The 68,459-nt window shown below is 54.3% G+C and overlaps 5 protein-coding genes across 5 annotated transcripts in view; 4 read left to right on the top strand and 1 right to left on the bottom strand.

Annotated features, from left to right (window-relative positions):
- The window catches only part of NEMP1 (nuclear envelope integral membrane protein 1), a gene marked incomplete at its 3' end in the record, with an annotated part of 13,833 nt that extends 6,178 nt beyond the window's left edge, over window positions 1–7,655 (top strand). The window contains exons 3-9 of the mRNA XM_084255745.1: window positions 1–119; window positions 1,290–1,362; window positions 3,589–3,682; window positions 4,162–4,276; window positions 5,039–5,264; window positions 6,041–6,214; window positions 7,475–7,655. The exon at window positions 1–119 is cut by the window's left edge and continues 101 nt beyond it. Of these exons, the coding sequence (XP_084111871.1) occupies window positions 1–119; window positions 1,290–1,362; window positions 3,589–3,682; window positions 4,162–4,276; window positions 5,039–5,264; window positions 6,041–6,214; window positions 7,475–7,655 (982 nt within the window). The remainder of the gene's footprint in view (window positions 120–1,289; window positions 1,363–3,588; window positions 3,683–4,161; window positions 4,277–5,038; window positions 5,265–6,040; window positions 6,215–7,474) is intronic.
- A 10,184-nt stretch (window positions 7,656–17,839) lies between these two features.
- Window positions 17,840–35,868, top strand: MYO1A (myosin IA). The gene is made up of 27 exons (XM_084255744.1): window positions 17,840–17,968; window positions 18,075–18,190; window positions 18,432–18,526; window positions 18,695–18,799; window positions 18,993–19,039; window positions 19,153–19,216; window positions 19,468–19,566; window positions 20,215–20,318; window positions 20,438–20,585; window positions 21,337–21,455; window positions 21,534–21,620; window positions 22,705–22,770; window positions 22,935–23,039; window positions 25,805–25,867; window positions 26,061–26,261; window positions 26,418–26,644; window positions 26,963–27,163; window positions 27,428–27,521; window positions 27,924–28,073; window positions 28,182–28,250; window positions 29,432–29,506; window positions 32,643–32,777; window positions 33,858–33,964; window positions 34,357–34,489; window positions 34,670–34,822; window positions 34,985–35,112; window positions 35,408–35,868. The coding sequence occupies exons 1-27, from the start codon at window positions 17,855–17,857 to the stop codon at window positions 35,532–35,534; spliced, it is 3,132 nt and encodes a 1,043-aa protein (XP_084111870.1). The 5' UTR covers window positions 17,840–17,854; the 3' UTR covers window positions 35,535–35,868.
- A 5,614-nt stretch (window positions 35,869–41,482) lies between these two features.
- On the top strand, window positions 41,483–45,153 carry TAC3 (tachykinin precursor 3; the record flags this gene model as incomplete). Its single annotated transcript, XM_084255746.1, has 5 exons — window positions 41,483–41,596; window positions 43,895–44,003; window positions 44,210–44,239; window positions 44,641–44,694; window positions 45,080–45,153. 5 exons carry the CDS (start codon window positions 41,483–41,485, stop codon window positions 45,151–45,153), a joined length of 381 nt encoding a protein of 126 aa, XP_084111872.1.
- Window positions 45,154–51,939: 6,786 nt separating this feature from the next.
- On the top strand, window positions 51,940–54,072 carry ZBTB39 (zinc finger and BTB domain containing 39; the record flags this gene model as incomplete). The annotated part of the gene is made up of 1 exon (XM_084254725.1): window positions 51,940–54,072. One exon carries the CDS (start codon window positions 51,940–51,942, stop codon window positions 54,070–54,072), a length of 2,133 nt encoding a protein of 710 aa, XP_084110851.1.
- A 6,392-nt stretch (window positions 54,073–60,464) lies between these two features.
- ACKR5 (atypical chemokine receptor 5) lies at window positions 60,465–61,655 on the bottom strand (the record flags this gene model as incomplete). The annotated part of the gene is made up of 1 exon (XM_084256187.1): window positions 60,465–61,655. The coding sequence occupies one exon, from the start codon at window positions 61,653–61,655 to the stop codon at window positions 60,465–60,467; it is 1,191 nt and encodes a 396-aa protein (XP_084112313.1).
- Window positions 61,656–68,459: the final 6,804 nt, after the last annotated feature.

Below are 68,459 nucleotides of genomic sequence, written 5' to 3'. Positions count from 1 at the left end.
CTTTTTGAAAGAGAAATTGAATGACACCTATGTTAACGTGGGCTTATACAGCACAGAAACCTGCCTCAAGGTCGAGGTTATAGAGAACAACACCAAGTACAGTGTTATTGTGACCCGGAGTAAGTCTTACCTCTGATTTTATGATGGATTCTGTAGTGAGAAGGGACTGAGCTTTGGAGGGTATAATTTAGTGAAACAGAAGTCAGCCCAAGGCAGTCCCATTTTGGTTCTGATTATAACCTGCTCCAGACAGTTCAGGGAGACTCCACCCCACTTAAATCCATGAGGCCTAGAACCAAAGCTGCACTTCAGGTCATGCTGAGTAGCGCCTCACCTAGAATGGTGAAGACTTGCCTTCCTGATACTGCCCGTGGCCCTGAGTGGACGTCCCTTGTATTCTTCAGAGTGAATAAGACAGATGTGTTCTGCCTTTTGGGTACCCCCAGGCAAAGACATGGTCTAAAATGTACAAGCCACGCTTTGTAGACATGAATGTTAAACAGTAAAAACTGAAGAAATTTAGACTTGAAAAGTAATGCTTCACAGAGAGTATTGTGGAACCATACATAAATAAAGACCTCTGCAGCTTAAGTCTTCTCAGTGGCAGTAGGAACACTCTCTGAATGTCTCTGAGAAGGTTTTGCAGAAAAGGCAGGTCATTATCCTGTTAAGTTTTCTCTGACCCGTTGTCTCTTTCTGGCCCTGCCCAGCATCCGGGCCTGCTGTGAGCAGTGCAGTGCTTCTGGACTTTGCTGTGAGATAGGCTGTGCCCTCGCATTCATCTTCGGGCCCCACACTGCTCTGGCTGCATAGAATTGACCTGTTTTTTGTGTTCCTTTTGCACTTACGGGTCCTCTTGCTCCCATTCTGTGTGTGGGCCTCCTCAGAGCTCTTCAGGGCTGGTAGTGCTGGGCAAGTCAAGTAGCCAGTTGGAGAACAGGCCCTGAGCCCAAGGTTCTAGTGAATCTGAATCTGAGCCTGACTGAAGGTTTGGGACCCAGAGTGGCAGAGACCTCTTGTGGGCATTGCGAGAAGTGTGCCTGGCTGTCCAAGCAAGCTTAGTTTCTTTTGGCCTGAGCCACAGATGGCTGGAAGAAAAATAAGATCTTCAGGAAAGCACAGGTTAGACCTGTCTGTCTTTGGTAGGGTGCCTAGACTCTGTGGGATTTTCAGTGTGGCTTAGGTGGGCGCTTTATTTTATTGTAACTAACCAGTTTTGCCAGTATTGTCTTTATAATGCCTTAAACTGTTTGGTTCCCCTATTAAGTGGAAATCTTTTTTTATTTCAGGATTTGACTCCAAACTCTTAATTGTTTTTCTCCTTGGACTTATACTATTCTTTTGTGGAGACTTGCTAAGCAGGTAGGTTGAAGGGTGCAGCATGACCCACCCTGCTAGACTTTTCCTATAAAGACTTTGAGCCCTGCTGTCGGGGCATGGACCTTATGGAAGGCCATTGTCCACTTGGATAATTTTTTTAAAGATTTATTTATTTATGCAGGGCCTCCCCGGTGGCGCAGCGGTTGAGTGCTGGGTTGCGAAGCTGCCCGCGGCCTCTGCGGCGCCGGTTCAATCCCCGGCTGCTCCCCGGCCACCAGAGGAGGGTCCCACATGGCGCGCAGACCTCTCCTGCCGCCCGCTGCTCCCCTCAGCAGTGTACTTCGGTCCTTCTGCCTGCTCTGCTCCCCACTCTGGCTCTGGTGAATTCTCTCACCCTCCCGTGCTTCTGACTGTACCCAGTGCATGTATAAACAAAAAAAAAAACAAACAAACAAATAAATGAATAAATAAATAAAACATGCCTCTATTAAAAAAAAAGATTTATTTATTTATGCATACAAAGCTGGGGTACAGGCCAGAGGTGTGGGGGTGAGAGGATTCACCAGAGACAGAGTGGGGAGCAGAACAGGCAGATCTACTGAAATCCACTGCTGAGGGGAGCAGCGGGGAGACAGGAGAGGTCTGCTGCACCCTGCGGGTCAGCTCCCTGGCCGGGGATCGAACTCGTGCTGCAGTGGCTGTGGATAGCTTTATAGTGCTGTGACTAACCCCTTGCACCACCAGGGAGGCATCACTTGGATAATTTTTAAAAATACTTCAATATGTATTAAAGTTTTTTTTCTTGTGTTTAGTAAGATTGGAAATAATAAAATTCCCCCATTAGGTTGGCCCATCTTGTGATAAGAGTTAGTCTTTCACAGTCTTTAATTGCAGTACTTTACCACCCTTTCCACCACTTGAAATTATCAGGCCCTCATTTTCACAGAGTCATGTGTTGTTCATGCCTTTTGAAGGTATAGAAACAAACATCAACCACTTACTCATTTCCTGCCTTTAGGAACCTGCTAGCTAAGCAGGTAAAGCCAACATGTACAAATACAAAAAAAACATAGATTACTACAGAGACATTGAACGAAGAACCAACATGTGAAATTTTCTTTTTACACAAGTAAAAGAGTATTTGTGGAGTAATGAATGAAAGATTAACAATTGGGGTTTGAAGTCGGGCTGGGGTAAGGTTTGTGGAGGTTGTTCCTTATTTTGGAGATCCTGAGAGAAGTGGTGAGGGGAGATTATCAGTGAAAAGAACCCGGGGTAGGAATAGGAGCTTGTTTCCATCCCTTGTTTGCTTTATCCTTTTGGGTCATCAGTTCAATTCCAGTTTCTACTGGAGAAATATTCTCATCCTTTCCTTCTCCCCAGGTGGCCGTGCAGTTCCTCAGAGGGAGATGCTGAGGGAGCGGGACACCAGCAGGGGGTCATTACATTAGGTCCCCCTACCACAGGGGATCCAGCCCAGGACCCCCAGGGGAGGCCGGAAACTGAGAATAACACTGAACCCTGTCTATACTCTGTTTTTTCCTATCATGTGTAACTGTGATGATTATAAATTAGGCATAGTAAGAGATTACTAACAACTAGTAAGAAAATAGAAGTACAACAGTGTGCTATAATAAAAGTTACACGAATGTGGTCTCTTGCAAAATACCCTATTGTACATAATATTTTCTTTTTTTATATATAAAATATCTTTTTAAAAAATTTTTAATTTATTTATTTATACAAGCACTGGGTACAGTCAGAAGCGCAGGAGGGTGAGAGAATTTACCAGAGCAAGAGCGGGGAGCAGAGCAGGCAGAAGGACCGAAGGACACTGCTGAGGGGAGCAGCGGGTGGCAGGAGAGGTCTGCGCGCCATGTGGGACCCTCCTCCGGTGGCCGGGGAGCAGCCGGGGATCGAACCGGCGCTGCAGAGGCTGCGGGCAGCTTCACAACCCCGCGCTCTACCGGGGAGGCCCTGTACATAATATTTTCATACTGAGGTTCATTGTGGGTAACTGAAACCTCAAAGTGAAATGGAGGACTACTGTATTGTGATATAATTTGAGGGAGACTTCATTGATACTAATATTAACAATCTGGCAGCAACTAACTACATTGTAAAGGCCTCTTCAGTTTTCTAACTGGAAGTTTTAGGCAGATATCCGCTCTGACCTTTTTTCTCTTCTCTTAGCTGGGCTTAGTTGTCTGGTTGAACAATGCCATGTGTGAAGATTGCACAGACGTCAAGTGCATTTTCTCTCTGCAGGAACCAAATCTTCTACTACTCCACTGGGATGAGTGTGGGAATTATGACCTCTTTACTAATCGTCATTTTTCTGCTGTCCAAGTTTATGCCCAAGGTACGTAATGGAATCCTCATGTGCGGTTAGGATGAGTTCATTTAGTAAGAACTATTTTATTTGGGAAGCTTCCAGCACTGAAAATCTGCATGGATGACTGATAAACCAATGTCCTAATCTTTCCTTGAAAGATTGTCTTAATCTTCCCATTTTGAAAGTTGGAGCCTGATTACTTATAAACTCCCTTTTTATGTAAATTCTTTGCTCAGTGGGGGGATTAAAGTTGCCTTCCTATTTGCTGATTCCGTAGCCAGGCTTTTAAGTTTTTTAGCATCCCATTTTCCCAGGGTTCTTTGTAGGCTGTACCTTCTTAAAAGGTACATCATGTCCTTCAAAGAACAGTTTATTTAAAAAGAGATGTGCGTTTTGGGGGCATTTTCAGTAGATTGAATTCAAACAGAAATCAGGTTTCCTCTGGTTTGCTGCTTTTATGTACAGAAAGCCTGTTGTAACTTTTTGCTTTCACTTCTCTGTTTTAGAGAAGTCCCCTTTATGTCATCATTGTGGGAGGCTGGTCTTTTTCTCTGTACCTCATTCAACTAGTTTTTAAAAATTTACAAGAGATCTGGAGGTGTTACTGGCAGTATCTTTTAAGTAAGTATTGGTTTTGCTTTCCCTTTTTTATATGGTTATTGACTGTGTTACTTAATTTGGTCATGAAAAGAGGTGGTCTTCTCTAAGAGCAGTTTAATAGTTTATACCATTTTATTAGCTTTTAAGATTCATAATACTTCATTTATTTCTAACACCTCTTAAAATGATGCTGGGAAGAAAACCTTAGTTTATTGATATTTATACGTGCACTTATCTTTGCACAATAAACATTTATCTGAAAAGCCATAAATTGACTTTATTAATATAATAATATTTTAAATATACTTGGGACCTTAAGAAGTGAGACTGCTGGGCAGCTCTCCTGCCCACCTGTGACTAGCAGGTGCCTCTCTTTATTCCTTCATTTCCTCATAAACCTGTCCTTAAAAAAAAACAAGACAAAAAGGCACTGCAGTGAATAATATTTATATAGCAAGAATCTTGATCATCTAGATAGTAATCTCTACCCTTTGAGAGGTGATTGATCTAGATTTTCATATATTGAGTTTTTTAAAAAGACTGTTCTAGAATTGTTCAACATATAGCTGTAGGGTGCCATTTGAACCATAGGACAGCTGAAAGGATAGAAACTTAAAGAGGTAGATATTTCTAATAGTGAAGAAAGTGAGTAATTGCATAAAGACCTTGTCCATTTTCCTGGTTCAAAAGGTGCCATATGATGTGCTTACTGCTGTTCCTCATGCACATGATTTTTATCAGTTATAGATAAAAAAAAGAATATTCTGGTAACTCTCCTCCTAGGCTACATCGTCACGGTTGGGTTCGTGAGCTTTGCGGTCTGTTACAAGTACGGGCCCTTGCAGAATGAACGGAGCATCAACCTGCTGACATGGACCTTGCAGCTGCTGGGCCTGTGTTTCATGTATGCCGGGATCCAGATCCCACACGTTGCCCTTGCCGTTATCGCCATAGCCTTGTGCACTAAGAACCTGGAGTACCCCGTGCACTGGCTGTACATCACCTACAGGTGACTGGAAGGCAAAGTAACTGGATTGAAATGTACGCTGTGGTATGCATTCGCAGCCAAAGGAGATAGAGGCGTTGGCCTAGGAGCCCTTTTGTTAGTGAAAATTTATTGTATTATGCTTCTGCTTTTGTTCCTTCCCAAGTCTCTGTTTTAGACTCTTTGTAGGCATTTTTATAACTAATTCTATGGATTTTCTGTAAAAGGACTAGTAAGGTGTTACGTGTTCCTGTTACCACTAGGTGGGGCAGAGTATCTCACTGGCACCGTAGCCCTCCTGTCTGGGGGGTTCAGATTATTTAACATCGCTCTTAGAGCGCCCTGGGGGTCCTATTCTTATTTTAAGATGTAATTCATAGCATGTTCTCACCTTGCACAGTGAATCTAGGATGGTCATAGGTTCTTGAAGTTATCAATGTTTGTTCTATTGTAGTTAAGATGATGCCTTCAGTTTGGGGAGCCAAGTGAATGGACCATCAATCTTACACTATCATTTTCTTGTCCTTTTTCCATTTATTGGAAAGAAAATATTTTGTCTATCACTTATAGAAAATAAGTGACTTTATTCATGCTGGTGGACAATATTGACTATTCTTGACATCGCAGTCATAGTCCGGGTGTCAACAACATACATTATGAATAAAAATGTGGACGAGAGGTGTGAGCTGTGACTCTAACGCTCAGGCTCTCTGCGAGGCTCGCCCGCGGAAGGCAGCTAGAGGTAAGACTGGGTATAGATTACTGATTAATGATTCATGATATTATTTTGGTGAGCACAGAAAGTTGTGTAAGGCAACAGAAAAGCCTGTCCCCCCTCGTCTCCTGACAGAAGAAGAGTATCGGATACAAGGAGAGAGAGAGACCCACAAGGCTTTAGAGGAGCTTCGAAAGTATTGTAACAGTCCAGCTTGCTCTCCTTGGAGGACTATTTCTCGAATCCAATCTCCAAAGAGGTAAACTCTTGGCCAGATACGCCGAACATTTATCAGGGTGATTTTGACCTTTGAGTCTTAACAGAGGTCAGACTTCTTAGATAGTCATTTTGTACTTGTGGCTGTTTTCCTGTTCATTTAGAAGTAGTCAAGAAAAAGGTACTTACCATATATTAAGCAGGAGCTTGTTTTCTGGTTCCTCAAGAAACTATATCTACTGGGCCTCCCTGGTGGCACAAGAGATTAAGACACACCTATGAAGCTGTCCGCAGCCTCTACAGCATGAGTTCGATCCCCGGCCGGGGAGAAACCCACATGGTGCAGCAGACCTCTCCTGACTCGCCCACCGCTTCCCTCAGCAGTGGATTTAAGTCAGTCTGCCTGTTATGTTCCCCACTCTGTCTCTGGTGAATCCTCTCACCCCCCCACATTTCTGGCCTATACCACAGTTCTTGTATGCATAGATAAATAAATCTTTAAAAAAAAAAAAAGAAAATATATCTACTTCAGCTTTGATTGTAGATGAGGATGGGGAGACCCCAGGGCCATATTAAGTTCCCCTTTTATAGCTTTGCGTTGTTCTCTGAGGTTTTGTTTGTTTTTCTGTGGGGAGGAGTGTTTGTTTCCTTTTTATTTGGGAGCAGTTTATACCAACGAGTATGTGAAACATCAATTTGGAATCCTGGTGGCATAAAATTTATAGGCCTGTGTAATGTGTGATATCTGCCCCTTAATCTTCTCTTATCAGGATTATGGATGATTAAAGGAACCCTGGCTCTTCCATAATAAAATAGATAGACCCAGTGCTTATTAAGCAAGTTGGGCTTCTTGCAGGGGACGTTGGCCTATGATACTAGGCTGACTTCCTTTACCTTTATTGTTTTTTTTTTTTTAAAGATTTATGTATCTATGCCTACAAGAACTGTGGTACAGGCCAGAGGTGTGGCAAGACAGGACAGGTCTGCTGTGCCATGTGGGTAGCTCCCTGGCGAGCTGGGGAGCGAACTCATGCTGCAGAGGCTGTGGCTAGCTTCACAGTGCTGTACTTAACCCCTTGCGCCACCAGGGAGGCCCTACCATTATTTCTTGCTCTAGTCTACTTTTTTGCCCAGGTAAGAACAGGGATGTTGACTAGATTCAGTGTTATGAATTATGATAATATCATAATTGATAATAATATGAATTATGATAATATCAAGGATTTCAGTTTGTTCTAATTTTGAAAGACAACCAGAAAGGACAAAGGTAGGTTCCTAATGAGCATTATCTTCTCTTTTCCAGATTTGCTGACTTTGTGGAAGGCTCCTCCCACCTCACACCGAAAGAGGTTTCCATTTATGAGCAAGAATATGGATTAGGGAGCATTATTGCCCAAGATGAATTCTATGAAGAAACATCCTCTGAGGAGGAGAACTCAGATTTCCAGTTCCCCACTATCACACAGAACCACTTCCTGACCTAGGTGGTGCTCAGTTTTTTTTACGTGGACTCATTTGCTACTGGAATGGTCCGTGCCGCCCGTATTGTGCAGGTGTTTCTCAACGATTTGAAACAGGGTGAGATAGTGCTGAAGTTAGAGACCCGAGTATGCCTCTCTCTGGGAATGTGGGATCCCTGGGGAAAATGAAGGGGAAAGTAGTGAACACTGTGTGCGCACCTTTATGTTCCCAGAGAAACTGATGGCCACAGAGAGCACAGCGTTCTAGGCCCTCCGGGGTAGTCATGGCGTTTCTGCCCCGGTGGCGGGTGCCCAGGGTGGAGAACTGTGGCGTGTGCAGTAAAGCTCCCAGACTGCAGGCTGTCTTCCAAAAGGAAATCTACAAATCTGAACCTCCTCGTTTTCTGCTTTTATTTGGGTAATTTTTAACTGTCACAAGAGGAAAATAGATCTTCATCTGTCCCATTTTTAAAATGGATGTATTTTGAAAAACATAACAAACTCTTGTTCCAGAGCCATCGAGTGCTCTAGAGTGACAGGCCTCATAGGCCCCCTTCGTGTTTATTGATATGGATTATGCCGGAGGCCCCAGGAGCTGTTGTATCCAGCTCACAGGTTTGGCTGTCACGTGTGGTGGTCTGAGTCCTGCTTGCTTGTGGGAACACTCCTGGAGGCTTCCGCGGGGGAGGCCTGATGTTCAGCTTTAATTTCGTCTTAAAATGTCCGCGCCCTCCTCCCGTTCCTCCTGACCCTCTGCCCTTCGGGAGGGTTTTCTCACCTGTGAAGTATGTGTTTCATTTCTTAGATTCTCTTTTCCCCTTAGCTTATGGCATAATTCCTCCTAGTTCAGAGAAGTGATCTTGTTTAGAGAACGTAAATGCTTTTGAAGCTTCTCCATTTTTCCTCTCATGGGTCCTGTGTCTTTACGTTGCTGTGGAACCAAGAAACGACCGCCTTTCCTTTCCCTTCTTTCGTCTACCCCTCCTGCCCTCCCTCTTTGGTCTTTCTTTCCTCTCCACCTGTGCCCCTCCCCCCAAATCTGGCTAATTTGTACATCCCGAAGCGCTCTCTGGCATTTTTGATACAACATACAAGTTGTAGCAGGCACAGTCTGCCTTGCCACGAAATAGCCGCCGGGTAGTCTTCACACCTTTGGGTGCTCACTGAGCCATCGGGGCCAGGCGCTTTCCCATGCACTTATACTTACTCGTTGTTCCTTTTCTGGTCAGAAATTCTTGTCTTTTATTACATTGGCATTAGTTTCAGATTCCTTTGCCGTTGGTAAGTACTTTCATAAACCAGCAATTTCATTTATGAGGGAGTGTATTCCAAAGTCTCTCTTATGCTTTGTTCCGTCTTTGTGATCTTCACCCTCATACCTTGGAAACAAATACCATTCCTCTAGCCAGGAAGCCGGACACCGATGGCAGGAACACAGTGATAGACATAACTGACTTGCCACAGTCATGGTGAAGGCGGATGATTTTTAAAAAAAAAAACTAATGACTTCTTGAAACCTGCTGTTTTGCAGAGACCCTTGAAGGGCCCTGGTGCCATCACTGACTTCCATGGTGACCGAGACCCCTTCCATTCGACCAGTTGGTGGTGCCCACTGGTGTCTCCCACCGCTTTAAGTTTGTCCTAAAGTGACAACTACCTCAATTGGCAGCAGATAGACATAGCAAAAAGTGAAGTGAAAAATCTGCAGTGTTTGGGCGAATCGTGTGGGTTTAAGTTACAGAGTAAAAGGAGCTTTATATTGGGAAACCTGTATGCCTTTGGAAATGAGGTACCTGGTTAACTTTTATTCCTCTACAATGAACTGTTACAACTTCTGAAATATAATATTTTTGCCTCATTTATAGAAATTGAGATGTAGCGTCTTTGAGCCTAAGTTGATTTGAAAATGTAATTCAGCTGTATAAGTGTTCTCAGGATTCCCTGGCGACTTTGGTGCCTTCCTTCCCCATATAGCTACTTAAAGAAGGTGGTAGCTTGCCTCAAATTTGACTTTACTTGAATCATGCCTTTACTGTAGTGAGAAAGCCTTGTGCAATAAGGAAAGGTTCTTTTTCTGTTTCCTAAACTGGTTCCATCTCCAGACCAGCTTTTTCATTGTATTTGAGTTTGGGATAAGTAAAATCAAACTCAGTTTATTACTCCATGTCTGGGGTTAAAGAGCTGAGCCGTGGGCGCTGGGGGTGACTGTGGGCCCTGTGGCGTGAGAGCTGCTCTCAGCAAGGGCCGGTGCCTGCAGTGTGCGTGTGCCCCTGCCCTGCCTGTGTGTGTGCCTGGAGCTTGCTTGACTCTTGTAAATAAACCTTTAGGAGTTGCTCTTGACTCCCGCTTGGCCACTTAGTCTGCTGGCTCAGTCACTACTTGAAGCCCCGTTTAATTTTCTCTGGTCGTTACGCTCTTGCAATTTCAGCATAGTCTCCTCTCAGACTGAGCTCATCAAGGATTGAAGGGGTGCCTGTGGAGTGAGCTGGACATTGGAGCCATGTCTATAGCCTCGTCAGCGTCTTGCTTGGCAAATAAATATCAAACTATAAATTGGCCCTGGGACTCAGGGTCACCTCAGCATTGGAAATCTATGGCCTCTGATTGGTCTGACCAAGTTGTGTTGCGTGTGACTCCCACTAATGGGAATGCAAGAGGTAACTGGCCTAAAATATTTCCCCTTCGCTTTCTCAATTAGATTGCTTTCCTGAGACCAATGGAACCAATGACCAAAAAAAGAAAATACAGCATCTTTGATATTTGTTCATCTCATCAAAATTAGGCTATTTTCCCTCCAAATTCACCATCTTTATGTCTGTTGCAAAGGGGACTTTGCTGGTGATCATCTTTGGGTCCCGCTGTTACAGGTTGTGCTAATACATCCCATTCCAGGGCCAAGCCCTCTGGACGTCGTTGGCTGTGTTCCCTTCAACCCAAACCTACTTGGCGTATATGAGATTTCATTCATGAGAGGTGTCCGATAGGCCAGTGAGTCCCTCCAGGCCCTGATAGCCATGAAGCACTTGGGAATGGATTATGCAGTTGCCCTCCATCTGTTTGTTGCCCCAGAAGAAAAGCTGGACTCAGATGGATCCCTGCGTGAACATGGTTCCTAGTTTCTCTGAATAGAGTAGTGAAAACTGAAGTAGGACTCAGGCCTGACATACATATGAGATAATAGGCTATATTGAAATGCCAAGAATTTCATCTGAACCGGAGAGGGCAATTTGACAGAAACCAAGCAATACACTATAAAATACACCTTGTACAAGTGAAATACCCCTAAGCCTTCAGTTCTGCATTGATATAGCAGAAATGGATTTTTTCTGGGGAGGAGAGAGCCTATGCCGTTGTGAGCCAGTGGGGCCTGTTGGTAATTTGTGGGTTCAGCTGGAGTCCAGATGGTCACTACCTTGAAGTAAAGTGTCTGGTGCCTTATGAGATGGTAGCCAGAGCCTGCTGGGGATGAGCAAGCCAATCCACGCCAGCATCAGCTCACAGCATTCGCAGGGGTGGGGGCGGCCATACAGTTTCACGAAAGGTGAGACTTGGGGTTCCTACAACTGCCCCTGCCCATGTGTGTCATTTTCCACTCTTGACAATCACTCGAAAATGGTGACAGCACCTTCTCTAAACTTTCCCACAACACAGACAGCATTCTATGTGAGCGTGACCGCTGGCTTACACAGCGAGCGTCAGAGCTGTGGGAGCCTGCAGTTGCCGCAGTTTCCTACGTTTTCATGATGCTGAATAGCAGAGGAGAGGGATTGTGGCCTAAATTTTAGACTGCGGGTACTGCCTTAATGATATTTTAAAAAGATTCGTCATTTATATTTAAACCATGTTCATGAATGTTTGCAAGGGATGAAATGATCAGGGATGACTCTGCCATGGGTCTTTCTTTTCTGTAAGAAAAAGTAATGATGTCCTATATTTTTTCATTTGTATTGTGTAAGTTTGTAAATCTAATTTTAATAAAGTTTTAAAGACTTGAGTGTTTTCTCTCTGTTTTAAGGATTTGTTTATTTATGCATACAAGAGCTGGGGTGTAGGCCAGAGGTGCAGGGGGGTGGGGGAGATGATTCACCAAAGACAGAGTGGGGAGAACAGTGGACTGACTGAAACCCACTGCTGAGGGGAGCAGCGGGGAGACAGGAGAGGTCTGCGCCATGTGGGTCAGTTCTGTGGCCGGGGATTGAACTCATGCTGCAGAGGCTGCGGATAGCTTTAAAGCGCTGAGACTTAACCCCTTGCGCCACCAGAGAGGACCCCCTCGAGTGGTTTCTCTTAATGAACGTGTGCTTTCTTGTTCGGATCTCTTATTTTCAGGAAATCAGCAGTTAGCTCCTTGGTTTCATCTTTCTAGTGATGGGGTTTCACACTCCATTTAGTTCACTTTTCCCCTAACCACTGCTTCCCATCCTGAGTCTGTGTGGTCTACGTCCATCCTGGGATTGGCTCTTTCCAGGAGGCCAACCTCTAAGAGATGTCCTTGCAAGGATAGCAGGTGGCACCACTTGGCTCCTCCAGAGAAACAACCTACAGCTACTCTGCCCCAGGGAGTGGCTGGCCTTGTGCATTAGCTCTTTAATGGCATAAGCCATCGCTTTTGTTTCTCCAGCCAGAGTGAGAGGAGGACCTGTGCATCAACCTCTGAGATGTCTGCCCAGGGCTTTGTGTAGGGGGGCAGGAAGTGGGGCTGTAGAGGGCATTAGTAGCCAAGGAATAAAACCTTCAGTCATGGGCCTCCCTGGTGACCTAGGGGTTAAGTCTCAGCCCTGTCACCACTACAGCATGGGCCTGAGTTCAATGCCCATCCAGGGAGCTCACCTACATATGGCCCAGCAGACCTCTCCTGCCTGTTCTGCTCCCCACTCTGTCTCTGGTGAATCCTCTCCCCTCCTCAACCCCTTCACTTCTGGCCTACACCCCATTCCTATGCAAAAAAAAAAAAATAAAACACTTAAGTTATGTCTAGGTCCAGCTTCACGATGGGAGTCTGGTACCTTCCGTCTTTTATGCCTGGGCTATTTTCTTTACTTGGGGAATTACTAGAGCATTTGCATTAATTCTGTACCTGTCTCCTCTTTCAGTTATTTGGTCTACGTGGAAATCCATTGTCCATTTTTCAAAGACAGTGAGCTAGGAAGAAACAGGATGTGGCCACATATAAATTCATGTAGATTAATGCATGCTAATGACATCTTTTGTCTTCCCCCTAAAAAATAATAGGTAAATAAAGAACATAGGTGATCACTAGTGGCTGAGTCATTAAAAATTTAAAACAATTGCTTAGGTGTGCTAGATCAGGGGGTTAACATGCATAGGAATCATGCATAGGAGCTTGTTAAAATGCAGACTTCTGATTCTTAAGTGGGTGGGGGCCCAAGATTCTGCATTTCTAATAAGTTCAGGTAATTCAGATGCTGCTAGTTCATGGACCTTGCTTTGAATAGCAAGACTGAAAAGCAGTGAGCTCGTTGCATGATACATACTAAGTACTTGATTTGTATTGTTACCAATTGACACCACATAATCTGTGAAAGTCAAGAAGACCCTCTACCACCAAATACCTTCCCACCAGACCTGAGAAGTTAGGTTTTTATTGTGTAACATCTTTTTAAAAGTACATATATCTGGAAGGATTAATGAGTGTGAATTGGTTTAATCAGATTGCTGCCCTCCTGACTGTCAGAAATCACTAAAGGATTTAGAATTATTTCTTCTCTTTGCCAGCATCATTGAAGTTTAATTTATATACTATAAAATTCACCAGTTTTATTTTTATTTTTTTTTAATTTTCTAGAGGCATGTCTTATTTATTTATCTATTTGTTTGTTTGTTTGTTTGGTTTATACATGCACTGGGTACAGTCAGAAGCGTGGGAGGGTGAGAGAATTCACCAGAGCCAGAGCGGGGAGCAGAGCAGGCAGAAGGACCGAAGTACACTGCTGAGGGGAGCAGCGGGCGGCAGGAGAGGTCTGCGCGCCATGTGGGACCCTCCTCCGGTGGCCGGGGAGCAGCCGGGGATCGAACCGGCGCCGCAGAGGCCGCGGGCAGCTTCGCAACCCAGCGCTCAACCGCTGCGCCACCGGGGAGGCCCTAAAATTCACCAGTTTTAAATTTTGCTGAATTTTGACAAATGCAGATGGTTGTGTCACCACCACCTCCACAATCATTTTTTAGAGCATTTCCATCAACCTCCAAAAACTTCCTTATGCCCTTTACGTGGACTAGAAATTTTAATGGGGGGAAAGAGGGAGGAGATTCGGAGTTCAAGTGGGGAAAACCCATAAGCTCCACCTGCCTCATTTTTGCCTCGGAAGCAGATCACAGATCTGCACCCTCTATGCCCCCAGCTAAGGAGTGCTTTGACAGGTCTTAAAATCCCCGCTGACTTTGATGGGTATCGATTAATACCTTATTCCTTTAGGGTGACCCACTCACCCCAGTTTGCTCAGAACTTTTCTGCTTTTGGCACTCAAATTCCCACGACCAGAGAAATCACCTCAGGCCCCAGCAAACTAGAACAGTTGTTTGCCCTCGCTATGATGTTCATGCCATTGTTTCTAAACCTGCGGTAGCTATTTCATTTTAGAGTCACTTCTCTCAAATGAGCACATAGTAGGCACTCAATAAGCGAGGGACTGGGTAGACAGGCGGATACACTCCATGTTGAAGGCGTTGCAGATTCTTGGCTTGGAGAACAGGAACCCTGAGTTCTGAGGTCAGCTCTGCCAGGTTTGCAGCAGAGAGATCCTGGGAAAGCGGTTTCTCGAAGAATTGTTTCCTTCTGTGTAAATAGGGATCTGTAGTCGTTTCTGCCTCTGGCTCTGAGACGCTGTCCACTTACACAGGATGATGAATGTCACTTCCACTCAACTTTCGCTTTCCTTGCCTCCTCTACTCCCTTCGAGTATATATATAGAGTAGATCAATAAATTATGTACGGTTGATACTGGGACTGCCTGCTGATGGGCTAGGCTCATGCACAGGGCTTCTCCAAGAGCGATGGTTTGGACCTTGAACCCAACAGCTGTGAATGGACATAGGAGAATCAAATCTCTGTTCAGCTGAGTGTCTGTAATTACTTAATTTGCTCTTTGCGCGTGGAGGATAGTGTGCAGAGGGAGTCTGCTGTTCAGGAATTCTCCTAAGTGGATGAAGGGGTGCCCTGCGAAAGAAGGTTTTATTTTATAAGCTTCTTTTTTTTTTTTTTTTTTTTATAGAGGCATGTTTATTTATTTATTTGTTTGTTTGTTTGTTTTGTTTACACATGCACTGGGTACAGCCAGAAGCACGGGAGGGTGAGAGAATTCACCAGAGCCAGAGTGGGGAGCAGAGCAGGCAGAAGGACCGAAGCACACTGCTGAGGGGAGCAGCGGGCGGCAGGAGAGGTCTGCGCGCCACGTGGGACCCTCATCCGGTGGCCGGGGAGCAGCCGGGGATCGAACCGGCGCCGTAGAGGCCGCGGGCAGGTTCGCAACCCAGCACTCAACCGCTGCGCCACCAGGGAGGCCCTTTATAAGCTTCTTATGTCCCAGAGGCAGCTATGTCCAGCTGGGCTGGGGTCCAGGAAACAGCATGTCAGGGTCCGACTCAGCATCCTCACACTGAAGGACCGGGCTGGGGAAGCCGACCGGGGTCAGGGAGCTGCTCCTGCTCCTGCTGGCCTCGTGCTGTCTGCTCGACTGCGGCCTCTTCGCCTAACTTCTCTGAGCATCAGGGCTCACCTCCGATTTTCATTTTTCATGGCTTATGGGCATTGCCTCCCTCCCAGGGTGATGTGGCCCAGTGAAAGGGTACAGGCGGGAGGTCGAGGGAATCGTGACGTCTACACAAATGCCCGGTGTTATTGCCAACTTAGTCTCTGGGGCAGTGGATTGGGGTCTGACTCATGGGGGAGGCAAGTGGGGAGGAATTTGGGGACTTTGTTTGCTCAGTTGTGCATGTGATGTCATTAATACCCCAAACTCCCAATAAGAAAGGGAGGCTTGAGGGAGGTTCTGTCTCTGTGCTTAGGACGACACCTAAAAATGTGAAACAATTGCTTGGGTGTGCTAGATCAGGGGGTCAACATGCAGAGGAATCATGCATAGGAGCTTGTTAAAATGCAGACTTCGGATTCTTAAGTGGGTGGGGGCCCATGATTCTGCATTTCTAATAATTTCAGGTAAGGAAGACAGGCTAATCTCCCTTTTGACAAAATGCCCGAATTTTCGGAAGAGCTTCTCCTTGGCTGTACCTTCCACTGCTTCTGCTCTCATCTCCAGATTTAGGGGGCAACGGAGTAAGAACTCTCCTTGAGCACCTCAGCTCAGGCCAGCCAGGCTTTCCGAAGTGACTAGCATCTCCTCTGGGGTTCAGGCATGTGAGGGGTTAACCAGCCACACCCTCAGCAGTAATAGCCTCGGACTTTGTGCTGAGCAGCTGTCTCTGGCCTCTCTGGCACAGGGATCCTGACTGGAAGAGGCAGCTCAGAACGGTCAGAAGAGGAGGGTGGCCTCTTTCCCGGCTCCCCAACACCATGGACAGTTCCCGATAACCAGGGCACCTCTTCTTCACCCTTGGGGCCTGGGCGTCCTATGCTCCCTTTCCGGCAAACTGGGATTTCATCTACCACTCTCCAAGGCATAGTGACGTGCCCCCCCACTTCCAGTGTTGGGTGAGTCCTGCCTTGACCTATTGCTGCCCCTCTTTTCCCTTCTTCGGGTGTCCTACCTGCGGGCTGCCTCCTCCCCCTGCACCCCTCCAATCAGCCACATCCCCATGCGAACCCAAATCCAAAGACAACGCCTCCTCCCGGCCCCACTCCAGCTCCTCACCCTCCCGGCCAAATTCCTTGAGAACAACTTCCTTTTCGTTACTCCTGGGAAGCGTGGGTACTGCTACTTCTTGGGGGTGTTGTAATGATCAAACGAATTAGGGTGTACAACGCAGCTAGAGCCCTGCCTGGCCTGTGGTAACAACACAAGCTGGCTCGAGGCTGCTCTCGCCTGCAGCCTTGCTGCTTTCCTTGTGGTGTCCCCTGGAAGCGGCAAGTGCTTTCCTCTCCCGGAGCCTGCGGAAGCAGAGGCAGGGAGAAGCCTCCCCCAAGCCCTCTGCAGTCCCCTGGCCCCCAGCCTGCAGCCCTGGCATGGCCTGCTGCCTTCCCTTCCCTTCCCCCCCACCCCCCAGGCGCAGCGATTCAGGACAGGAGGAGGATGTGGGGCTTCGTTCTGAGAGGGAGTGGCAGTGACCATTGTACTACTGCTGCCCTGCACCACCGCCCCACCCTCTCACCCCGCAGGAGACTCCAGAGGGCCGGGCCTCCTCGGGTCCCACTGCCATGAGCCTGCGGCGTGGGGGCCAAGGCCACAGGCTCCCCGTCCCTTCAACACTCGCCCTCCCGCCCTTTCTCACTGGTTACTAAAGAGCTGGGTGTGTCCCTCTGGGGTCAAATCAGGCAGGAGCTTATAGGAACGGGTGCAAACTGGACAGAGAAAAATGGGGACAAGTGTATAGACACACCCAGAAACCTGGCAGCCACCTGATTGCTGGGAAAACAACTTTCACTTTGATTTCCTAAGGCACAGTCCAAATTTTTATGGAGGAACAGTCCTGCTTCTGTTCTGTAACTCATCACTCCTCTTGTCCCATTTAAAACACAAATCTCGCCGGAGCAGCGAGAGGGGAGGAGAGACCCTTAGAAGAAGTCTTGGTGGGTCAGGTGCCTGGAACTGTGGCCGTAGGAGGCAGGGAGCTGCCAAGGAGACGGGGGCAAACATGGTATCTGGCCCCTGGCCAGGAGCTCGGTGCAGGAAGGAGAGAGCTTCTGTGCTGGCGGTGGCACCAAGTTTTGCTGACCTTCTTTTCTCCAGTCTCCCTCCTGCACGGCCAACCGTGCCCCCCAGGTGCCTCCTCCTGGGTGCCTGCCTTCCCGCTGGTCAGAGGAAGGTGGCTCTGTCTACCCGTGCCCCGCCCTCACCAACCCTAACCCCAGGATGGGGGTTCCCCACCTCCTGCTGAGAGTTTCCACAGCTCCCCCACAGTTAGCTTGACCCAGTCCAGAACCTTCGGTAGACGGGGCGGGGTGGGGGGTCTCCCTAGAGCCAGGACTGTGGTAGGGAAGAGAAAGGTTCTCCTAGGACCTTCTGCTCCTCCCCTCAGTTACCAAGCCCTACACTGGAGCAGACATCAGCCAAGTTTCCTCCTTCCTCCCAGGATCAACGACCCTTTTGGATATGGCTCTTCTGGAACGTTCCATAGGGGTGGAGGACCTCATCCTCCTGGAACCCCTGGCTCAGGAGTCTCTGCTAAACAACCTCCAGTTGCGCTATGAAAACAAGGAGATCTACGTGAGTGTGGGGGGGGGCGCCCCTGCCCCGGGGTGTGGTCAGAGGTCACTGGCTTCCACGCCCCCAGGCCCCCTGCTCACTTCCTCCATCTTTTCCCTGGCTTCAGACCTACATCGGGAACGTGTTGATCTCAGTGAACCCCTACCAAGATCTGCCCATCTACGGTCCAGAGTTCATTGCAAAATACCGGGACTGCACCTTCTACGAGGAGAAGCCACATATGTGAGCGGGGGACCGAGGGAGGGCTCGGGGGGCCCAGCTTCTCAGTGATGAAATATCCTAACTTCCTCTATGCTTTCCCCTGAGGGAGGGTCTCCACGGGCCTCTGGGGGCCTCCTCCTAGGCTGTCGCTGCCTTGGTCTGGCCCCAGGGGGGAGGCGAGACGAATGTAGGGTCTGGAAATGGAGTCAAAAGGTATCTGGGACCGGCCTCACGTTCGTCGTCACCCACTTGCTCCCCCAAGCTATGCACTGGCGAACATGGCGTATGAGTCACTGAGGGACCAGGGCCGAGACCAGTGCATCCTCATCACAGGCGAGAGCGGAGCCGGGAAGACGGGTGAGGCAGCTGCGGGGAAGCCACAGGATCTCCCCAAGCCAGGCCTCGTCCTTACCCCGTCCCCCTCCCCGGAGATTTCTTCCTGGTTCCTTGGGCTCCAGCTCGAGGGCTGGGAGGGCCTACGGAGGTGAAGGGTGGCGGGGCCCCACGCAAGTTTCTCTTGCACAGAGGCCAGTAAGCTGGTGATGTCCTACGTGGCGGCCGTCTGCGAGGAAGGCGAGCAGGTGAACTCCGTGAAGGAGCAGCTGCTTCAGTCCAACCCGGTGCTGGAGGGTGAGGACTGGAGTCTCTTCCCCAGCCCAGCCCAGGGCCCCGGAGCCTCAGCCCCGCTTTTGCTCAGCGCTCCCCGAACACTGTCCTCCTTCAGCTGAGCTGCCGAGGGGGCAGGAGGCGGGAAGGTGCTCCCCTCCCTGCTGGGGGGTCCCCTCTCCCCTCAGCCCCTCGCGCCCTCTGCTCCTCTCTGCAGCTTTTGGCAACGCCAAGACCATTCGCAACAACAATTCCTCTCGATTTGTGAGTGCGCATCTCCCAGCCCGTCGGAGAGGATGTGGGGGCGCGGGGGCGCGGGCACAGACCCCTCGGGGCAGGATGCTGAGAAGGGGTGTCTCTCTCTCTGGCCTCTGAAGGGAAAGTACATGGATGTTGAGTTTGACTTCAAGGGATCCCCGCTCGGTGGAGTCATCACAAACTGTGCGTGTGTCCCTGTGTCCCCGGCGCTGAGGCCTCCTCCCCTTCCACCTGCTCCGCTGGGTGCCCCCCCCCCCCGGGGGCGTGGGGAGGAGGGAGGGAGGACGGGGAGGGAGGACGGGGAGGGAGGACGGGGAGGGAGGACGGCCAGCAGACCTCCCAGCCGCGGGCAGAGCCAGCCATGAGGGCCGAATTCCAGGGAAGCCTCTGGTGCCTCCCAGGCCCTCGGACATTGTCTTCTCCTTCTCTGTCAGATCTGCTTGAGAAATCCCGCGTGGTGAGGCAGCTGGAAGGAGAAAGGAACTTCCACATCTTCTATCAGCTGCTGGCCGGGGCAGACGCAGAGCTGCTGAGTACGCGCCCGGCCACGCGGGGCCTCCCCAGCCTCTGTTTGACCCCCATGACCCCCAGAACCTCTGGCCCCCGCTGGGCCCCCGCAGCCCGTTACATGAAACCCCGCAGGCGTCTCCAGCCTCCCCCCACCGACTCTCATCCGCCCGTTGCTGGGAGCAGACCCCTGACTTTTGCGTCCTCTTCCTTCCTCGCGAGGGATGAGCTCGCCCTGGCGCTGCCATTTCCCTGTCCTGCCGGGTTGCTCTTTCCCCAGCTGGCTGACAAGGGGGACCCTCCTCCCATCTGCCGCCCTGTGTCCTTCCAGAGCCACTGAACCCCAAGCAGGCGGAGTGTTCACTTGTTTGTTTTCAGTGTTTAAAACCCTAAGGACGGGGAGCTGGAGGGGGGAGTAAAACGAGGATTTTCTTTCAGAAAGTTGGGAAAAATAAAACCAATAATTACGAGCCCGCAAACCCTAAGCACTGCTTAATAATGGAGTCTATCATCACAGGAATTAAAGGCCCCCCCGAAAAAAAGGAGGCAAGGGAAGAATCTAAAAAAAAAACAAAAAGACTGCAAATAAATGAAACAACCCGGCTGGGGTAGGGGCTGTGAGGGGCCCCAGAGAGCTTGCGTGCCAACCGCTTCCTCTCCCCCCGGACCCCCAGAGGCCTTGAAGCTCGACCCGGACACCAGCGCCCACGCCTATCTGAACCGGGAGGCGGCCAGAGTGCACGGCATAGACGACGGCAGAAACTTCACGACTGTCACGGTGGGTCCACCAGGCATGGGCTTGGCCCGTAGCCCCCGCCCTGAGCCGCACTCTGGCTTGGAGAAGAGGCATCGGCCTGGCATCAGCGCTCAGGCTCTGGTCTCTGCTTTCTCTCACAGAAGGCCATGGGCGTGATCGGGTTCTCAGAGGCCGAGGTCAGGCAGGTGCTGGAGGTGACGGCCCTGGTGCTGAAGCTCGGCAATGTGGAGCTGGTGGACGAGTTCCAGTCCAACGGGCTCTCAGCAAGTGGCATCCGCGATGGGAAAGGTCTGCACCCCCGTGCTGGACCCCAGCCAGCACCCTGAATCTCCTGCACTTTCTGTTCTGCTGCCTCCTCTGGGGGAAGCTGACTTTACTCTGATTCACTCCTTCCTACTCAGCTTCTCCCTGAGCGCTCCCCCGACACACTCGTTGAGAACTCCCAATGAGCCACGTTGGCGCAAGATCTTAAGTATTGATTGACCAAGGTTTTGGACCTCTCTGAGGCTCAGGGGATTCTTTATAAGAGGCTACAATTGGGACCCCTTGGTGGCGCAAGGGGTTAAGTCTCAGCACTATGAAGCCATCTGCAGCCACTGCAGCACCAGTTCGATTCCCGGCCAGGGAGCTACCCACATGGCGCAGCAGACCTGTCCTGTCTCCCCGCTGCTCCCCTCAGCAGTGGATTTCGGTAGATCCGCCCATTCTGCTCCCCACTCTGTCTCTAGTGAATCCTCTCACACCCCCGTCCCACCACTGGCCTGCACCCCTACTCTTCTCTGCATAAATAAATAATTTTTTTTTAAAAGAGATGCTACAATTACACCTGCTTGGGGAGATCATACAATGCAGGCACAAGTTCCCAAACCTCCCTTCTCTCTCCCTCCTGCCCAGAGCTTCCCCTAACGCCATATTCTGGATGGGCCACAAGGGCTTCCCCACCAAGGCCCAGGGAAACCCGCTCCATTCACTTACCAGCCCTCCCTGCCCCACCCTGGGAAGAACCCTCAGGCCGCATTGTATTTCCTCATCGCTCCAGGCATCCGGGAGATCGGGGATCTGGTGGGTCTGAATTCAGTGGAACTGGAGCGAGCTTTGTGCTCAAAGACCGTGAAAACTGGCAAAGAAAAGGTGGTCACCACGCTGAGTGTCACCCAGGTATATGGGCTCTGTGGGAGGGGCTGACTTGGGTCTGTTCTGTGGCTGCCACACCAACCAACTCGGCCCGCCCTGCAGGCCCACTATGCCCGGGATGCTCTGGCTAAGAACATCTACAGCCGCCTGTTCAACTGGATCGTGAACCGAATCAACGAGAGCATCAAGGTGAGAGGCTGAAGGCGTGAACAACAAGTGGTGTTTATACGCCGCAGCACAATACACTGCACAATGAGCTGGTATTTGGCCATAAAAAGGTACCTAAAAAGACTGATACGTATTCAACATGGACGAGCCTAGAAAATATATTGGGTGAAAGGCCAGACACAAAAGGCTACCTTTTCTGGGATTCCAGTTCCACGAAATGTCAACACGTTTCATTTGACATCCAGAGATGGGAAGCAGCTCGGTGTTACAGGGTGGCGGGGAGATGGGGCGGGAGAACTACTGAGGGTATGTGTGCAAGATTTCTTTTAGGGATGATGAAAACGCTCAGGAAGTAGGTCGTGGTGGTGGTGGGACACCTGTTGAATAGACAAAAAAAGAACTGAACCCCTGTGAATGGTAAATTTTAGGGTTTGTGAGTTAGATCGAAATACAGCCATTATTTTATTTTATTTTATTTTATTTTATTTTATTTTATTTTATTTTATTTTATTTTATTTTATTTTATATTTATTTATACAAGCACTGGGTACAGTAGAAGCACGGGAGGGTGAGAGAATTCACCAGAGCCAGAGCGGGGAGCAGAGCAGGCAGAAGGACCGAAGGACACTGCTGAGGGGAGCAGCGGGCGGCAGGAGAGGGCTGCGTGCCCAGCCATTATTTTTAAATGATGTGCATGCAAATGCCATCAGTTTCGAAGTTCCTGGGAGGCACTCTGATAAAATGGGATTATCCCTTTTCATATTTTCACTTTTCATCTGTAGAGAGGGAATAATCGGACTTCATGGGATTATATGGGGATCAATGAGATAAAAACATTTAAGATAAATTGCTCTATAAATATAAGGGATGTTTTCTTTTTCTCATGGGGGGGGGCACCACCCTGGAATCGTCCTTTTCCTCCTTCCCCTCTCGGCTGGTCCCCAGCATAGAGAGGAGGAGGGAGAAGAAAATCATCATAATTCCTTCACACCTTGGTCGAATTCGTCCTAATTCTTTTTTTCCCCTTTTCCAACCACATCCACCCAGAAGGGCCTGGCCAGGTGTGCAGAGGCCTGTCCCGCATTTCTCTGTTCTTCCTCTTCAGGTGGGCACTGGGGAGAAGAAGAAGGTAATGGGGGTTCTGGATATCTACGGCTTTGAAATATTAGAGGTGAGAGAGCTTCCCCAATCTCAGCGCCCCAGGGCCACGGGGAAAACAGCCTCAAGGTGGGGGGGGGGTCGGTGAGGGAGTGTGGGAGGGGAGGTAGGGGCTGAGAGGGAGGAAGGGCCTTGGGGTGAGCTGAGCTTCCTCCCTAACCTTTGTCCTTCCCCCAGGATAACAGCTTTGAGCAGTTTGTGATCAACTACTGCAACGAGAAGCTGCAGCAGGTCTTCATAGAGATGACGCTGAAAGAGGAGCAGGAGGAATACAAGAGAGAGGTAAACGCGGCCTTCTTGCCCTCGCAAATGACTTCCAGGCCTATGCCAGATCTTTCTTCCTCCTTGGTCACGATTTGTCCCCAGATGGGAACACAGAGGACAAAAAGGTCCCTGGTGCCGCTGAACATTCCAGCACTACCAAGAAGCCCTAATTTTCTGCTCTTCATCCCCCACTTTCCCACCCCGCCACTCCAGGCCAGGCAAAGAAGGGGGCAGACTTGATGACCGGGTGCGAGTGGGGCAGAGTCCTGACAAGAAGGAAGTGACAGCTGGGTCTGGCCTGCAGCAGGCTCTGCGCCAGTTTTTGAAGGGACAGCCCTCCCGGGCTTGGCACCTCCCCTCTCGGGATCTTTCTTCTCCTCTGGGCCTGGCTGATGTCACCGCCCCCTCTTGCGCCACCCAGACCTCCTCACCAAAGTGCCCCGTGGCTCAAAATTTCCACACTGCTTCCCTTATTCAGTGAAAACTCCTGCTCGCCATGGCTGGAAGCTAGAAAGCTCCCTAACTGGGCTAACCCACCTCACAGCGTGAATGTTGGTCTAGCCCGTCATGCTCTCCCCAGAGCCCCAGGAGCGCTGAGGGATGTGTTGTGGCAGGTTTCAAGCTCTGTGGTCACAACATCTGGCAAAGTTTTTTTTTTTTTAGTATTTTTACATGTTTTTATTTAAAATTTTGTAATTATCAAGTAGCTAACACATTCTCAAAGCTTCAAAAACCTTAGAAAGAGGGCCTCCCTGGTGGCGCAGGCGGTTGAGCGCTGCTCTGTAAAGCTGTCCGTAGCCTCTGCAGCGCCAGTTCGATCCCAGCTGGCTGGTGAGAATCCCACATGGCAAGCAGACATCTCCTGTCACACCTGCTGCTCCCCTCAGCAGTGGATTTCAGTCAGTCTGCCTGTTCTGTTCCCCACTCTGTCTCTGGTGAATCCTCTCACCCCCCCACACATCTGGCCTGTACCCCAATTCTTATGTAAATAAATAAATCTTTAAAAACAGCTTAGAAATATGTATAAAAAAAGGTCTCCCTCCAGCCCAGTCCCCAGCCACCCAGTCTCCCCATCCAGAGGTGACGAAGTGGGCCTCTTCCAGAGGTTCACATGAAAATGTGTAACCAAGCAAAGCTGTAACATATTTTTCTACAAAAATGTATTCAAGTGGCAGTGAATATACTCAGTTCTATAGCTTGCTTTCACCAGTTTATGAGAGATCTTTCGGCATCAGTATATAACGTCACCTTGTTACGGCTACATAGGACTATATGGATATCACTTACTTAACCAGTTGGGGAGGGTATTTTGGGGGTGAAGTGACACAGCAACTTTACTTACTTCCACTCTGTGTTCCCTGGAGACATGAGGGAGGAGGGAAAGAAAGACTTCAGTTCTTCAGTCACATCTGGGAATGGCCTGAGCCTGGGAGGCATGGCCCTTGGGTGGAATCTGGAATAATCTTCCCTGCAGGCCCGATACCCAGCAAGTTCTTTTTTTTTTTTTTTTAATAGAGGCATGTTTTTATTTTATTTATTTATTTGTTTGTTTTTGTTTTGTTTATACATGCACTGGGTACAGTCAGAAGCGCGCGGGAGGGTGAGAGAATTCACCAGAGCCAGAGCGGGGAGCAGAGCAGGCAGAAGGACCAAAGTACACTGCAGAGGGGAGCAGCGGGTGGCAGGAGAGGTCTGCGCGCCATGCGGGACCCTCCTCCGGTGCCCGGGGAGCAGCCGGGGATCGAACCGGCGCCGCAGAGGCCGCGGGCAGCTTCGCAACCCAGCGCTCAACCGCTGCGCCACCGGGGAGGCCCCCCAGCAAGTTCTTAATGTACCATTCTTGCTTTAAAAAAAACAAAGGAGGGCCTCCCTGGTGGCACAAGGGGTTAAGTCTCAGCACTATGGAGGTATCCACAGCCACTGCCACATGAGTTCAATCCCCAGCCAGGGAGCTACCCACATGGCGCAGCAGACCTCTCCTGTCTCCCCGCTTCTCCCCTCAGCAGTGGATTTCAGTAGAGCTGCCTGTTCTGCTCCCCACTCTGTCTCTGGTGAATCCTCTCACCTTCCCCCTGCACCTCTGGCCTGTATCCCAGCTCTTATATGCATAAATAAATAAATCCTTAAAAAATAAAAAACCAAACAGAAGTAAGACAGTCCCAAAGCGTTGTATAGATCAGTGGTTTTTAGAGTAAGATCCTGGCAGAGCAGGGAACACCTTCCCACGCTGGGAAGGTGTTAGTGCCAGGAATGCCTGACTCCGTGTCAGATCTGCAGAATCAGAGACCCTAGGGGTGGGGCACGACGGTCTGTGGCTTAATGAATCCTTTAGGGGATTGTGACACACATGCAAATCTGAGAGTCGCTGAGGGAGCTCCTGGAAGGGGGACCAGCTTGGCCCTGTTGTCTGATGATAAGCCCATGCGCGCTGGTGCTGCAGTGCGTGGCCACAGCGGTGCTGCATCTGCCCTTCCACACACTCGAGGACCTTTCCCCACACCTGCCATGGGGCGACCCACCCCAACAGTCACCCAGCACGTTGCACCTCCCCCTCCACCCACAGCACCAGGGGTCTCTGCACCATCCCCTGGCACAGCCGCTGTAGGCTCCCTGTCTCATTTCCTTACCCCACAAAATCTTCGAAACCTTGGAGGGTGCAGACATAAACAGAAACCACACCAAGGCCCCCTCTGAACTACGGGGTTTTCCAGTGGCTCCTTGTGGGGTGGGGGCAGGGGGCTGGGTCGGGTGAGCTCCTGTGACTTGTCCATGTCCCTGGCCAGGGCATACAGTGGACCAAGGTGGACTACTTTGACAACAACATCATCTGCAACCTCATCGAGCATGTGAGTGCGCTGTCTCTTTCTCTGGAACCTCCCTTTCCTGCTGACCCGAATATCTTTCCCTCATCTGTCTCTTCCCCAGCCCCTGCCCCATTTTGTCAGGAGGCTAAGGAGGATGCCGGGGGGAGGCAGCCTGGGTGCACATCCTGGGGGTGGGGGGGCGCATCTAGGTCGTGCAATCTTATTCCTTGCCCAGAATCAGAAGGGCATCCTGGCCATGCTGGATGAAGAGTGCCTGCGGCCTGGACAGGTCAGCGATGCCACCTTCTTGGCAAAGCTGAACCAGCTCTTCTCCAAGCACGGTCACTATGAGAGCAAGGTCACCCAGAACGCTGAGCGCCACTACGACCACACCATGGGCCTCGGCTGCTTCCGCATCCGCCACTATGCGGGCAAGGTGATACGGCAGGGCCAGCGGGAGGGGAGAGGAGGACCTGGGCAGGCTGGAGGCGGTGGGGGTGGGGGGCTGGGGTTGGGAGTGGAAGCTGGGAATCCTTTCAATGAGCAGGGGGCAGCGTCTGGGCTCTCCAAAACAATAGCTGCCCCTCCCCAGGTGACATACAATGTGACCAGCTTCATTGACAAGAACAACGACCTTCTCTTCCGGGACTTGTCCCAGGCCATGTGGAAGGCCCGGCATCCCCTCCTGAAGTCCTTATTCCCCGAAGGCGATCCTAATAACGCCTCCCTCAAGCGCCCCCCAACAGCAGGGGCCCAGTTCAAGAGCTCTGTGGCCATACTCATGAAGAACTTGTACTCCAAGAACCCCAACTACATCAGGTGATATGCTGGAGGCAGAGGAATGTGCTACCTGCTTGATGGCCTAGGTGGTTTCTGTGCACTGCAGAATGTGTCCATGGTGGGGGGACATCTCTGGAATAAGGGTATGGAGGCCTTTTCCTCATTGAAAACAGCCAGATGGGGCGGGGAGAGCACCCGACTTTAGTGAGGATCCACGCTGCAGTGAGTGGAACTGGAAGTCAGTGTGTCCATTTCTGAAATGTGGCAAGTGAGGGAATGTGGGCAGCGCAGGGGCGTACAGAGCCAGCTGGCAGAGGCGATGCCCCTGATGCCTGGGCCCTGCCCCCTGCCCCCCAGGTGCCTAAAGCCCAACGAGCACCAGCAGCACCGTCAGTTCTCCGCAGAGCTGGTGGCCACCCAGGTGCACTACCTGGGGCTGCTGGAGAACATACGGGTGCGCCGGGCGGGCTACGCCTACCGCCAGGCGTACCCGTCCTTCCTGGAGAGGTACCGGCTGCTGAGCAGGAGCACTTGGCCTCACTGGAATGGGGGAGACCGGTAAGACTCAGCGGGGTAACCGGGGAGCAGTGCAGGAGCCCTCTGTTGGGGAGGGGAGCAGAGGCGGCTGCCGTCGGCCGGCCGAAGCTCAGGGGGGACAGTGGGAACATGGGCTGAACAGCCGCGTCTTTCAGAGGCTCCTGGCCTGTTGGAGCCCTGGAGCTTTCTCTCTCCTGCCCCCCCAGCGTGAAACAGATTAGGGGAAACGCAGGGAAGGGCCCTCCCCTGGGTGCCCCTGGCCATTTACTCCTTCTTCTTCTGTAGGGAGGGGGTGGAGAAGCTGTTGGGGGAGCTGACCATATCCACAGGGGAGCTGGCCTTCGGGAAGACAAAGATCTTCATTAAAAGCCCCAAGACGGTGAGCCTGTGTAGGGTGGGTAGAAGGTGGGAGAGCGGAGAGCTCACCCGAGGAGCGGCTGGAGGGTGGCTGAGGGAGTCTCCGCAGGGCTTGCCCCTGGGAATTCGTCCTCGGGCTCCAGCAGGGCTGGGAGAAGCTCTGGGGTTGGATTAGGCTGTTGGATGCCTGCTCTGCTGTCTCTGCCGACACCGGAGGCACCGCTCAGGATTAGGCTCTGTGGTCCCAAACCCTAGCGGTCTGCGGTCTGCCGAGAGTCAGTTCAGTCGATGCTTGTTAAATGAATGAACTAAGAAGCCAAAGGATCAAAGAAAACACTGGCCCGGAAGGTTCTAGTGCTGAGGGCACCCTGAGGAGACAGCTCCATCTCCCAGGCCGGCCCCTCCAGCCTCCTGCCCTCCACAGCTTTTCTTCCTGGAAGAGCAGCGGCGCCTGAGGCTGCACGAGCTGGCCACCCTCATCCAGAAGGCGTACCGAGGCTGGCGCTGCCGCACCCACTACCAGCAGATGCGCAAGAGTCAGATCCTCATTTCTGCCTGGTTTCGGGGCAACATGGTACCAGCCACCCCCCAAGTTCCACCCCCTCACTCTGATAGCACACTGGGGGTGGAAGCGGGGGTTCAGAAGTTGGGGTCTCACCCACAAACCCACTGTTTTCTACAGCAAAAGAAACACTACGGGAAGATGAAGGCGTCGGCAATCCTGATCCAGGCCTTTGTGAGAGGATGGAAGGTATGGGGCGAGGGCAGAGCCCCCGGGCGGCTCCTTACTCCAGGGGTCCTCCCTGGCTGGTGCCGGCTGCCAGAGGAGCAGCACAGAGCAAGTCCTGCTCGCGCCAGGACACGCGCGTGTGGTGGCCTGTGGGGTCTGGGTCTCATGTGCCTGGGGGTGTGGGCACAGGGCAAGAGGCCGAGTGTGCACCTGGGTGTGCCTGCCCTGGCTGTGGGGCTCTGCCTCCCGCCAGAGTGTCCTCCTCCCCACCCCCCATCTTGTTACAGGGCAAACCCCGATATAAAACGGGTTGCCTGACTGTGGGTCCTCACCCGCACACTTAAAGGGGACTTATTAATGCTAAACTGCAGACACACACAAAAGGTTGATAAAAGGTTTATTTACAAGGGAAGGGGAAATGAACAATTCAGGGAGAAAAAGAGGACGATAAGCTCGTAAATGCGTCCTACCCGTTCCACTGACCTGGAATCCCAATGACCCGCTGAGCTAGCGAAAAACCGAGCACACCTCGTGGCCAAGAGGGCGACCCCCTGGCCACGAGGGCGACCCCCTGGCCACATGGCCGCTTACATACTCACACAGGGAGCCTAGTTGCTTAACTCCGCCCTCAGGTCCTCTCAGTCTTCCCTTTGGGGATCATGGGACTTGTAGTTCCCAGTGTCGTGGGGGTGGAGCCTGCAAAGCCTGTATGGAGGGGCCTCCCTGGTGGCGCAAGAGGTTAAGACGCAACCTATGAAGCTATCCGCAGCCTCTGCAACACGAGTTCAATCCCCCGGCCTGCCAGGGAGCAACCTATATGGCGCAGCAGACCTCTTCTTCTGCCTCGCCCTCACCTGCTGCTCCCCTCAGCAGCGTACTTCGTCCAATCTGCCTGTTCTGTTTTCCGCTCTGTCTCTGGTGAATCCTCTCACCCCCCATGCCTCTGGCCTGTACCCCAGCTCTTGTATGCATACATAAATAAATCTTAAAAAAAAGAAAAAAAAGAAAAACCTGTATGGAGTTTGCTCAGGACATCCTTTCCTCCTAAGAGTCTGACCTTGCATCCTTCCTCCAGCTGTCATCTCAGCTCTTGACCTCACTCCGTTCTGCGTGGTTGAAAAGCAGTAGGACTTTGATCCTCCAGGTCTAACTGCCTAGTTATCTATCTTTATTTTGACCCCTTTCTTTTATGTCTCTGCCAGGCCCGAAAGGATTATCGAAAATACTTCCGGTCAGGGGCCGCCATCACCCTGACAAATTTCATCTACAGGAGCATGGTGAGTGGCGGGGGCAGGGATGGAAGCTGCATGAGGGGGGATGTGTGTGGAAGAGGGTCTGGGAAGAGGTAACTCAGTTTTCCTCCTTGAGCTGCCGCCATTTGCACGTTCCTAAGGAAATCCCAGGTTGTGGGCAACGCGCAGGAAGCAGGTCCCTGTGCCTGGCTCCGGCAGCCGCTGCACCAACTCCTGGTGGGGAGGGAAGGCCTAGCCGCCACCCAAGGGTCCTAGTGAAAGGTCCAAGAAGAAGTAGGGCTGGAGGTTAAACACCCTGGAACAGCGAGTGAGGACGCACATAGATTAACTGACCCAACCTTCTGGACCCATTTTGGGGTTGGGGTGAAGGCAGGAGACTCCTCTTTTTCCTCTGTCTCCTCTGCTACTACAGCAGAAGAGTCAAAATTAAATCTCAGGGAGGACGTATCTTAATTCTGGAGGCCTTGGGTCAGAAAAAACCATGTCCAGTCCTGGACATTCAAACTATGGGCAGTTCCTAGTAAGAAAAAGCAGGCAGAGAGAAGGGTGAGTTGCAGAGACGTCCCTCTGGTACTTCTGAGAAGTGTGGGAGGGAAGGAAACCAGGCAGGGAGAAAGTAGCTCTTCCAGTGCAGCCTTGGCAAGGAGAAAAGGAGGAAGGGGGAGATCTTGGACGGAGGGCTGGGCTCAGTCAGGCCTCATCTGGGCTGATTTGATTTTTGACAGTTGCTAGAACACTTACCAACTGTTCACTCAGACCCGAGACGCGTGCGTTTACTTGGAGGGTCTCTCTGTTGCTGAGGAGGCTGGACCCCTTAGCTGAGTTAGGAGATGGGGACTCTGGGCCTCTTCATTCACTCAGTGCAGATCTGGCCTCTGCATCGCCTCCCTGACCCTCACTGGACCTCCTCCCCCAGGAAAGTTCCGTCTTGCCGGGCCTCTCCCTGCCTGCTCTCTCGTCACGCTGGCTCCGGGCTGTCTGCCTTTCTGGACTACGTGCTCTCTGGCTGCATACCTGAGGCCTCTGATCTGATTTTGTTCCTATCTCCTGACTGGCCCCTGTCCACCTTTGCTTTCACCTGCATATTATCAGGCATCTGCTGAACGTCGGGGAGCTGTTGGGTTTAGACCGATGATGTCAATAAATCACACTGCCCTACAGAAGCATGTCTGCTGGGGCCACAGGCACCAACTTCCTGAGTTTTTTGACAAGTCTATGTTTTGTCATTGCCTTGACTATAACTTAGGCTAATATCTACTATTTTGGGGAACACTTAATCTATGCTAAACCTTTATATGCATTAAGTTTAATGCTTTCAACAGCTCTGTGAGGTAGGCCCTTTTCTTTCCTCCCTCTTCTAGGTAAAAACTAAGGCCCAGAAAGGTTAGATAACTTGCTGTGCGTCCCACAGCTGCTAAGTGGTAGAGTTGGGGTACAAACTATTTGACTCTTGAACTTTAACCACTGCCTAAGATTGGTCCCTTGCCTGCCACTACCTCTCCCCAACAGAAGCCTGCACAACCCAGGCAGCTATGACCCTGGGTAGGCCTGGGGCCGGAGAGCTGCATAGGGGGAGAAAGAACTTTCTAGCTCTAGAAAAAGCAGACACGTAAAAAGAGGCTCCACGTTAATCAGAACATGGGCTATTTATTGAATTCAATCAAACCAGACCAAGGACTGGGGACACCAGGGTGATTAGAGGCCTCGAGTCTAGATCTTATAAACCACACTGCAAAGAGCTCAGACAGCCCCTGGAGCGCCACAACGGGATGCCGCGTGCTCTGCCTTTTTCTCCTTTCATGTTCTTGCTCTAATGCCTTAATAAAAATTTTTCATAAAAATTTAGAAGTGCTCAAGATCAAGTCATTTTCTCTATCTTTAATAATTCTGTCCCATAAACAGCCAAGGTGCTCGCTGTTCCCGGGGGGATAGACTTGGGCGTCCTGGTTCTAGTTTGAGGAAGACTGAACAGTTAGATGCCACTGGTGAGGACTGAATGGATCCTGGAACAGGAAAACTAAAAACAGTGCTAAAAAGGACATTTGTAAGAATTTTAAGAACACGCGGAAAAATATGAGTGTGCAACAGCACCGCTGTTGGCTGAAGATGTCCGATTAATTTGGTTTTCTTTGGCGTGGTGATGGAATCGCGGTGGTGTCGAGTGTCCCGGCTTGCTGGAGATGCATGCTGAAGTTTTAGGGGGAAATGTCATGATATCATAACCTACTTTTGGATGACACTATAGCAAAGATTTGTACGTGTGTGTGTGTATGAGCTATTTACATGCACAGGTGCGTAGATGTGTGGCATTACAGGGAGAGGGCAGGCAGATGGGGCAGGGCGTTGACACGGTGAGTCGGTGAATTTAGGCAAAGGGTGTGCATGGGCAGATGTCTACTGTGATGTTTTTTTCAACTGCTACACAATTTTAAAAAAATTTTTAAATAAGAAAATAAATGATATTAAATTAAACAAAAAACCTTAAGTCAGACTCTGCTTCTGATGGTGTTCCTAAAAGCAGAGGTACCATGTTATGCAGCTCCACAGGAAGGAGGGGCCACTCCTGGCCTAGGGAATCGAGGTGTGGGGGGTGAGCAGAGCTGGGCTGAGAGCAGGTGAGCTGAGGCGCTGTGGGACTGGGCGGGCTGGCAGAGGGCATAACAAGGAGTCCTGGCTGGTTGGTGAGCCAGGGACTCGTGGGGCCCACTTAGAGCCTCACTAGCCAGGCCGCTAGGCAGAGGGCTTTGAATGCCAGCTAGAAGCGCTGGGCTCACTGACCAGAGAGGAGGGGAGACTTGGTACCTGTCCAACCTCTAAGGCAGTGGCGGTCAGCTCGGGTAACCGCGAGCCTGGGGAACAGGCCGTTAGCGGAGCAAAATCCTCAGGCCGGTTTTCCTGTTGGCTCCCCCCCCCCCCCGCCCACCCTGGGTGAAGGGTCCTCTTGGAACTAGCTCTCCTCTCCTGCAACCTCGTGCTCCCGTGTCCAGCCTCCAACCATCAGTTCACACTGAAAGCGACCCCAAGGGTGACTCTCTTCCATGTCCTCAACGACACGGGCGGCTCCTCACTGTGAGGCGCCTCCCTCTTGGAGGTGGCGGGGTCTGGGTGCAATTCTGCCTGTCGGGAGGGGCTTCTCTTCATCATTCCTCTTCCATCCCAGGCACGGAAGTTCCTGCTGGGGGTGAAGAATAATCTGCCCTCCCACAATGTCCTGGACGGGCAGTGGCCAGCGGCTCCTTACAAGTACTTCAACACGGCTAACCGGGAGCTGCGGCGACTCTTCCACCAATGGAGGGTGAGTGGGGTTCGGTGCCTCACCTTTGCCCTGTGCTTTGTTGCTCGCCTCCCTCCGATTTTCTTTGTCTGCCTCCCTATTGTTCCTTTTCTTTCCATTTTTTTTAAATGGTGGTAAAAACCTTTTTTTTTTAAAGATTTATTTATTTATTTATACAAGCACTGGGTACAGTCAGAAGCGCGGGAGGGTGAGAGAATTCACCAGAGCCAGAGCGGGGAGCAGAACAGGCAGAAGGACCGAAGTACACTGCAGAGGGGAGCAGCGGGCGGCAGGAGAGGTCTGCGTGCCATGTGGGACCCTCCCCTGGCGGCCGGGGATCAAACCGACGCTGCAGAGGCTGCGGGCAGCTTCGCAGCCCAGCACTCAACTGCTTCGCCACCGGGGAGGCCCGGTGGTAAGACACTTTGGCCATCTTACCTGACAGCCCATTGACTTTAAATTCGGTCATGCTATTGCACAGACACCGCCCCGGTCCATGTCCATGCCTTGTCCCGCCACCCCACGCTGGGACTGCCGCAGTGAAGAGTGGGCTTTCCATCTCCTGGTCCCCGCCCCTGGGCCTATGCAATACTTTCTGTCTGTGAGGTTAGCTATTCCAGGTACCTCATAAAAATGGAATCATACAGTATTTGCTTTAGTTGGTCTGACTTACTTCACTTGGCACAGGGTTCGCTTATTCGAAAGTGCTAACTGAGCACCTGTCTGGGCTGGGTCTCAGGCTGTGGAGAGCCCATGTCTGGCAGTTTCCACCTCGGCCAGCACCCCTGGCCCCTCCCTCCTCCACAGTGTTCCTCTAGCCCCTGCCCGCTCTCTCCAGTGCCCAGGACCAGTGCTTTTTTTTTTTTTTAAGATCTATTTATTTATGCATGCAAGAGCTGGGGTACAGGCCAGAGGTGCAGGGGGTGAGAGGACTCACCAGAGACAGTGGGGAACAGAACAGGTGGATCCACTGAAACACACAGCTGAGCGGGCCACACGGGTCATAGTCTCTCCCTCTCTCCTCCCCCCTCTGGGCTTTCTCCCCACTTCCCCCCCAGCCTGCCCTCTCCCTAGCTTAGCCTCCTCCTCTCCCCCTCACAGTGCAAGAAATTCTTGGTTCGACTGAGTGAGAAGCAGATCCAGACCCTAAAGGAGAAGCTCTGTGCCAGCGAACTGTTCAAGGACAAGAAGGCCTCATATGCCCAGAGGTGAGGCGCCCAGAGCCTGTGTGGTCAGTGTCATGGAGAGCAAGGAGGTTCCCCAGGGATGGAACAGTGGCTCTCAGACCTGAGTGTGCACCAGAATCGCCTTGCGGGCTTGCTAATAGTACCCAGATTGCTGCAGATGCCTCAGAGCCTCAGGTCTGGCGGGGAGGGGAGATGGGGGGGGGGTGGAACCAAGAAGGTACCTTTCTAACAAGTTCCCAGGGGATGCTCACGTTGGCCCGGGTGTGCTTGAGCACCCCTAGGGTAGAGGCCAGAGTGGGGCGGGAGGAGGGGCTGGGACAAGGTGGCAGTTCCACAGGGGTGGGCTTGGTTCCATGACCCCGGGGTCAGCAGTAAGGCCCTGCCTCAGCTGCACCCTTGCCGTGTGTCCTCAGTGTCCCCATTCCATTCCACGGTGACTACATTGGACTGCAAAGGAATCCCAAGCTGCAGAAGCTGAAGGGCGGGGAGGACGGGCCTGTTCTGATGGCAGAGTCTGTGAAGAAAGTCAATCGTGGCAACGGCAAGGTGAAGGCTGCATCTTGACCCCTCCACAGGCTGGTCCAGAGCCTTGGGCCTGGCCCCTGGAGCACAGACAGACTGACCACCTGCCTGCGCTGGCTTTTCCTCTGCGGAAGCCTTGGGCTGAGCCGAGTGGGGTAGGGGCTGATCGCCACCTCTCCTCACCCATTCCGCTTCACTCCCTAGACCGCCTCTCGAATCCTCCTCCTGACCAGGAGGCACGTGATTCTCGCAGACGAGAAGAAGTCCCAGGACAAAACTGTCATCGGGCTGGACAGCTTGGCCGGGGTATCCGTCACCAGCTTCAAGGATGGGCTTTTCAGCTTGCATCTGAAAGAGGTATCAGAGCTGGGAGGGGGCAGGGCCTCAGATGGGAGACTGGAGGCCTCCTGGGGCTGAGGTGGGCTGGAGGTCATGGAGAGAAGATGTCTTCCTCTGCGCCTCTGGGGAGAAAACAGTGAATCCATCCGTTATTTCCTGCCCTTTCTGCCCTTTCCGAAGATATCGTCCGTGGGCACCAAGGGGGACTTCCTGCTGGTCAGTCAGCATGTGGTCGAACTGCTGAGCAAACTCTACCAGGCGACCCTGGATGCCACACAGACCCGGCTCCCGGTCTTGGTGACTGATAAGTAAGGCCACCACAGCTAGGGAGGGGGATGTCTTGGGGCAGATGACCAAGCTGATGGTCACTGTGACCGGGAAACGCACGGAGTCGAAAGCGGAGCACACACTGTCAGGGCAGGCTTGGGAGTGTTTCTCAGTCCCAGCACCCAGGTTCTCCGGGGCCTTGTCTTCTGACAGGGGGCAGGAGGGGGGCAGAGGTATTTGCCTCACGAAGGAGAGGGAGTGACATCAAGAAAATATGGGGTGCTAAAGTGAGGGGTGAGGGCACTAGCCTGGTCTCTCCTGCCTGTTCCCTTCCAGGTTCTCAATGAGTTTCAAGGAGGGCAAAGTGGACGTGAAGGTCGTCCAGGGCCCTGGGGGCGGTGGGAGCGGCAAGCTGAGCTGCAAGAAGAAGGGGCACCAGTGCCTGGAAGTGACTGTGTCGTGAGGAGGTGGCTCCTGCTTCAGAGAGGGCTGCTGCTTCCTCCTGGACTAGAACGGACCCACCTCCCGCCCACCTCTGAGGGAGGGTCTCGCCCTCACCCTTCTGATGGTGGGCTGAGCCCTTGCAGGCGCCTCTCCTTCCCGCGCCTCCCCCAGCTTCTCTTCCGACTTTGCCTCCTTCCTATTCTCAGTCTCCTGCCCACCAATGAAATAAATGACTTCCCAAAAGTCTGGTCAGTGTGGGTGGGTCCCGTCCCCCCATCTTGTCATCCACTTGTGCCTCCGCCCTCCGGGTTCCTTGGAGGCAGATGATAAGAATGGGAGGAAAAAAGGGAAATTGTCCCTGGGCTCCTCCACCGGCTGAGCTCTGGAAGGGTTGGAGGGACTGGGGGGAGCCGGGCAGCGGGGGGAGAGGGAGGGGGCTCAGGTCGCAGATGGCCCAAGGGCAGATTCATTAGGTCTGTCCCTGGGGGAGGAAGTGAGAATCCCCGCTGGGCGGAAATTGGGATCCTTTGGAATCAGTCTGAGAAGAGGCCCGAGGCTGGAGGGTTCATGAGGGCTAAGGTGAGCTGCAGAATGCAGGGTCTCCTGCACCAGGGAACCCCAAAGCCCTCTGCATGCCTAAGCTCAGCACCCGGCTTCCTCACGCCTGCCCTTGGCACCCCTTCCCTTTCCATGCACCAGAGGTGCCGGGTTGCTGCCAACAGCTGTCTTGCTGATCAGTCCCACAGCTGGGGCCTGCAGCTGGAGGCACTTGCCAGGGGGCCTGTCCCCCTCCCTGCCCAGATGCGCTGGCCCCGGTGCTGACCGCCCCCCTTCCGGTCTTCATTTATTTTTCCTGTGTCATCGTCATTATTTTTCTCAGTTTCCATCAGCATCATCGAATCATCCTCATTGCTGTGGGCTCTGATATTCATACACGATGAATAAAGCTTCTATAAAGTTCCTATAAAGCTCCTATAATGTCCTATAATGCTCTCACTATCCCTGGCCCTGTCTCAGCGGCGCTGTCCTGCCTCACACTCTCCCACTCTGGTCTCGGTCTTTGGGGAGCAAGCAGCTCCTACATTTGTCCTCAGAGTTGGCCCCGTGCCCCGCGACAGCTCACAAATGGCTGCCTTTGTTCCTGTCCCTGGATTTGCCTCCCTCCTTTCACCATCTCCACCTTTCCTGCCTCTTCCTTGTCTCCTCCCGGAGCAGACAAGCCCCCTCAGGCTGGGGGCTCCCTCAGTATGCGATGGCGGGAGACCTGATGAGCCTGTCTTCTTGCGGGCAGAGTGATCTTGCTCTGGGCTCAGCCCCACGTGTGGTGCCCCCCCCCCCCCCCCCGTGGAGGTAGGCCCCAGGGAGCCCGCTCTTTCCGGTGGGTGGGGGCTGGGGTGTCTGGTGGAGGACTTGGTCCTGAGTGGGGATGCTCAGCCCCCCCTCTTCAGCTCCCCCCTGACTTCTCAGAAGCAGGCCGAGGAGATCCGAGGAGATCCCGTCTGGCCGAGAGGGGGGCGCTGACCACATCCTGACCGCCCCCGCCCGGCTCCCGCCTCCTCTCCTGCTCCCAGGGCCCAAATTGTCGTCACTTTCTCGGTGAAGTGTCTGGTCATTTTCAGAAGCAATTTCAGCAGAATATGCAGCTGCTGCTCCCTGTCTGCCGCGTCCTCTCCCAGGGCCGAAGGCGCTGCCAGCTCTCCGCGCTGGGGTGGCTGCGGGGGCGGCCGCAGGCTCCCTTCTCCCCACACCTGTCATGTGATGATGCGGATCTGCTCCTTCCCTTTTCCTTTATTCTCTTGTCCGCCCTCCCTCCTCCCCCTCCCCCCTCCCGGCTCTGCCTCGTGCTCTTCCGGAGCCCAGGATTGTGTCTTCATCCCCAGAGCCGCTGGGGGCTCAGTTTCCCCACCTGTGTCATGGGGCTGGCGTTGGCTCCATCGCAATGAGAGAAGCTGGGGCTCTGCTGCCCCACGGCCCGGCCCATCCAGCGTGGTCAGTCCGGGCAGGTTCAGCCTCCGAGGGAAGAGGGAGGTGGTCACGCGGATCCCTCCAGTCCCACGAGGAGGCCTTCGGGCATCCCCAGGCAGCCCAGCTCTGTTCTCCTGATGTGGCCATTTCTTTCCCCGGCTCTGGGGCTTTTTTGGTCCTGGGTCCTCCTCAGGTTGCCCCGCAGCAGAGCTGGGCAGGCACAGGAGCCGCACTCCTCGCATTCTTCACTGGACTCTCACCCATGTCACCCCATGTCACCCCCAGCCGCAAGGCACCCTCCAGGACGTGCAGGGAGTGCCATGCTGACATGGGCACTTGTGCGTACGGTGGACATGTTCAGGTCACCTGTGTGCAACCTCTCCTGGCCACACCCCCGCCAGGAGCAGGGCTGCAGAGGACTCACGGCCCGCTAGGCCTTTGACAGCGTCTGAGCTGTGGCTCAAGCACAGAGAGCTCAAGGGGAGAAGCACCTAGGTGCTTGGCAGCCGCGAGACCGATGCCCAGGCCCTTTCACGCGGGTTGTGGGCAGAGTGAGGCCCGGCTGCTTCAGCCCGCCACAGCCTGTCTCTTTCATCACCTCTTAGCTTAGCTCAGCTCTTTCAAGTCTTTGCTAATCCCAGAGATCAAGGGGTGATCAGGTCTCTCTGCCATTCCTTTGCCCCCCCCATCCTTGGCTCCCACCATCCCCTGTGAGAAGTCACATCATCAAAGCACATTATTCATGGTGGACCTTTGCGGCTTCCAGTGCAGGGCAGGACCGCAGGATGTGGGGGCAGGGATGCTTGGGAGGCGGGGAGAGAGGCTGACTAGATGAGATGGGGGGGGAGGGGGGGTGTTAGCCCTCAGCCCTGATCTAACTCTTCCTCCTTCTGCACCCCAACTCCCTCCAGCCTGCCTGGACTTCCTTCTCCAGGCCTATGGGGCAAGGAGGACGGAGTCGGGTGTCAGGAGGCCCTTACTGAGCTTCCCAAAGGCAGGAGCCAGTCACACCCTGGCTTCCCACCCAAGTCACAACCTTCTCCCACAGCTGCTCCTCATCCCACCTAAGGCGTCCAGCCTGGGTCCAGGCCCGCGCTGGCCACACACCTGTCACTGGCTGCCTGATGGGGGACTTTTCACGAGGCCTCGCCCACTGTAAAGGGACCTTGAGGCCCTGCTGAGACCCTGGGGCCAATGCTGCGGGTGACTTCTCTCCTTGACGCAAGCCCCAGGGTGGGCAGGTGTTGGGAAGCTGTGCTGGGGACACGACGCTTCGGACCCCGTGTCCCCGGAGATGGTGGAGGACCCACGTGTGAGGCTTTGCCCCGGGAGCGGGAGAGCTCGGGCTTCCCTCACACAGGTCAGATTTGTTTTTTAAAGGCATGACATCTTTTTAAAAAATTTTATTTATTTATGCATACAAGAACTGGGGTGTAAGCCAGAGGGGCAGGGAGTGAGGGCGTTCACCAGAGACAGAGTGGGGAGCAGAACAGGCAGATCCACTGAAATCCACTGCTGAGGGGAGCAGCGGGGAGGCAGGAGAGGTCTGCCGCACCATGTGGGCTGCTCCCTGGCCGGGCATGTACCCTGGGCCATATAGTGCTGACAGCGCCAAGACCCAACCCCTAGGCCACCAGGGAGGCCCTATAGAAATAAACTTCCATGAGCACCTACTGTGTGCCAGGCACTGTAGGGTGGGGCATCTAACAACAAACAAAACAGGCAAAAATCCTTGCCTTAGTGATGCTCACATCCTGGCAGGGGGGCGGGAGGTCAAGTCCAAGTAAAACATCTAGCACATTGGAAAAACGTGTTGCTGAAGAGAAGCAACAGAGATGGGTGTGGGCGGGGAGTGGTGGCAATAGGGCGGCCTTGGCGAGCAGCAGGTGGCTTGATAGCAAATACACAAATACACAAGAGCACTCCCCAATTCCAGGGAGGGGAGCAGCACAAAGCTTCTCTCGAGAGCCACTGCCACCCCTCTCCCCGCACCCCCCCACCCCCCGAGTTCACATCCCCTTAAGATCAAAATTCACATCCGTGCAGAAGAAAAAAGGCCAATTTAGAGTGAGCCAAACCCGCACTTGAGGCTCTTCCCAAGCTAGAGCACTTGTCCTGGAGCACCCCGAGCTTCTCAGGCCTCAGTTTCCTTTTGTGAAAATAGCAACATTTGCTGCTCACCCGTGGAAGTACCAGTGACAATGAAATCACTAGCCCAAGGCCCGCAGCCCAGCAGGTGTCCCGCAGCCCAGGAGGTGTCCGGCCTCCCCTGCAGTGGATGCTGGTGGAGGGGGCGGGGCTCGACTGTCACTTGGCAGCTCAACTGGTCTCTCTTAGCAGGGGCTTTCTCTGGGTCTCCCTAGCAGGTTCTGACTCGTGGTCCCCGGGGCTTCCTACCTTGGGGGAGCCAAACCAGCCCCTTCTGCAGTGTGAGCAAGGGGCTTGAGAGGCCTGGGGAGAGGGAATCTAGCAGCAGGGGGACAGATTAGAGTGGGGACAGAGGAGAAATGAGAGGGGAAGAGCAATTAAGGGCTCACTGGGCGGCCAGGAGGAGTTGGTGAGGCAGGGGTGGTGGTGAGGGTGAGGACAGAGCTCACCCAGCGCTCTCTTCCTCCTCCCGGGACTACAGCACGCAAGGCAGAAGCGAGAACTCTGGAAGGAGGCAACTAAGTCAGACTAATGCAGGAGTCAGAGCGAGGGGGTGGAGAGCAGGTGGAGGAGAGGAGGAGAGGGGCATCCGGCACCGGGGCGGGTCCTGCATCCCCCAGCAGGAGAGCAGTCTGGCCGGACTGGCCGAGGACACTGGATGGACAGGGAGAAGTGAGGACAGGATGGACGCCAGGCGCGGCCCGCTCAGGGGCCTGAGTCAGGGTCGGTGTCCCGCTGCTTGCACAGCCGGAGAAGCGCCTGCCTGAAACTGCCCCAGCCTGGCAGTCAGGGCTGAAGGGCTAAAGGGCAAGAAGCTGTTGGGGGAACTTGGCCGCCCACACCTGCTGGGCTGGACACCAACGGGATGCAGCAAACCGTGAGCAACCCCGTTCTGCGTGCCCAGCTCAGGGACTGCTGAAAAGTGGGCTGCTGGGTAACTCCTGCTCAGGGCTGTCACGGCTGGGTTGTGGGGTGTGTGAGTGTGTGAGTGTGTGTGTGTGTGAGTGTGTGTGTCTGTAGCTTATATCCTCTTTCCCCCCCACCTGCTCCCCCCTCCCCTCCAGCCACCCTGGGATTGGTGATTCTCAGCCCCTCCCCTCAGCTCCCCCAGACCCTCCCGGAGCCTTCATCAGGGGGAGCTGGGTCGCAGTTCCTGCCACACTCCCTGGCACCCTCCCTCCCTGCTCCTCTTCTCCAGGCATCTCGGCTGCAGCAGCGGGAGCGGGGAGCAGGCAGGCGTGCTCCCGGACAGCGCCCCGAGCCTCACGACCGTCTAGCCCTAGGCAAAAAGCGGCTCCACAGGTAGGCGTGAGCGGGAGAGGGGGGTGGACCAGAGCACTGGGCCAGAGGCTGGAGCTGGAGCGGAGGGAGCAGCTCTGCTGGGAGCGGGAGACTGGGGAGGGAGCTGGAAGCCAGGACAAGTGTTCTGAGCGAGCTGATTGCAGCGTGTGGGTACTGACTGCTTCTTCTGTACCAGAAAGTTTTTGCCCAAGTCTTGGGGTCACCTAGTGCTGGAAAACAATATCCAGGATCCCTCCCCAACTGACTAGGGAAATAGACCTGGGCAAACCCTATAAACCCATCACCTTCCTGGCAATATTGCACCATTGCTCGTTGTCAGGTGACATCCTGGGGAGATATCTGATGGGGGTGCCAGGAAATTGAACCCAAGGCACGTCCCTCCTGCTCGGAGATGGTCTCCTCCAACAAGGGGTCCGATGGGACCGCTGTGGTCTCGGGCTGCAGGTCAAGCCAGGCTGCTGGTTGTTGGGCGATTGCCTCCTGGGTTGCACCCTGTTGTGCTCCCATCCCGCCCCCATTTCCTGGTCTTGTCCCTCTGGCCTCCTAGGCGCCATGCGGAGCACCCTGCTGTTGGCGGTCATCCTGGCCCTCAGCCTGGCTCGGAGCCTGGGGGCTGTCTGTGAGGAGTCACAGGAGCTGGTGGGGCCTGGCGGGGGCCACCACAAGGTAAGGCACCAGCTGCAACCGGCCCACCCCGTCAGAGTTCTAGAACACACCCTGAAAGCCAGTGCCGTCTGTCCCAGCAGCGGGAGGGAGGTGCATGTGAGCGGGTGGGGTGTGAGTTGGGAGTGACCTGGGTTATTAGAGGGCTGGATTTTTCTGCCTTTCTGGCTCTCCCATGTTCTCGCTGTCTCTGGGTATGTCTGTAAGCGTCTCTGGTCTCTGTCCCTTTGCATGTCTTGACACCTTATGTAAAAGGTACCCAGCCAGGTGTTGTTGGGTTGGGTAAGGGGTGGCTTGGGGACTCGATGGTCCTGTGGGGACAGTCTAGGGTGGTGCAAGCTTCTGTCTTCTGTCCCTGTGCAGCTCCCCTCTACCCCCTGCTTGGCATGAAACACAGCCAGCGGTCCTCTCCCAAATGGCTCCGTGTGTGCTATTTGCTTGTCAGTTGTGTGCAAAAGTATCAAAAGTCAAATAAGTTCCCCTCTCCACTGTTCACCCACCCCCGGTCACCCCGGGTGCTCCCCAGATGCCAGCCCTTCTCTCTCCTCTCCCTTGCCCCTCTCCAGCTTCTGCTTATTCAGGGAAAAACACACAGAATAGGTTGGGTCCAGATGTCCTGAGTTCTTCCAAGAAAAAGAATAAGAAATATTGGAGTAGGGGCTTGGGGAGAGCGGCGAGGAAGTCTTTTCAAGGGTTTGAAATGACAGCAATTACATTGGTACAAATGCTTTTAAGATGATTATAGGTGGAACTTATTACAAATTCAGTGTGTGGATTCTAACTGCCTCTCCAGCCCAGAACTGCTTAGCATCTCATTACAGGAAGTGGGCAGAGTATTTGAACAATTTGGAGAAGTGGCTGCCTGGGAAGCTGTGCTCCAGGCACCAAGAGAGCCGGCCAGCCTCGGCCAGCTGGTGAGGGGTCCCAAGGCACAGCAGGCTGCCAGCTCACAAATGCCAGTGGTTGCACCAGAGCCAAGAGAACAGCACCAGTTTTAAAAAAAAAAAACAAAAAACCTCACAGGGGGATCCAAATATGGACTGGACACAGGAGCCCAAAGATCCAACTCGATATAAGCAGAATATCCTGGGTATATTCTTCTGCTTTCTTTAAGACCTGCGCCTCTTGGTCAATGAAAGAGAGAAATTGCAGCCCCCCTCACCATCCCTATAGGTCTGTGAGGATGAGGGGCACTGGGTGGAGGGGAGGGCACCGTATCTGTGTGCCTGGGCCACCAGTTGGTAAGCTGGGGGTGCATCCTGAGTGGATGAGCCTCTGTGTGCACAGCTGCCCGGCTGCCTCGGGTCCGCAGCGAGAGGCTCAGCGGAGATTCAAGGTGAGACTCCGAACGTGGCCATCGTCATTGACTCTCTGCAGCGGCCGTTAACTGGGTGCAGCTGCCTTTAGCTGTTGTGCCCAAGTTACTTAAAAAAAAAATCACCAAGACAATTTGGAGCCCCTGCTTGGTAGCAGGTCCAGAATATGGGGTTCCGTTTTGGCAGGGAGGAGAAGAGGGGTCACCCCGAGCAGGCTGTCTCCCTGAACGCTAAATCCAGGGAAGAAAGGGGAGAGAAGGAGACACAGCCAGAGAGGACAGAGAGCGAGAGGCAAAGTAAACCCAGGTAGAGAGCCACACCTGTCACGTACAGAGCAGGGGTTTCAGGGTGTGCCCTGGCTGCCGCCCTGCCCTGATCCCCAGGACAGAGTCCCGTCTGCTGCTTGGTCACAGAGCCCGGGCTGGAGAGCACCTGCTTTGTCTGATGGGCCTGTCTCAGGAATGAGGGAATCCAAGGCTCACTCACTTAGGGGGTAACCACAGTCTTGGGTAAACGGGTCCTTGATGTGCCAGGGAGAAAAGGAGTGAGCCCCTCTCACTGAGAAGTGATCGGAGCTGGGAGAAGGCCCCCAAGGACAGTCCCCCTTGAACTTGGGAGATGGTGTGACCACTGCCCTAGTATTATGAGGGATCATCCCAGCTCGATCAGCGCAAGTCCCACATCCCAGGGTCCCTTAGTTCTGGGCAAACCGGGACAGTTGGTCAGTCTAAGGGATGCCCAGTGTGTTCCTTGACCAGCGCTTCTCAAACCCTGTGGTGCACATGACAACCCCCCCCCCCCCCCCCCCCGCAGGTGTGCTGTGGGCCAAGTTTCCCTAACAAGCTCCCCGCAGAGCTGCTGCTGGGCCACGCGCCACACTTTGCTAACTCCCTTCTCTTCCTGCTGTGATGGGCTCAAGAAGAGGCCCTTTTTGCTGGGATGGCGGGTGAGCCCCCTGCCTCAACCCTCTCTGTTTCTTCCCTAGAAGGAATCGGAAAGCCACCAGCTGGCCCTTTCGCTGCTCCGGAGGCTCTATGACAGCCGCTCCGTCTCTCTGGAAGGATTGCTCAAAATGCTGAGCAAGGCTGGCGTGGGTAGGAAGCAGCCCTGGAGGGAAGGGGTGTGCAGGACGCTGGCGGTTCTGAGGATAAATGGCTTGGGAGACCCCTTCAGGTGGGAGGGAGCCAAGAGATCTCCCTCCAGTTTCCAAGAGTGCATAATTGAGGGTTGTGTGGGAACCCCCTCTGGCCTCACTTCCAGCCTCCACTCCCATTTTACATTTGTGTTCTTGCCTTCACAGACCCCAAGGAACCTTTGCTTCCCCAGAAGCGTGAGTAGCCCCTTCCCCTTCCCTGTTTCTTCTGACCAGGTACCTAGAGCCCCACGTGACAACTTTGACTGGTCACTGTTCAGCTGATGTCCCTGGGAACGAGGAGCAAGCGGGTGTGCGGGGTGCAGTGGAGACCCCACTGGCCGGACCTCCCCACTGGCCGGACATGACGGCTGAGGAGGCTCTCAGCCAAGCACCAGCTGCCGCAGACAAATCTTGAAATGGGAGGAGGGCGGTATGGGGGGAGAGGGAGGGCCGAGGGGGTCTGATAACAGCGGGTAGCTGCCTGTGGTGAGACAGAGAAACGGAGCCCAGAAGCCCCCTCTCCAGCCCTGACATTAGTCTGGGAAGTGCATCACCCCACCCCCCTCCACTGCTGACAGGTTGGCTCTTCTCTGCAGGTGACATGCACGACTTCTTTGTGGGACTTATGGGCAAGAGGAACGCCCAGTCAGGTAGGCGTGCGTGGAAGCACAGTGGAAAGGCTGGCAAGGCTGTGGCAGGAGTCAAGTGCCTCAGCCATCTGAGGCAGTCAAGTGTCTGCCATCTGAGAGAGAGAGAGAGAGAGAGAGGACTTTTCTTAGCTACAGTGAGGCTTCCTCAACCCCTTCTGGCCAATCAGCTTGAGTCCACAGTACAGCTGTCCCTGGGAGCAGGGTAGGGAGATCTTTAAAAGATAGTCTTGCTGCAGCTGGGAGGGGTCAGGGCGACTCTGCTTCCCCCCACCCCCGAAACAGAGCATGCCTCTTCTAAACTCCGCCTGCAGAGCCAGCCTGTGCTGCTGGGTCAGGGTGAAGGTCACGTTCAGAGCGTCCTAACTGCCCTGTTCACTCTCTCCAGACACTCCTGTTGACATGAGCCAGGAGGATACCCCCAGCTTGGGCACCCTCAAGTATCCCCCCAGTGTAGAATGAGGTAAGGATTGCTGGTTAGGGGAGGCGGGCAGACCGTGTGTGTGTGTGTGTGTGTGTGTGTGTGTGTATGCGCGCATGTGTGTGTGTGTGTGTACCAGAGGCGCACTCCTCTGATGCTTCAGGCGTCAATTTTCATACATCTGCCCTACAATGCACGGCAGCTCATGGCATACTGTCGGTCAAACACACCCACACTCCGAGGTGCATGTGTGTCCGTGAGTGTGCCCATGGGTGTGTGCTCACACACGTGCAGGTGCACACACACCCCTTCTTCACCTCTTTCTCTGTGCAGTGAGCCCCAACTGGCTGTCGAACAGGAGTGAGTGGTGGGAGGTGGGGAAGAGGTTTCCCCTGAGGCCTCTCTGACAGGCAGCTCTGCTGTCTGGGCCCTGCTCTCTCCTGTCATCTGTGGGAAGATGGGGCGGGCGCCATCTGATAGCGGCAGGCGCCACATCCAGCTCACAGAGAAGGGCTTTACCTCCCAGGCAGGCTGAGCCTTCCAGACCATTCGGAATCCTGAGTTCTGGCATCCAGTGTTCAGTTCTACGGAAGGACGATGCCGGGAGAAGGAAGGATTGGGGAAGTCTGGAGGGAGGAGCTGGCACGAGAGCACGCCTGGGTGCGGATCCTGTATCTACCACTCACTCTGGCCGAGTCACATCACCCTTCTGGGCCTCGGTTTCCTCCCGGGGCGGTGGCCACATGAACCACAGGGGTGTGGCTGTGAGGGGGGCTGTGAGGAAGAAGTGCAGGGGTGTCCTGAACGAGGCCTGCCGCGGTTGTGCCGGCTTTGTTGTGAGCGTTGCCGTCTGGGGGGGTGTTATGTTGTTCCCTTGGTGGGCTCTGGCCTAACTCTCCAGAGCTGTCTGTGCCAGACCCCACCGGAGTGGGCCAAGAGGCTGCAGGCTCGGCCTGCACGTGTGAGAGTCCTCCGGGGAGGCGCCTGGTTAAAACACGGACACTTCCGCCTCGACACCAGGCTCCCACACAGCCACGGCAGCTCTGCCCAGGGTTTTCCTTGCCCTGGCTCCCAAAGACGGTGTGGGAGAAAAGGAGAGGGGCGCGGAGGCCTCCGTGATGCCAGAGAGGCTCCTGCCCGACACGCTGTGTCACCCGCGCTGGCTGGTCCCCGCGGAGGCCCAGGGAGCAGGCGCTGGCTCTCGACGAAGTTGCCTGTGTGGCTCCCCGAGCCCAGCGTCTGGGTCTGGGCCCCATTCAGTGTTGGGCGAGAGGGCGCAAGAGCTGTAATAACCGTAACTCGCTGATTACATGGTACTCACCGTATCATTTTGCTCTCATTAGATGGTTATTTCGGTCCTGCCGACCGCCAGATAATTACACGGGCAGCTATATCTGGATGACATACTCTCCCCAAGCGTGATGCGTCGGCCATAAAGATAATTACAGTGCAATTTTGCCATAGTATTTTATACAAATGGCAGAAGCAAGTGCGTTGTGGAAATCTACTTTTAATGCTTGCTGGTGAATCTAGGCTCTTTCAGAGGGCCCAGGCCCGTAATTACAGGCTGCATAATCTCACCACTGCTAGAGCATTCTCAACCTATTAGGTGCCAAGAAGAATAGGACATAAGGTCCCTGGGGCTGGCATTTAAAGGCGGTTAGATGAGATGCACCAACATAGATCATTGTGTCGCCTTATTTCATTCATGTGAAACTGCTGGAAACGGAAGCCATGCCTTGCTTGTCCTTCTCTGAGAGAGTTCTGGAAATGGGAGAGGAGCGGGGTGAGCCTGGGGGCGTCCACAAGTGTGCCTTGGAGGGGTCCTGTGTATGCCTGGTTCGCGGGGCTGCAGGATGATACGGGCCCCAGCGACCTCGCGCCAGCCTTGTAAGGAGAGAATTTGCAGCTGGGAAGGTGCTGTTCTGCCATGCAGGGGGGCGGGGGGATTCAGTCCTTCCAGTTCAAAGGCTGTAGGGAGACTGGGGTTAAGACTCTTTCTTTCCTTCTTCCTTCCAGATGCCCTGCCCTTCTCCCCCTGCTCCCCAGTGGTGGCTGGGGGGAGTTTTACAGGACAGAAGATGTGATTTCATGTTTCTGACCCTCCACTTCTAGACCCCCAGCTGCATGGTGAAGACACCCGGTGTCCTCCCCCAACCCCCGGTGCACGCCTCCCACCTCTGTTCTCTCCCCCTCCTTGTCAGGCTCTTGGCTTTGACTCCTCCCCACCCCTCTATTCCCCTAACGCAGAAGCTGCAGAGGGCTAGCTCCTACCCTAGCAGGCTTCGACTACAGAATTCCTTGGAGTTTCTGTCATGTCCAGCATTAACCGAAGGTCTCTCTCACTCTTCAATAATAAAAATGTCTCCATGTGGTCTAGAGTGATGTATTTGTTTGATAATGGCTTTTTCTCTTCTTTGACTCTTCCAACTACACCACACACACACTCACACACACACACACACTCACACACACACTCATGTCACACACACAGATATACAAACACACATGACACATAAATCATATACGGATGGAAGTATCTTTGTTTGCATACATTACTGATTTTCCCAACAGTGCCTTACATGGTGCTTTACACATTTAGTATCAGATTTATTTAGTATTTAAAATAATAAATAAAGCAATTAGAAATATGGTTTCCAGCATTCAAAGGTTTTCACAGGCCAACTTCAGTTAATGGAAAAACAGATACTTGGGATAACTTGTCTGGATTTCTAGGGTGGGGCTGGGAGACAGCAACCCCTCCCTGGTCAGCCTCTGCCGGAGAAGAGAGAGCAAAGATCTAGCACGAAGAGGGTCTAGCCAGCACGGGGCCATTTTTCTGCCCCAAGGGTCAAACATGGGTTCTGTGACGGGTCCTGAGGGTGAGATGGGGATCCAAACACGTGAGACGACAGCCTGACAGGTCTGTGGACTAGCAAACAACTCCTGAATCTGCTTGGAGGGGGTGCATAGGGCAGGCCAGGAAAGAAGGGGGCGCAGGTATACCTGACCGCTTTAGTTAGAAAGAGGAAACATTTCAGACTCTTCTTTTAAGCAACAGTTACAAATCCCTGCCCATGGTCCCAGCTCCCACGTCTAAGACCTCCAGTGAGGTATGTGAGTGTCTTTGATTACTCTGACATGCAAACTGTCACAACCCACTGATCCCCAGGGGAGTTCTGTACCCTCAACAGAACAGCCAGGCAAGCCCCAGACGCCCTGTCTTAACTGGGTGCAGAGCGCCTCAGTTAAGCAACTGATTGCCCTGCTACGAAGTTGATACCCAAGGCAGGGTAAGGACAGGGGCACTGACCAGAGATCACTTCCCGCAACACCTTCGCCGGGGGAAAGTTCTCCCTTCCCAGAACCTGGCTGAGGTGAACGTGGACTTACAGCTGCACAGTGGGGTGGGGCAGGGAGGGCTCACCTCAGTGTCCCTGGTGTCAGGTTTGTTGCTGGAGCTCAAAGGATGTTCTCACTCCAGAACTTCACATCTTTCTCCAGCAAGTCAGCTCGCTGGCGTTTCAAAATTATCTCTCACCAGTTTTAAAGGTGGAGCATTTTTGCAGATTTTGGGGAATTTATCCATGGAACCTTCATGTGTTGATTCTGTTCAGACTTGGGAGCAGACGTGTGCTGAGGTGACCCCAGTGCTTTGCCAGGTAGGAGCATAAATGCAGAAAGGTTGCTCTCTGGTGGAACTGGCAAAAATTGCAGTACTGGGATTCCAGGAGAAAGGAAAACGTGTAAACACTTTCTGTTTGTGAAGAAAACCTGGACTCTTCTTCCTGTTGCAAGGAGGATGATGCCCAAGGATACCTGGTCAACAAGACCTTGACTGAATTCTTACTTTCTTTTCCATTTAGCCGTGTGTGTGTGTGTGTGTGTGTGTGTGTGTGTGTGTGAGAGAGAGAGAGAGAGAGAGAGAGACTATTGTGATGTGATTTATGCAGAAAGACTTCAATATAAACAGCATGAACTTTATTTTTTTTAAGATTTATTTATTTATGCACACAAGAACTGGGGTTTAGTCCAGAGGTGTGGGGGTGAGAGGATTCACCAGAGACAGAGGGGGGAGCAGAGCAGGCAGACTGACTGAAATACATGTGCTACAGAGGCTTCAGGTTGCTTCATAGTGCGGTGGTGCTTAACCCCTTGGGCCACCAGGGAGGCCCGTGTAAGGGACATTTTAAAGGAAAATCTCCATGGTAGGATGTCTTCCACTCTGTAAGAGAGAGAGAGGATAATTTCTTTTACCACTGGAGAAAGCAAGGACTTAAATCCATATCACCACCTTGCCCTTGTTTACTGAGCCTTACCTGATGACCTCCCCAAACTGACCCCCTCCACCCCCAAACATCCTCTGTCTCCGGTGGGAGAGAGTGTTCAAGGAGGTGGGGTGGGCCGTGCAGGGGTTACTTAGTTCTCCTGCGGGTCTCCCATGTGTTCAGCAAGTATACATGACATTAAATTTCAGTTTTTCTTCTGCTAAACTTTTATTACCATGGTTTAGGAGGGTAGAGGGGAAATTATGTTGCGTCCCCTACAATTAATTTGTCCAGTCACTCAAACAGGCTCTGTTGGGCACCCAGTGGGTGGGGCAGTGTGGTCAGGCCCGCAGGTCGGAGGGGGCAGAACCCACATTCCTGCCCTCAGGAAGCGCAGCCTAGCGGGGACCCAAAATTCAGCCCAGTGACCTTAGGATTTGGGGGGTAGAACTACAATAGGGTAAATTTTGAGAAGAAACTTCTGGAACTGCTGTTGCTGGTCGGGTGGGTTCTGTGTTCAAGCGACGGAGGAGCGACCACGCTTGGGTTTACGGAGGGGCCCGCGGGAGCCCGTCCTGCTCAGGGGGTGACTTTCACAGTCTCTCACGGACTTGCCGCTCCGGCGCTCCCCACCCCCCCTCCGGCCTCGTCGCCCGCTTTGCCACCGCCAGCCGCGGCGCCCCCACGAGCCCCGGGGCCTCCGGCCCCCCCCGCGGGCGCCCCCTCCCGAGCCCGCCGCCGGCCCGCCCCGCCCCGCCCCGCCGGCCCGCAGCCCCCCAGCCCGGCTCCGCCCCCGCCGCGGGGCGCAGAATGGGGCGGCTCGCGCCCCGGCGCCGGGACGGGGTTCGGCGCAGGCCCCGGGAGGGCCGCTCCTCCGCCGGCGGCTCCGCGCGTCAGGGGCGCCCGGCCGCGGGGCTGGGAGCGCGCCCCAAGAGCCGCGCGAGCGGGGCGGGGGCGCGGGGGCGCGGGGGGCCGGGGCCGCGCGGCCGGCCGGGCGGGGCGGTGGGGGCCCCGCGAGGCGCCGCTCGGAGCCGGGGGCCGGCCCGCCCCGCCGGGGGGGGCGCTGCGGCGGCGGCGGGGGGCGCTGCCTCCTCCGGGACGGCGGGGGGCGCTGCGGGCGGGCGGCGGGGGCGCCCGGGCCGGCGCGGCGGCGGCGCGGCGGATGGAGAGTCTGGCCGCGGCCGGCGGCGCCGCCTCCTCGTCGGGCCGGGCACGGCGGGCCGGGGCCTTTGTGTGCGGCGGCGGCGGCGATGGTGCTCGCGGCCCGCGCAGCCAGGTAAGCGCGGCCGGCCGGGCCGCCGCCCCGAGCCCCGGCCCGGCCCGGCCCGGCCCGCTCGCCCGCGGGGCTCCCCGCGCCCGCGCCCCTCGGCCGGACCCCGGCCCCCCGCCCGCGCCCCGGGCCGGCCCCGGGGACTCCCCGCCGCTGGGGGGGCGGCGCGGCGCCCCGGGGCCCCCGGCGGGCTGCTCCCGCCCTGCCCGTCGCCTCCCCCGGCTCGGGCCCCCCGAGGGGAGGCTGCGGCGCGTCGGGAGTCGGGGTGCCGCCTCCTGCCGGGGGGTCTCCTCGGAAGTTCCGAGCCGGCCCCTCGCGCGCTCGGCCCGGCCGCCCGCCGCCCCGGCCTGCGGGGCGCGAGGGGCGGCTCTCCGGGCCCGGGGCGCGCCCGGCCGGCGCCGGGCGGAGCGGGGGCTCCCTGGGCCCGGGGCTGAGCGCGTCAGCGGGACGCGAGGGGAGGAGGAAGGGGCGCGGGGCGCGGGGGGCCGGGGGGCCGGCCCGGCTCAGGCCAGGGTGGAGCGCGCAGCCCCGGACCCGCAGGCCGTCGAGCGGGCAGAAGCCGGGGCGCCCGAGAAGGAGGTGGAAAGGAACCCACGTCGGAGCGAGACCCAGGACCACGGTGGAGCCCCACCGGGTCCCCCTCCCGGGCCGGGGTCCGACCCGCACCCCCAGAGGCTGCGCCGGGCGCTGACCCCCGAGCTGGGGCCAGGCGCGGGGCTGAGCAGGAGCGGGCCGTGCATGATGCGGGACTGAGGGACGAAATGGCAGGAAACGAAGCGATGGAGCCTCTTGATTTTTCACTCCGCGGTTGATGGCGCTTTGCAAGTTGTGTCGAGTGTGTCGGTTCGCCGCGGTGAGGGGAAACAACAGCTTCATGAGATAGAAACGTTTGTGTCCAGGAGGAGATTAACATGAGAAAAACTGGAGCGAGCTGCTCTGGCCATGAAGTAGGAGATGGTCGAGAGGCCGCCCGGGACCTGCATGGGAGGCACTAGCTCCTGCCCAGCCAGGCCGCGGCCTCTGTGACGGGCACTTCAGGAGGGAGCTCGTTCTTTTCACTATTCTTGGATTTTGTCGTGTGCGCGCGTAGATTTTTGTGGCATTTTTGCTGTCCTTGCCTTCAGGTCTCCATTCAGTGCATCCATTCCCCTCTGGCTTGGAAATAGACGGGGGTGCTTTCTCCTGCAGAGCTCCTCCCTAGTGGGAAGTGTTTGACCATTCCTCTTTTTCTTTCGCCATCCACAGATTAACGGTGCTGATAAGAAGGCAACTTCATAGGAGCTGCTAAGATGGGCATGAGGATCAAGCTGCAAAGCACCAACCACCCCAACAACCTGCTGAAGGAACTCAACAAGTGCCGGCTCTCAGAGACCATGTGCGATGTCACCATCGTGGTGGGGAGTCGCTCCTTCCCAGCGCACAAAGCTGTGCTGGCCTGCGCGGCTGGCTACTTCCAGAACCTCTTCCTGAATACTGGGCTGGATGCTGCCAAGACCTACGTGGTGGACTTCATCACCCCTGCCAACTTCGAGAAGATTCTGAGCTTTGTCTACACGTCAGAACTCTTCACAGACCTGATCAATGTGGGGGTCATCTACGAGGTGGCTGAGCGTCTGGGCATGGAGGACCTTCTCCAGGCCTGTCACTCCACCTTTCCCGACCTGGAGAGCACTGCTGTAGCCAAGCCCCTCACCAGCGCCGGGGAGAGCCACGCCAATGCCCTGAGTGGAAGCTCAGTAGAACCCACTCACCCCCTAGGGGAGCTCCGGAGTGGCGGGGAGCACTTTGGTGCCGATAGGAATTATGTGTTGCCTAGTGATGCCGGGGGAAGCTACAAAGAGGAAGAGAGAAAAGAGGTAAGCAGTGATGCCAGCCTGCCTCTGCCGCAGCAGCCACTGCCGCCAAAGACAGAAGATCATGAAACCTCTGCTCCGTTCACCTCTGTTCCTGGCATGGGGACCCAGCCAGTGCTTGGCACCATCAGCATGGGCATCCAAACCAGCACGAGCTCCTGCCAGCCATACAAAGTTCAGAGCAATGGAGACTTCAGTAAAAACAGCTTCTTTACCTCTGACAATGCCATAGACATCACCACTGGGTCCAACTCCTGTCTGAGCAATAGCGACCACCCCAAAGAGCCGGGCTTCGGGCAGATGGATGAGCTCCAGCTGGAAGACCTGGCGGACGATGACTTGCAGTTTGAAGACCCGACCGAGGAGATCGGCACAACTGAGGAGGTGATTGAATTGAGTGACGACAGCGAGGATGAGCTGGCTTTTGGGGAGAGCGACAGCCGAGAGAATAAGGCCATGCCTTGCCAGGTGTGCAAGAAGGTTCTGGAGCCCAACATTCAGCTGATCCGACAGCATGCTCGGGACCACGTGGACCTGCTCACAGGCAACTGCAAGGTCTGTGAGACCCACTTCCAGGACCGAAACTCCCGGGTTACCCATGTTCTGTCCCACATTGGTATTTTCCTCTTCTCTTGCGACATGTGTGAAACTAAGTTCTTTACCCAGTGGCAGCTGACCCTCCACCGACGGGATGGAATATTTGAAAACAACATCATCGTCCATCCCAACGACCCCGTGCCTGGGAAGTTAGGTCTCTTTTCTGGCACGGCTTCCCCAGAGTTGAAATGTGTTGCCTGTGGGAAGGCATTGGCCAAAGATTTCCACGTGGTTCGGGGCCACATCCTTGACCATCTAAACTTGAAGGGCCAGGCCTGCAGCGTCTGTGACCAGCGCCACCTCAACCTGTGCAGCCTCATGTGGCACACGCTCTCACACCTCGGCATCTCGGTCTTCTCCTGCTCTGTCTGTGCGAACAGCTTTGTGGACTGGCATCTCCTCGAGAAGCACATGACTGTGCACCAAAGCCTGGAAGATACCCTCTTCCGCTGCCACTTGTGCAGCCAGAGCTTCAAGTCGGAGGCTGCCTATCGCTACCACGTCAGCCAGCACAAATGCAACAGTGGCCTTGAGGCACGGCCTGGTTTTGGGCTGCAGCACCCAGCCCTCCAGAAGCGGAAGCTGCCAGCAGAGGAGTTCCTGAGCGAGGAACTGGCTTTGCAGGGCCAGCCTGGGAACAGCAAATATAGCTGCAAGGTCTGTGGCAAACGGTTTGCCCACACCAGTGAGTTCAACTACCACCGGCGGATCCACACGGGTGAGAAGCCGTACCAGTGTAAGGTGTGCCACAAGTTCTTCCGAGGCCGCTCGACCATCAAGTGCCACCTGAAGACGCACTCGGGGGCCCTCATGTACCGCTGCACAGTCTGTGGCCACTACAGCTCCACCCTTAACCTCATGAGCAAGCACGTCGGTGTGCACAAAGGCAGCCTCCCGCCTGACTTCACCATCGAGCAGACCTTCATGTACATTATCCATTCCAAAGAGGCAGACAAGAACCCGGACAGCTGACTGGGCCCCAGCGGAGCCAGAGGACACTCCCAGGCGGCAGCCAGGACCTCTGTTTTCTAATGGCTGCTCCTCCCTCCCCAGCCGAAGTTACGATTTTGCCTTGCTAGGAATTTGTCTTGTGTTGAAAGAAGAAAGAAGAAATAGCACATAAGCTGTTACTGTTTTTGAGAAGCAACGGCCCTATCATGTTTACCTCCTTACCTGTTCTTGCCCGCGAGGGCTGTGTTTCTTATTTTTTCCGAGACTGGTTTAGGGATCTCGCAGGCAGTTGGTGTCAACTAGATCCTCGTCCCCAGCCTCTTGCGTTTTAGTTTACGGATCGGTTTTATGCTGCTAAGACTCCAACCAACAGCCTCACAGGATAGAGGAGGTGGAGAGAGGTTTTCACTGTGGGTATCACTGCCAGACCTCCCGCTGGGACGGCCAGCTGAGAGCGAGGGTTCGGGAATGTGAGCGCCCAGAAGGGACTAGTCAGCGGGGCAGCTCACCTCAGGTTCCACTCCTAGCCCTCTGCAGGGAAGAGGCTTCAGGGATGGAGGTGCCTGCTTGTTCCACAGCTCTCGTTTGCTGAGTGGACAGTTAAAGCTTTTGGCAGAGAGATCCAAACTGGGGACGAAGCTTCCCGTGTAGGTCACTAAGCTTTGGGGTGAACCCTTGCCAGCCCGAAGAGGTGTCCCATGGCAGTCTGGGTGGCCAGGAAGGGAGGTTTCTCTTTTTTCCCTCAATTCCAAAGAAACATGGCGTGATGGCCCTGGACATAAGGCCTTCCCTGTGGGGCAAGGAGGACAGCGAGCCACTTTGATGTAGTCACCTGCCCGCCCCCGCTGAGTGTCCTGACGGAGAGGTGGGGGTCTCTGACAGCAGCAGCCTTGCCTTAATTTACACCTAGTCTCTCACCTGGAGTGTGTTGGGCCCATAGTGTAGACGAGAAGACCCCTGAGCTGGTGGGGTGGTGGACTGAGAGCCCTTCAGGACAGAGGGCCCCAGGTACCTGGTGGCGTGTAGCAGGTGCGTTCTTTCTGGTGCTGCCAGGTAACCTGTTTCCTTTGCTAACTGGCCGGAGCTAGGGCAGCTCGCCTTTGACCTGCTGGACTTAGACGGACTTGTCGCCGCATCAGCGCCAGGGGGCGCTATGGTACGACAGCCGCTCTGGGCCCTCCCTCAGGGACCGGGAACCTGTTGCCCGGTCATGGGGACTGTTTGGCTTTCGAGGGGATCTAGAGGGATCCGAAGAGGGCTTGCGGGGAAGGGCCCTACATCTCACATTTTCACAAGGTGACACCTCAGACCTCATACTACCTCACCTTGCTCAGGCGAGCCCTGGGGGTCCGCGGCCTCGGCCCTGACACTGCCCCCGGCGGGACTCAGCAGCGCTGGGCTGTGACACAAGCAGGTGGTTTTAATGAACTCACAAAGCCTTTTTGGACGTTAATATTTATTTATTTTTGTTTTGGTATACGTTTTACCCAGCATCTCTTGGAGAAGAGACAAGGAAAATGAGTTTCTCCCCAGCAGGTAGTTTATTCCAGTGGGCAACCCTGGAAGTGGCTTAGAACTAGGGGTGAACAGGTCAGGCCTTTAAACGAGCAAATTGTTTTCTTTCTCCAGATATTCACCTGCAGAATAAACCCAGGCGAGGCAGATGGATGTAGGTTCTAGAAAATTGGAGCTGTAAAATTCTTAGGGCTTTCATTCCCTTTCCATCCTGTGATGTAGTAGATTTGGGACTGGGCCGAGTGGATCAAGTCACATGAAAGACCTTTTTGCACGTGCTCCCATCCTCCCTGAACTCGGGGAGCCGTAGTAAGACACGCAAGCAAGGGCCTCCCCGGTGCCCCTTCCGCAGATCTAAGTTGATCCCGCCCCTGAGCTGGAGCGCATGACTGAAGGGGTTAATTCTCAGCACTATCAAGTTATTGGCAGCCACTGCAATATGAGTTCGATCCCCGGCCAGGGAGCTGAGCCACAGGGCGCAGCAGACCTCTCCTGTCTCCCCGCTGCTCCCCTCAGCAGTGGATTTCAGTGGATCCGCCTGTTCTGCTCCCCACTCTGTCTCTGGTGGATCCTCTCACCCCCCACACCTCTGGCCCACACCCCAGCTCTTGTAGCATAAATAAAAAAGTATCTTTTATAAAAAAAAGAAAAAGACACACAGGCAAACCAAAGGACTGTCCCTGGGGGTCCTGCTGCCCCCTCCCTGACGCCCCCAGCTCTGAGCTGGAGCACATGGCTTTCTGGTGGGTGACCCTTAATGTGAAGAAACTTGAACAGGTGACCGCCAGATGGTGTCCCCACCTGCACCCAGCTTGCTGAATGTTCTTTTGGAACATTGTTGTCAGGAAAGCAGAACTGAGACTTTTATCCCTGATTGGTTTCTCCTTTTCTCTTCCCACACCCACCAACCCTTAGAAATTTAGGAAGAAAAATGTGCCAGAGGCTGAAGTCAAGTATGTGCTAATCTCTTCCAGCCGGAGTGATGCCTCCCAGACTTGGTGAGGACTGATACTTGAATGACTGGATTTAAGGAAGGTGGTGCTTACTGGAAGCCAACCAGGTAGCCGAGGATGGATCCGTGTGCTGGAGAAACACTTCCTTAGCAGAGGGCATCATGGATGCTGGGTAATCTGTATACTTAACCTGAAACTGTGAAGTTTTCCCTTTTTACCAGTAAACCAAAAAGCAAACCTTGAAACTCTGCCCCTTAAACACTAAACAAGAAATGGTGCCCCTCACCTGTCTGAGGCCAAGCGGTGTTGGTCACGGTCAGACATGTAGCAGCGTCAGGAGCTCCTGAGGCTCATTGGCCAACCCTGTTCCTCTGTGTGTCCCATTTGAGCCCTCTGAGCCCTGCCCCGTCGGGACTGAGGTGGCGTCTCCGCCTCCAGCTCACCCGCTCCCGCGTTGCTGTGACACTGTATTGTGGCCACCGGCGCGCTAGGCTCTCTGGTGGAAGAGACTTTCCGTTTTTGCTTTTTCTCAACCTTCGGTTCATGTGGCTTTGCTGGCCCCTGCCCCGGAGCCCGTGTAGCCCTGTCTCCTGCTGTACTCTTCTGAGGCTCTGTCTGACCCGCGAATGTCCTCCCGTTCCCCCTGTTCCGTACTCAGGATCAGCTCCGTCGCTCACAGAGCCCCTTTGAAATTCACAGAGGAGCGGTAGACGCCGGCTGGGCAGCGTCAAACCAAGCGCGAGGCCGTGCCCGGCCTGTTTCCCAAGGGGAAGGGCAGGACTCGGGTGGCACACGGACAAGCGGCGGCGGCGGCCGCGGTGGCCAGAGGCGGGCCTCCCTGACCTGGGCTCCGGGGACCCGCTGCTGGCTCGCTCGCGCCAGGGCACCCGGGAAGCTCTGCTGGGCCCTCGTATTTGGCCCTAAGCGATAAACTCCGTGGGGTGTCGAGTTCGCAGTTGGGAAGAAAGGAAGGAGCTGGGCAAAGAGTGGCCCCCGGTGACCCCTACGAGTCAGGGAAAGGGTGGAAGTTCTTAGACTTGTGATCTGTCAGAGTTCTTCTGTCTCCAGGACGAGCCTTGGGGTTAATTACCTTCCCCCGTTGGTGTTTTGCTACTGATGAATTTTCCCTCCCCTGGCCTCTTGCCGGGCCCCGGTCCTCAGACTCCTCCGTGTTGGCAGTGAATCGAAATCTCTAGGAGATGGACGCTGGTTCCGTGGCCGTGGAAGTGGGCCGTGTGGAGAAGCCGCCCATCTGCGGTCCCCACCGGCCCGGGCCCCTCAGCCCTGCCCTGCCCCCGGCGGGAAGCAGACACAGCGATTCCCAGTGTGACCGGCCCCGGTCGGCCTCACGTCAGAATGAAAACGAAACTTTTGATTTCGGTGTTTCTTTCCGTCCTCCCGCGTCCAGCCCAGCCCCTCCCGCCTCTCCCAGCTGAAGTCTCAGAAAACGGAGCAGAGTCGCCGGCGTCTGCCTCCTCCCATTAAGTTCACGCGTACTGACCTCCTGATATTTAAGTGTTTACTATCTATTGCTGTAAAGTTTTGTATATTTTGTAAACTTTCCCCCCAAATAGTAGATGTCTAAAATCGTACATCTGATTCTTTTATATTCCATTGTTCAGCACAAAGTGTGGTTTTTATTTAGAATAAAAAAAAAAAGGAAATTTGAAATGGGAGTTCTTTTCCTATTTACGATGAACCTGCTAATTCCTTGAGTCCAGAGTATCTGGGTGGTCACGCTTCAGTCTCCGTATTCTCAGTAGGCGCCAGAATCCTTTCAGTTAGCAAATTTCCTTTCCCATGGCTGGAATTCCCCAGGGCTAACGTGTTACCCTGTTTTTTGTGGGAAATTGTCAGTGACCCAACCTCTTCGGGGCAAACGTACCAGAGAGGATCATCTGTTGGCCCAGGGGGGAGCGGGACCCAGCTTAGGTCCAGCGAAACTAGATAGAAGTGACAGATTCGGCCACCGATGGTCTTGCCCAGGCCACCTTAATTCATCGTGACAAGGTATGTCTGAGTGGAGGCAGGTTCGCACGGGGCAGTGGTTTGGCATAACTGTGAGATGATAGCAGATGTGCCTCCACAGAGGAGACCCCTAAAGTTAGGGCACCATGGCCCTCTGGCCTCAGCGCACAGCCCGGGCCTGACCCAGCGGTGCACGGTCAGTGCCGCTTAGAGCAGCCGTGCTGCCGTCAGCACAGCAGGCCCCTCGCCTCCCAAGGCCCTAGGAAGTGTCCAGACTGCCAGGGTGATAACTGGTTGCCAGAGTGAAATCCATGAGAAGAGCAAAATCTTGGGGAAATGGCCTGACATGAGCTAGGATGTGACAGATGCACAATTGGGTTTCCTGCAGGAAACCCCTGGAGCCCAAGGAGGCAGTGATACGGGCATCAGATCTTAGCTTGGTTTTTATGTGGCCACAGGGGAGGAAAGTCTTTCGTGCATTGTCTGCATTGTTAGGTTAAACTCTATGGCAACCCCAGGTTACAGCCCAGACTTCCCTGGCTCAGAAAACCCTCTGCTCTGCCACTGCCCAGCTGTTTGGGCCCAGGGAACAGGATGGTGGAGACTGGGTCCTCTCCGTGTGCCTGCAGGCAGCACACAAGTGTAATGCATCTGGGGAACACTTCAGGTTTCTGAGGGCAGAGGAGACCGCACTGCAAGTCAGGGAGCAGCTCGTCCAAGGCACACATTGCAGACACGGTGAGCACCTGGGCAGGAGCGAGGCCGTCCCTGGCTGTGTCCATGAGCCCTTCATGCTCCTCAGGCAGGACTGAGGAACTGGGGCCTGTCCTTAGGCTTCCACTCCAGTCCCAGTTCTGCATGGACTTGGCCCTAGCTTCCCAACCTGGTGAGCTTTCCCCAGAAGACCTGCTTCCTCCCAAGGCTGCTCTCCCTGCCTCTAGGACAGGTGTTAATGGGGGTAAGGGGCTGGGCAGGAAAAATGACTAAAAGACTTGGCCAGGGAGAAAGAGGGACAAGACTGCGAACTGAATTAGACGAACAGCAAACCCTCCCGTGTCAGATTTGGAAAACGCCCACCTTCCCATCCTGTGAGGGACAAGGGCTGGGGCCAGAGCAGCTGTCCGTGCCCGCTGCGGGCTGTCCCGAACCCGCGCCCGCAGAGGATGCCCCTTGGTACTTTCCTGCCACCCGGAGAGGGGGTGGCGTGGGCTTGGACTTCTGATAGCCTCTCTCCCTACGGGTCCGGAGACTCCTAGAGCCAAAGCGGAGAGGAGCTGGGCTCTGAGGAGAATGGACTGGGGGAGCTTCAGTGGGCGGGGAGCAGGATGGATGAGGGGCAGAGTGTCAGTGAGGAAATGGAGCCATTTCCTGGCTGGTGGGGGTGGGGAGGAGTGGGGTGGGGAGGAGCGGGGCCGTTCTGCAGACCCGTCTGTCCGCGGAGCCTCTCAGCCTGGACTTCACCCCGCCCTCCATTTATCACCGCTGACCGCGCACGGCCCAGGAACGTCCTGCTGAGGCCTCCTGGCGCCTTGGCCTCTGCCCCCTTGTCCCCACAGCCTGCGTGCTTTGCTGGGCGAGCAACAAACACAAACACAAAAGGAAAGTTTTCGAGGTTCCTGTGGCGCTCACTCTCTGCAGCTGGGGTGATTTCGGAAGGGAATGCGGCTGCTTTCTGCGCATCTCTCTCGCCTCAGGGCCCTCCCGGTCCCAGCTGGAAGTGCAGATGTTTCCGAGAGCCAAAGCGTGGCTGCGCTATTATTTATTTCACCTTTTTCCCTGCGTGGTTTCCTTTAGACACAGCGTCAGAGACAAACAGTACAGCGCCAAGCTCTTCTCGCCCTCTCTGCCCCTCTCCCTCTCCCCGCCGCAGTGTGTGAAGCTACTCTCAGTGTCGATCATAAGTGCTCTGGCCCCCATCCCCCAGCCCCCCACCCTCGCCCCCACCCCATCTCACCGATGCCTCTGGCTCCTTCTGCCTCAGCTGGCGGGAGTTGCTGGAGGAGAGGAGGTGGGGGAGGCGTTTGGTGCCTGGAGGCTGGGGCCTGGGTGTTGGCAGGGGCCTGCTGCCCGGGGCTGGGCCCCCTCCTTGGTGATGATGATGGAATGCTGCGTGGAGGAGGAGGCAGAGGACGCAGCCCTGCCCGCCCTGGCCTGGGCCTTGGGGAGGTAGTGGACCACGGCGCCCAGCAGCCGGCCCTGGAAGCCGCGGCTGAGGAAGTTGTAAAGGATGGGGTTGATGACGCAGTGGAGCATGGAGAAGCAGTCGATGATGTCGTAGAAGAAGTAGAGCAGGTGGGCCAGGTAGCAGTGCAGGGAGATGTGGGGCCCCTCCAGCGTGAGCAGCAGCAGGGTCACGTGGTAGGGCAGCCAGCAGAGCACGAAGACGGCCACGTACGCGCTGAGCAGCAGGCAGTGGCGCCGGCCCTCGGGCCGCCCGGACCTCCGGAGCCGGCAGGCCGTGAGCGCGTTGAAGACGGCGATGAGCAGGAGGGGCAGCAGGAAGCCCAGCACGGTGGTGGACAGGGCCACCGCCAGCGCCCAGGCGCTGTACGTCTCCAAGGGCGCCAGGAAGAGGCACATGGGCTCGGAGCTCTCTACCAGCTGCATGTGGACCACCTCGGGCAGCGGGATGAGGGCCGAGAGCACCCAGACGCCGGCACACACGGCCCGCCGCACACGGTGCTGGTGGCGCTGCCAGGAGGGGGACGGGCTGCTGAGGGTGACATAGCGGTCCACGCTGAGGCACACGAGGAAGAAGATGCTGCTGTACATGTTGGCAAAGTAGAAGTAGTGAGCGAAGCGGCAGGAGAAGCTGCCCCAGAGCCAGGTGTAGTCCAGGGTCACCTCCAGCATCCACACCGGCAGGGACAGCACGACGCCCAGGTCCGCCACGGCCATGTTGAGCACGTAGAGGCTCAGCAGCCCCGCCCGGCCCGAGCAGCGCCAGTTGACGCATATGACCAGCAGGTTCTCCACCAGCCCCACCACGAAGATGGCCAGGTAGAGCACGAACAGGAACACGCGTTTGGTGTTCTCGCTCAGCTCTGTGTAGCACTCGGGAAGCGTGTGGTTTAAGAAGTAGATCAGTTCAGTCCAGTTGTGGATCTCTCCAAAGTTGTGGGTGAGCCCCTCGGAGGGGCTGGACCCCAAGCTCTCCTTGACTGACATTGGGACCAGCAGATGCCTAGTGGGGAGACCAGAGAGCTGGAGGAGAGAGGAGGCCTCAAAAAGCTGCCTTGCCCTCCCGACCCCTCCATCCCCCCCAACCCCCCAAGGTAGGAGGCCCCAGGAACCAAGGGACTACCGGGAAAGATTCTAGTCTGACGGGGCGAAGGAAAAAGTTCGGCTTTCAAACTGCGCATAAATTGTAGCAACTCACCTGCCAGCTTTGACTCAAGAGCAGAGAGGTTTTGTTGAGGGTTCTCGACGACGCTGACGCTGGGGGAGACCAGAACTATTTGCACCCAGTGAGATTTCTTCCCAGCGCATCAGTCCCACCCGTTTCCAGCCCCGGTTGGTCACCGACTTCCCTTCCTTCCCTGCCGCACCACCCCTCGGCTTTCCTTTGGGGGCCGCCGTCAGGCCAGCGGGGCCGTGGGTGTGGGACCCGCCTTGCACATACATGCACACGCCTCCTTCATCCCTGGGAACACCCGTGGGCTGTGCACAAGAGACAGCTGCCCAGGTAAGCCCCGGCTCCTCCTTCCCTGAGAGAGGGCAGCACTCACCTGAGCTTCCCGTGGGCACCTCTGGCTCTGCAGGGCCAGCGGGTCTGGACTGTTGGGGAGCTGCGAGGAGGCTGCCAGGACGGTGGCTGGGGACTGGCTCTGCTGTGGGCGCCACAGCCCCCCTTCTCATCCAGGAAGTTGCATCACTCTTGAAGCTCTGTGGAGAGGGTCCGGGCTGGGCCTGCCTTCTCCCGATCCAGTTAGAGGGGAAGTCACAGCCAAAGAGCTGCTGTGCCGGGGCGGCGGGCGGGGGTGTGCGGTGGCGGGGGGGGGGGGGTCTCCTCACGCGCCAGCTGTGAGAATTTTCTCCTTTGAAACCACAGCTCTCTCCTCTGCAAAATGGGGACAATAGTATCTATTAACAGGGGCGTGGGGAGGGGTGAAGGAGGCATCAAGGGGACGTGCGAATGCTTTACATCTGTGTCTTCCTCTCCCTCACTTGGCCTGGCACCTCCCTCTTCCCTGCCCGTCCTGACTCCTGGGCCTGCGAAACTGGCTGGGACAGCTAAGATAAACCTGAAAACCAATCAGACTTTTTTTTTTTAAATGTTTATTTATTTATTTCTGCACATAAGAACTGGGGTACAGGCCAGAGGTGTGGGGGTGAGAGGATTCACCAGAGACAGAGTGGGGAGCAGAACAGGCAGACCGATGAAACACTCTGCTGAGGGGAGCAGCGGGGAGACAGGAGAGGTCTGCTGCGCCCTGTGGGGAGCTCCCTGGGGGGGGGTTGAACTCGTGCTGCAGAGTGTGGACAGGGCAGCTTCATAGGTTGTGTCTAACCCCTTGCGCCAGCGGGAGGCCCTCAGTCAGACTTTTAATCATTCTCACCCTTCCCCTGCTGGCTCACACCCACCCCTGGCATTCTCCCCACCTTCATATTGTCTGAGGTGAGAATGTGGGGGGGAAAGGCTGACTGTGGGGTGGGGAAGGGGGCTGCGCTGAGTCTTGGAGGTGTCTGGCTGGAGAGGGGAGAGAGTAGCATATTTCCCCCCCACCATATGTCCCCCCATGACTCCCAAGGCCGAGAGTGCATGAGTTTGTGTGTGTGTGAGCGTGTGTGTGTGCATGTATGTGCGTGTGAGAGAGAAAAGAAGCCTGTAGGCTTGGGTTGTTGAACATCTTGTGTCAGTGGAGCTTCCTATGAGCACTTTCACCTCAGCATTTGATCCCTGAAGCACCCTTGTGAGGTGAAGGACGGGCCTCTTCACCCTCTGCAGGTCTGGGGGGCTACCTGCCACCCCGCTCGGAGCCACCCGAGCAGCGCCCCTGTTTTGTAGGATGTAGGGTGGAGTCGTGTTGGCTGGAGCGGATTTGGTATATGACCTGTGAGGTGGAATTCCCATCACAATAGTAACCATTTTAAAGGGAGCAATTCAATGGCACTTAGCACATTCCATTACGTGCAACCCCTGCCTCTATCTAGTTCCAAAATATTTTCAGCACCCTAAAACAAAATTAAATACTCATCCCCCTTTGCCCTCTTGCCTCCTCACCCCCGCAACCACCATTCTGCTTTCTGTCTCCATGGATTTACCTGTGCTATATAATATAAATGGAGTCATATATGACCTTTGTCTCTGGCTTTTTTTCACTTAACATATTTATGATTACATTACATTGCAATCCGTAACACTGCAGAACATGGGAGCATGTGTCTGCATTCCTTTTTTATGGCTGAGTAATATTCCATTGTATGGCCATAACACTCCTGTTTATCCAGCCAAGCAGGGGATTATCGTTTTACTGTGATAAAATAAACATGGCTTCACGGTGCATTCAGTACATCCACATTGCTCTACAGCCGTCACCACCCCTCACCGTCTCCACGGGAGGAGCTGTTTTTAATTTTGCAGTTTTCTTAAAGCCTCCTGTAGAGAACTGTTTCTCTACTACAACCCTGACACCACAGGTGTAGGGTTTTCTCCCCCGCCCCCACCAACCATTTTTCCACCTTTCCAGACACCAGCTGGGTGTTTATTAAATTGAACAATTGAACTCAATTCTGACATCATCCACCCGGAACTGCATCAGACTCCATGGGTTTAAGGGTTCAACCCCGCAAGACCTCTTCACTTGGGATGCAGTGGGTCCCCAGGGGCTCCACACATCTACTCAGCAGGGGTATAAACTCAGGCGTTCCCACATGTCTTCCACACTTTGGATAATTTACTGGAGCAGCTCATGAAACTTGGGGAAACATTTACTAGCTTACTATAAAGAGTACAGATGACTAGCCAGATAAAGAGGTACATAGGGAAGGGTCTTGAGCCTCTGTCCCCATGGAGTGGGGTACACCCCTCACCCCCGCCATGGGGATGCATTCACCAATCTGGACGCTTTACCAACCCTATAATTTCAGGACTTCATCACAATCAATTAACTCAGTCTCCAGCCCTGGCCTCTCCTTTGAGGGTAGGCGTTGAGATAGAAAGTTCTAAACTTCTAATCAGGCCTTGGTCTTTCTGGTGACCAGTGTTTATCTTGAAGCTGCCTAGGAGCCCACCCAGAGATCCTCATTGGAACAAAGCATTCCCTTATCACCCAGGAAAGGCCAAGGGATTCAGGGGCTCCGGAAGGTGCTCCTCGTCACCTCCGTCACCCGGGAAATCAAACAGGTGTGAGGAGCTCTCTGTGAGCAAGTGGGCACAGAGACCAGATACATATTTCTTATTACGTCACCCCTCCGCTCACACATCAGACCACTTTGAGATCAAGAAATCTCATGATGGGGCCTCCCTGGTGGCGCAGCGGTTGAGCGCTGGGTTGCGAAGCTGCCCGCGGCCTCTGCGGCGCCGGTTCGATCCCCGGCTGCTCCCCGGCCACCAGAGGAGGGTCCCACATGGCGCGCAGACCTCTCCTGCCGCCCGCTGCTCCCCTCAGCGGTGTACTTCGGTCCTTCTGCCTGCTCTGCTCCCCGCTCTGGCTCTGGTGAATTCTCTCACCCTCCCGCGCTTCTGACTGTACCCAGTGCATGTATAAACAAAAAAACAAACAAACAAACAAACAAATAAATAAAAACATGCCTCTATAAAAAAAAATTCTTTAAAAAAAAAGAAATCTCATGATGAGCTTTGATGATGTAAAATCATCGATGTTTACTTTGATTTTTCAGACGGTCTGCCACTTACTCCCCCATTTCTTTAGGTTCCAGTTCCTATCCTATGGGAATCTTTTTTCAGTAAAGAACGACCTAAGAATTTCCACTACTTTCCTCACCTCCACCTGCTGCCCAGTCCCCCCACCCCCAGCATCCAAAGTATAGTTGCAGCAAGAGGAAATGATGGTGGTTCCTTCTGGCAGGGCCACAGAGGGAAGGCCGTGCCCTCAGGAAGAAGTAAGTGATCGCTTTGCAGTTTTCATGTGGTTGTTTTCGTGGTGGGGCTTGGGGGTGCTGGGGAGATGGGCAGCTGGAAAGAGCAAGACTGGAAGGTGGGGAGAGCCTGGAGTGGAGTTCGGGCTCCTTGCCAGCCTTGGCAGGAGGGGGACAAACAGTTGTGCTTTAAGCAACAGGAGCAGCAACCCTGAAACAATTCCTGGAAATTTACTTTTTCTCCTTCCTCCTCCCTCCCCAGCACCACCCTCCCCTTTTTTTTTTCAAAAATGTAGACAAGACATTGTAATCGACAATCGGAAAGGAAGGAAGGTACCAGGGAGGAGGTATGGGAGGCACAGATAAAGGGAGACTGCTTCCCTGGTCAGATGGGCCAAGGGCTTGGGCCTCGGCCCTGGAGGAGGGTGCGGGGCAGTTGGGCCCAGGAATCCCCGCACGTGCCGGGCCTCAGGCGGTGAGGGCAGGTGTGCTGTGGGCAGGTCAAGGCTGAGGAGTCTGGAGCACTTTTCCTCCCATCCCCAGCCCTCATCTTCCACAAGGTCACTGAGCCCAGACACCAAATCTGCCACGGAAGTCGCCTGCCCTCCTGCCACGGTTTCCCCTCATCAGGAATGCAGCCTTATTTGCCCAGCAGCACCTCAGAAGGGCCCTCCTGCCTCCCCGAAAAGGGATGTGGCCCAGTCACCCTGTCCTTGTTCTCCGTGCTTAGCTCTTCCCTGCTCACTTGTCACAAAACACAGTTAACTCTAGTTTGTGGACCAGACCTGGCTTTGACACTGTCTTCTGCCACTTAATGGCTGAGTGACTTTGGGCAAATCACAACACCCTTTGAGCTTCAGTGTCTCTGGGTGCAAAGCAAAGCTAAAGCTTCCTTTAGGATCATTGTATGGGACACGTGAGGTGGCATTTGCAGAGTGTTCAGCAAAGCAGGCCCCCCACTTCTGTAGGATGGGGAAGCCATCCTTGTGGAACTGACCTCGAGACACCTTCCCAGGACCCAGCACCTCTCAGCTGGACCAGCACCAGCTTCCTCTTTTATTTAGTTGTCTGGGGTTGTATGTTGGCTCTCCCTAGAAGGTCAAGAAAATCCCCAAATGCCACTCAGAATTACCACGAGAGAGCTAAAGTAATGGAGACAGCTAACTTTTATTGAACACTCACTGCTTGCCAGGTACAATTGCAAGGTGCTTGACACATGTCACCTCATTTAACCTCATAACAAATTAACAAGATGGCTATAGAGGAAACTGAGGCACAGAGAGGTTAAACAGTTGCCCATGTCATGCTGGAAGTTGTTTAGTAAAGAATTAAGAGGATTCTGGACCTGCATCCTGGCATCTAATGGCTTTAGATAGGCTGTGAACTCCCTGAAGACAGACTCTTGTCTGTTGTGCTAAGTCACTTTTATGGGGCTTAGGGCCTTCGTAGATTCTCAAAGGAGCTCATGAGATCCAAAAAGTTAAAAATGATCACCCTAGAAGAGCTTCTTATGGACAGCGGCTTGGATTAAAAAGTGGGGTAGGGCGTACACTCCATGGAGGTGACAGCCCTGGGAATGCTGGGGAAATTCTTGAGGGAGGGAGGAGATGAGTCCCCTTCATGGAAGCTGAGAGAACATGGGATGATCTGGGGGGCAGGATGAGAAAGGAAGGTGAATTGGCTTTGCTCCCTGCCCTGCTCCTTCCACAGATGAGGGCAGGCTGTGTGGGTGGTGTGTGCAGAGTTAGTGGAATGAAGACACTGGGAAAGACGGACAGAAACAGGGCGGGCCGGGCCCACCCCTCCTAGGGAATGCCTCCGCTCTCCCCTCCCCTTCGGTCCCCTGTCCCTCTCCTATCCCCAGCACCTGCCTGGGGGTCTCAGTAGATGAGTGAACGTCCCTTGCTGATTCCACATTTATTAGGTTTCGCACACGTCTCTGGTAATGTGTGCTGGACAGGAACTCCCCGTGAGTTTGGGACTTAGAGCTTCCTTACATTCTCAGAGGGATTCGTGATGTCCAAAAAGTTAAATGTGAGCACCCTAGAAGGGCTTCCTGATGCCCCAACTTACTAAGTTTTCCCTATTTTGACGAAGACATGAATTCTTAGGCTCTCTGAGCTGGAGTTGAGAGGATTCTAGAAGTCATCTTGATTCTCCATCACATTATGAGGGAAGCGGAGGCTTTAGGGAATCTCTGCTAGCCGGTCAGGACAGTGCAAGTAGTGCAGGCAGGTATGGGCAGAGAGGACCTTGCAGTGTCCTCTACCTCGGCCTTCATGTCTGTTAGACAGTAGACGCTGCCCGGTGCTGACGAGACTTGTCCCCCAGAGGCCTCGGAGCCAAGTGCTCTAAGAGGCCAGCACGCTCGGGCACTGTCCATGTCACACCATTAAAATGAAACCATTGCTTCAGGCTTAACCTGGAGCTTCTGGACTTCTATTGTTTCTCTCCCGCTGCGCCCCCAGCAAGGGGCATTTTGTAACTCCTTGGGAAAAAGCGTTCAAGAGGTTTGGCCGCATGCCCAGGAGTTCCATCCAGAGTAGAGGGGACTTTAGGCCAGCCGGGTCTCCGATTTGCTACGACCTCCTGAAAGGCAAACCACTGAGGCTTGATGGGCTGGAACTCCAGAGCCTGGGGAGCAGGAAGGAGAAGCTCCATGACAAAGACATCCAGTGTTCCAACCTCAGAGTCCCTCAGAGCTTCGGCCTCACCTCCCTCGCAGACCCCTCTTCCCGGGGAGGAGGCCTGGTCTGGTCTGGTGCACCTGAGCAGGGACGGGAAACCAACCCAGTCAGAGGCCGCTGGGGCGCCGTGGGGAAGCTGCCCTCACACCTTCCCTTCGGAGCCAGGGCTAGCGGCTGTCCAGGCCGGGGCCTCTGACTCCCGCAAGGAAGGGTTGTGTTCTCTTGGCCGGGTCCCTATGCTAGG

This window comes from Talpa europaea (assembly GCF_964194135.1).
Source record: "Talpa europaea genome assembly, chromosome: 15".
Classification (NCBI taxonomy): domain Eukaryota; kingdom Metazoa; phylum Chordata; class Mammalia; order Eulipotyphla; family Talpidae; genus Talpa; species Talpa europaea.
The sequence above is the reverse complement of the archived record's forward strand: the minus strand, read 5'-3'. Positions and strand labels throughout refer to the sequence as shown.

Bases quoted from the DNA above. Each gene is read 5' to 3' on its own strand.
- MYO1A (XM_084255744.1), top strand. From the start codon at position 17,855: ATGGCTCTTCTGGAACGTTCCATAGGGGTGGAGGACCTCATCCTCCTG. The intron at 17,969-18,074 runs GTGAGTGTGGGG...CCCTGGCTTCAG, and splicing joins ATGAAAACAAGGAGATCTAC to ACCTACATCGGGAACGTGTT. The intron at 26,262-26,417 runs GTGATACGGCAG...GCCCCTCCCCAG, and splicing joins TCCGCCACTATGCGGGCAAG to GTGACATACAATGTGACCAG.